Here is a 72089-nt window from a genome sequence, read left to right on the forward strand (position 1 = left end):
GAATGGATTATTCAGAGCTTAAAAAGTACTGATTACAAATTGCTCTGTGTATGCTTTAGGTTGTTAAGTGTAAAGAGCTCTTAATAACTAAGCTAATAAACTTCTCAGTGTTTCACCTTGATATTTTTGTCTTTGGAAATATGCTACTTTGCTGCATAAATAGCAAGGCATATTTCATTTTGGAGAAGATAACAAACACATGCAAAGATTTCTTCAACATAGCAAGAAGTGAGGCTTTTTTTCATTTATTTTATTGGTCTTTGGTATCTTTTGTGTTTCATGTTGTCCACCAGTGAAGTGGACACAAACTTTACCTGCATGATCTTTGTGGAGTATCTAGCAGATCTCTGCATCCAAGTGACACATAAAACCTGCCAACGCTGATGGGGGGGTGGGTGTGCTTTTAAATGTGGATTAATTTAAAATGCTTTAAGATTTAGAACTTTTTAAAAAAACCCTGCCTGGTTAACTTGATTCCTTAATTCAAAGTGAAATTGGCCATCTTCTGTTTCAAACCAATTCAAAGACTGAGTTGCAAACACGATCTTTTCCTGAAAAGGTGAGAGTTTAAAGTGAGTTCCCTTTGTTTGGTGGGCAGAAAGATCTCTTGAAGAAGCTGTTACCCAGCTACTCTTAATGCCTCTTCCCTGGGGCAGGCAGGGCCTATTTTAACTGTACTTATTGATTTGTGTTATGTAAACAATTACAATAGCATTCATGAGCCTTAAAAACCATAAGCAAAGATAATACGCATACTTCAGTTAATTCAATAAGTTTGGTGGGGAGTGTAATATGCCTCTTGGAGCGTAGCTTGAGGAAAACATCTTGGTTTATGCTGCTTGAGGAGGCCCTGGTAATGCATTTAGTAATAACAACAATAAAAATCAGGCTCAGCAAACTACCTGGTTTACACAGTGTTGCAAAACCTCTGCTCTCTGCTGTGATGCACACTGGGCTCAGCCGGCCCTGGACGTCCTCCAGCCCCATGTCTGTGGGAAGAGAGGGAGCAAGTTCCCCCCTGCCCTCCTCCTTTCTGTTGAGATGACAAATACATCAGGCAGGAGCCGCCTCTGGCTGGCTCTGCACAGCACCCGCTGGAAAGTAAGGTCTCATTTCAGCTGGGGCTCTCAAGCACTAGAGTAGTACAAATAATTTTATGTAATGATTTCATTTTGTTTCCAGTCCCAGGCTTTGTCCAGAGACTCACAGTGGTACTATTAGGCATGTCTGGAATTGTTATGAACCTCTTCCCCCCAAAAGTGATTTATCTGACTGAGGGTAATACAGTGTAATTGTAGGCCAGCCTCTGACTATTCTTCTAAGACAGCTCAGCTCCTCTCTCTCTGAAAACCATCTCAAGAAGAATAAAAACTGGACTGCTCTGAAAAGAGCCACTGCTGCTTCAGGCTGGGCTGATATTGTAGAAAGCAAAGGCATGTTGCCTGGATGCATACGTTGTATACCCACCTCTAGTATTGACCTCCAGGGATCTCCCCAGCTGCTCAGGGCATTTGCCACATTTTCAGACTTTGACAGCATATCGTGTCAAAAATGAAAAGTCCCCAAGACACCAGGAGCAGTGGCAAGATTGAATGTATATATGTTCACCTCAGCCTGTTCTGTTTCCTCAGTTTTAAAACAAAGTTTCTCCCCTCTTTGGAAAGGACTTTGAGCCAGAAGTGTGGGGAATCATTTGGGTTTGGGTGCAAATGCACTGTATTGAGAGAGTTGCACTGGGAACACATGGCCAGGCCTTCCAGAGTCAAAGTGGCTGATGAACAACCGAGTGGCTGCAGCGCCTTTCCAAGATCATTGACTACTATGAGAGCTGGCTGGTTTCACTGAATTGCCTTTCTGAGTGAGGCAGATAATCACGTTAGAGCAACCCCTGCAATGTTGATGGGGTCTAAGCTATGGATTGGGCTGTCCAAAGAGGCTGCTAGGAGCATCTCTAGCACAAAACAAGGAATGTGGTCCAGTAACTGTCCAGGGAATAACATTATTCTGAACTATCCTGTGAATGAAACAATAGAGGGGACCAGCTTTGCCTCGCTGAAGGAAACATGTGGGCCTGCAGGAATCATTTGAAAAGGATGGACTGTGAAAAATATTCTCCAGCTGATCTGAGAAAGCAAGCTAGTGTTGGGCTGACCATCTTCTTTAAGCTCCTAACTGCCTGTGTTAAAATGTCTTTCATACCTCAGTTCTGAAAGCCTTCCTGTGCAAACACTAAACCCCTTTGTCACTGCCCTAACTTGAACCACTGCACAAAGCCTGTTTTCTGCCATTCAAGTGGTCTGCCCACAGGAGAGGATGGAGCCATCCTTGTTGGAGCTTAGTCCAGCTACTCTTCACACCTGGAGCTATCACCACTGCTGCACCACTCTGTGGCTGAAGCCGTGCTGGGAACTGCCACTGAATGTCACATAGCTGATTGATGTGGGAAAGTGGTGGATTTTGGGATGTGCGTCTTTGTGTCCTGTCTCCTGGGCTTGCTGCTTGGCTGAACCTCAGAAGCACAAAGCAGAAACACATTGTCTTCTCTGAAGCCTTGTAGGTTCCACATTCCAACTTCTGATAGCAAAAGTGGGGTAATTTTAGGCACTGAGAATGAGTAATTGCAAATTCTTAGTCTCTGCATATGTATTGCAAACACTAAACAGCTATTCAGGAGTACCTGGCTCCAGCTAGAAATGATGAAGATAAGCACGACAATGATCAGAAATGCATTTGCGGACAGAAGCCCAGTCACTAGATGAACTCCCTCTGTAACTAGCGATCTTGAAATCCTGTAGCTTCAGTGAATTTTAAAACAGACCTTTTCAGGGCATCCTCAAAATAATGGCCTCTGGTGTGAAAGATCCTCATTTGCTGCAATACCCAGTGCTTGGCATGTAACAGCCTCAGCAACCCAGAAGTCTCCCTGCTTGATGTGGAGCAGGAGAACCTTTCTGCATTATATGCCCATCAACACAGCCTGACAGATGCGGTCAAGACCCATGTGTGTCCTGCTGGAACATGTGGATACACGTGATAAAATTTAACATTTGGGCAGGGCTCAAAAGTGCATGAAAAATACTAATTTTTGCTTCTTGAGTAATTTTGTACTCTAATTCTTGTACCCTTTTCCTTGCATACAAGAATGCTCCTGTGAAGGGGCTACTGGCTTTTGGCCCAGTGCTCGGCAAGACGAAGTCTGGCAGACGTGCCCTCTGCTGGCTGCTATCTCCACCATCACTGGGGGATGGAGGTTGGGTGGTGCAGGTCTGTGTGGGTAAGGTCAAGGGACACAACGTGAAGAATGTCTACAAAAGGACATTCATACTGGAAAATACAGAGAGCATCCTTTCTTCCTTTGCCCCAGCCCTACACTGAATGAATTTAATGCCCTACAAAATACCCTGGTAGTTTTTGGGTTTTACTCCATACAAGCAACTGACAGTGCGTTGGTCCAACTGTTGTGCTAGAAATACCACGTTATGTCTCTTTCCCCTCCTTCTCCTCATCTTACCTTTTTGTTTTGTTTTGTTTTTCCTTCTTGGCATGGGAGATTTATCATATATGGAATATAGATTTCTGGGACCATGAAAAGCAAAATAAAACTTTAAAAATATGATTGGAGGCTCAAAATTCAAAATCTTAAGCTTGGTCAAGGAAGCAAGTCTAGGCAATTAGTGAGTGCCACTGATCTGCTCTTTTGAAATTGAGAGCTCAGTGGAACAGACTCTGCTTTAAAGCAGGTAAAATATACCACCTCAGAAACACTTCACACTGACAGGCATGAGCTATGTGCAGTTTGGTAAAATCTGTCCATGTTTTCCCTGGTGTTTTTCTTGAGTGCAAGCGTTTGTTCTGCTTTTGCTTTAATTAGTCCCTCATAGTGCCACTCTAACAGACTAAATCAGGTGTCAGTAATAATATGCTCTGTAAATGCAATCATTTTGTCCGTACAGGATTCTCCATGCTCAGGCTTTGATTGTTTTCCATGCCTATTCACTGCGTGTAATTATATAATAATCTTCCAGAAATAAACACGAAATAGTGGCTAGATCTTCAACTATGCCATTTCTCAGTTGTTACTCATGGGGTGTGACTGTCCAGCTAGTCCACAGGACAGTATGTCTGCTCCTTAGTCAAGTAATAGAAATGTTTAATATGGGTCATAAGCAATAAAAAATAGCAATACAGACTATTTAGAGCTGATCTGTTTATTTAGCAGAGCTGATCATGAAGTACAGGCACTGAGATTTTTTGCAAACATCTTCCTACCTGCTGGGTTTCTTAAGCTATGATCCTCAACATGGTACCTGAATCCTCTGTACTGTCCACGTACCCCAGTTAGGGCACAAATTCAGTTCAAGCCAATTCCTTTCATCTGTTTGTGTAAGCTTTGGGTGAGATACTCAGCATGTTTCATATTTTTTTTTTCATTCATCATATAAATCCAAGGTCTAAGGCTTGAGCTAGAGCATGAGTTCAAGTTGCAAGCTAACAGAATGAGCGTCAAGTGAGATTTTAAGATCAAAATGGACCTTTAAGATCTTTATAACATTGACCATAGAATTTCTTCTCATTACTCCTGTTTGGAGTCCAGCAGATCATGTCTTCATCAAAGCAGACCTTCTAGATCTGCTGCTCTCTTAACCAGAAGACACCAAGAGACAGAGAGCCCCCCAATTCCCTTTGCTGATTGTTCTTATCCCAGGTGACCCTTACTGTTAAAGAATTGTCTATATTTTACTGATGAGACACTGGAGAACCACTAGAAAACAGAACAATGTTTGATTGATATTTATAGCCTGTAAAAACCATCCTCCTTCTTTTTACCAAGGAAAAGATGTTGTTTCCTACTTCAGCAGATGTTTTGTGGGAAGATGAGGAGTATGTCCCTGTTCCTAACCAAAGCCCTCTCTCTGGTTAGATTTTCTTGTAGCTGACAATGCAAAAGGTGGAAGTGATCACCGTGTGCTTAGACTTCTCTGTGCCATTTCAGAGAGAGAGGCAGTGTAAGAAGGAAAGGACCATATGCTTTTCATTGACAAGTTTCACAGGAAAGCATCCTCTCTTTCTCTTCATACTTGATATGCTTTGAATTTAGAAATTCATATACAGAATTTAGAAAATTCTGGGGGAATAGCAAGTCAAACCACTAGTTTTTATCTGTTTTCTTTTTCTTTTTAATCCTTGTAAAAAACAGAGCTATGTCTTTTTCTGTGTTCATGTTTGGGTTTTTTTTTTTGCTTTAAACCCAAATTCAATACTGCAAGGAAATAAGACAGGAGTCACTTTTTTTTTTTTTTTTTCCTCATATTTTGTAATGTCTTGTTCTAAAATTTGCTGCTTATGAGACCATTTGAAAATATTCCATATGAATGGTGACTCTGTAGAAATAACCAACTTAAATTTGTCTAGTGGGCTGTTGCTTGAAAGGAGAGAAAGTCTTATTGTGGCTTCTCAGTGGTGGCTGCATTCTCAATAATGAAACATGAAGAACAATTTTCTTACCTTGCATTTATACAAAATTTAACAGTAGAAAAATGAGAAACTTAAGAAAACTTCCCAAACAAAACTTCTAACTATTCTTCAAGCCTCCCAGGCATCAAAGAGCTTTGCAGATCAATGCCATTATTATATGAATGAGAGGACTTTAGAAAGCCATCAGATATAGGGGGGGGGTCTATGGTTTGTGGCAGATCCTATTGGAAATGAGCATCCCTTATCCCTGTGTGACTTCCTATGCTTTTCAAAGGGTGTAGTTTGAGAGATGTTTGGGATTCAGCATTTATGATGGAATCTGTAACAAAACTCAGCATGGGAACTGCAAGAAGGTATTCAAGTAGTTTCAGTGAGAGTCAGAAACTGGTTTAAAAAGCATTTCCTGAAGGTACAATCACTTCTGGCACCAGAGTAGAAACACTTATGCATATTTCTGCACCCTGGGGCAGTTTTCAAGAATGTAGCTAATGTTAAATCTGAACTCAAAGGGCTTTAATTTTTCTGTTTGATGGGGAGCACTCATTATGCAAATAAGATAGCCTTTGGGCAGCTGTCTATTTTCCAAAGTTTTTTTCTTTTTTGTAAGGACGCTAGTTTAAAATGGAAATTTCCACACTGAAGTTACCTATTTAGTCACAGCTTTTTAGTGTGCCTGGAAAACGTGAAGCGGAACACAATCAGATACAAGCATGATTGGTAAAGTCCCATCCTGGCATGAAAGGAGCCTTGTTTCAGTTCAGCACTGTCAGTGTTGTAACTCCTCCTAGACAGGGAAATTGCAGCAATCTTCACTTGTCCTTGACCTCATGGCACAGCTAAAATATCTGTGGTTTATCTCCCTAGCTGGCATCTGGTGGTCAGCTAAATCCCGTCATTCTTCCTGACCTACCCACACACTAGGTTTTTGGGGCAGGGGCAGTTTGGGTGAGGGCATCCTCAGTGTTACAAGGGTAGCTAATCCCTGTACGCTGCCTTACAGTACTCTTACTGCCCTCCTGCCATTTGATGTTGTAGGAGGGACCTCAATCCAGTCTTCCTGGCCAGCATTTCTCCCAAGCGTCAGTGCCATGGGGAGCGGTGGGAGACAGGGCCACGCGAGAGTTAGGTGGACATTTTGGTCTATGCTGTCCTCAAGTTTTCCCATTTGGTAGATCCCATGGTTTTCCTGAACGCAAACATGCATCCAGGTAGGCTTTGTCTGTGTGATTACATTAGGTAAGAGCACAGTGTTTGGTAAGCAAGGGCCTTATTCATCACTAGCAAAGTCAAAGAATTAGTCAGAAGAGAGTCTGAGGACATATCCTGCGGTTGTATAACTCACATACCATGACCAAAGCCAATGGAGTGAGACTATTTTATATCTGAAGAGTTTTTTCTTCTGCTGATATCTGTCTTTTTCCAGCACTGCAGTCTCAAAAATCTTATGGAGGATTCAGGGGTTTTGAACCCCATCACCACCTCGAAGTCTAGGGGCCTTTAAGAACCAGGCTTTAACCTCTTTGGAAAAGAAAGACCATAAGGATCATGAAAAATTGAAACCCAAGAAAAACCTTTTAGTAACTTATTTTAACTTATTCCCCATTGACTGTTCTGTCTCTGAACATGGAGGCAAGAACCTGGATATTTATCTCCAGGAGCTCAGAGAGGGTCTGGAGGAACCCCTCCCTGGGAGCAGTGGAGGAAAAGAACCAGCCTCCCTTTTACAGCGCTTCTTGTTTAGATGAAATTGTAAATTATCTGACTTGGTACCTGTGATACACTTGGATGTTTTCTCCCCACTCCGATTTTCCTTACCAATACCCATCATTTCTTGTGCTGGGCCAATGGTAAAACATCTGCTTCCCAACATCCAAAAGGGATTTGCTGTGCAGTGTTAAGGAGAACTTTCCCTGCTGAGTTTGGCTTGCTTAATTAAGTAACAGTTTGTGAAATGCTTTGTATCCTTCCGGAGGGAAGATCTTCCTGAAATGGAGCTCATTATCCTAACAATGCAAACCGACCTTGGCGAGCTGAGGGCTGGGAGACCAAACCTCATCTGTAAGGAAGATGCATGACAGAAGATGGGCAGCTTGCTGAGGGGAAAGCAGGTGGCTCTTGTAGGTTGAGTGGGAACTCTGCTCTCCTGGGGAGGGGAGCGATAGCAGCGTAAGTGCCGAGACTGACAGGAAAAGTTAGTGGAAGTGCTTTCCTATGTTGCTGGGCACAGCTGCCTCATAGTGCTTTGCTGTGCTTGAAGACTTAGCGTTGCTGAGCTTGCAGCTGGAGGTGGATGGCTGCAGAGCCAGGCAAGGAAAGTTGTGCATAGCAAACTTTGCTTTTCATCCATCTCTGTGAAATGACGGGGGGGGCAGGATATCCGGACCCCTGCCTTTCAGAAGTTTGGGATGAAACAAAACAACCTTGAGACTTGTTTAGATGAAGAGCACACAATTAATTGCTGAGCAGCCTGGCACAGGGATGTGGCTCGGTCTCCCTCCTTCCCAAGCACTCTGCTTGTCATATGCTGCTCGTGGTTGCGTCTAAGGGTGGACAAAGCCATTAACTCCCACTCGCCTCTCTTTAATTGCTGTGCAGAGGAACATCAGGACAGGGCCGTCAGAAGTGTGCCAGGCAGCTCCCTGGGTAATGGTCCACGGCATTTGCTTCACTGTTACGGCTGCTTTCTGCCTGGGGTGAGCACTACTCTGCTGTGCCACTTTCTGCTTAAAGGCTCCCACTCCCTCCTTTTTTTTAATGCCAGGAACAACCTGAGTATAGTGGTCAGAGTGGCTTTCCGCGTTGGCAAGCATATTTTGGAAGAAAGAAGTGCTATTACCTTATCAGCAAATAATTTCCCACAGACATTTTAATGATCTGCTGTAGAGGACAAAGTGAGCTATAGGGAAGGCTGCTGAGGCAGTTGTGGCTGGGTGAACCAAAGCTGACTGCTTCATACAGTGGATGTTTTCTTCTCTCTGGCATCTGGATCATGTTTGGTGCAGTTGTAGGACCCTTTGAACCCAAGCATTTTATTTTTCTAACACTTGGAAAAAATAAACCCTAAAGGAGGGACAACAAGCAAACTAAATCAAAACATGTTTTCCCAAAATACACATAAACTTCCCCTTCCAGTAAGAAAATACCCTAAGGACGTTGGATGTCTGCACTAAATACAAGCCTTTAGAAGCAGCCTGCATAAGACAAACAAGGAAAGAAGTAAACCCTGCTGTCCTGCCAAGGTCAGCCATGTGCTTCTGGTGCCTTCGTTCTTGGAGGGAATGCTGGGGTCACCAGGAGGATCCATGTTGCTGTGACATTTCAGGAACATGCCAGGAGGAGGAGAACAAGGTCTCTTGCTCTTGGTATTGCTTGGGTGGACCAAGAGCCACCCAACCTGCTGGCTCTACAGCTGGACAGGTGCAAATCCTACACAAGCCGGTCTTCTCTGGTTTTGCCGAAACAAGGGTGGGGGGTGTTTTCTGAGCTGGAGTTCATTATTATGCTAGCTCAAATAAAAACAAAGCTGTGCTTTCCCTTTTTGAAAGCACACTGCAGGCCTCTTTCACTCTACCTGCAATTTTACTCTAAGGGAATACCAGTGACTTTAGGGAATTTCCTGGTGTCATCACAGAATCAGACAGTAATGCTGCCAATTTACACATGAAAGGGACAAGTACTGACATAAGGTGCCATATAAAGAATGGTTACAGCTATATTTTAGGACTAGGTTGGTATTTTCTCTTACTTTCTTTTCAGAAATGAGCTGACACAGTGCTAACATTAGTGACCAGACATCACAGGAACATGCCCCGAGTTTCATTGTGCATCCATAGCTTGGCCGGGGGAGCTCCCTTCTGTCTGAATGCCAAAAAGCTCTGAAAGAACATTCATAGACATAAAGACTCCATTTGAAGAGGCAGAAGAGATGTCCAGGAACTGCTTTCATGATTTTTATTTTGAAAAGAGCCAGGTGCTTGATTAAAGGCCTAGCAACTGGTGTTTCAAAAGCCACAGAAGGGTCCTGACCTGTCCACAAAGTACAGTGAAAGAGAGAAGAAAAAAGGATAACAGGGAGTGACTTCATTTTTCCTTTATGCCAATGAAACATCCTGGTGTGATGGCTTCTACAGAGTTTTTGGAAAAGGTCCTCTGAAGAGAAGAGGTGGATGGCAGTACCATAGGAGGAGACAGCAACCTTGTGTCCCATTCCTGGGACTCTACAGAACCCAGGAACAATTCCACAGAGATACTCAGTAGCATTTGACATGAGCATTCATCGCTCCTCAGAGAGTCACAGATGTACCTAGGGTACCTGGGGTCACATTTCTCTCTGGCGGATGAAATAAGCCTATGATAGATGGATAGGAATTGCACAGATTCAGTTTTCCAGGTAGCAACACTCAAGGTGCCGAGACCCTGTGGCGTGTTTCATGCATGAAAACAACACACAGGTCTTATATCACGCCCTGCGCAGCAATGCCAGCACTGTGGGCAAGAACTATGGGCAGTTATCTCAGCTGAAAATCAGAGCCGTGCTGCAAAGCGGGATGAAGGTAGGAAAGCCCATTTCACAGAGGACAGGAGTGAAACCCCATAACTTGACTGTCAAAGGAAATCAAGCTCCTGCCCCAGTGCACTGTGATACGGAGGTGCGGTACCTGACATAGTTGAGCAACCTGAGCGTGCTGCCAGCCGCAGCCATCCGGTAGGTATTTTCCTGTCTTTGAGTCTGCTGCTCTTCCAAGTGTCCTCACACAACTTTTTGAAGTTACCGAACTGGCAAATTCTGCTTCCTTGGGTGTTTTTCACTGTCTCCACAGCCATAGATGTGAGAAGACTGTAACTGCTACAGGATGGGCCCATATGCTGTAAAGCAGATATCACTCCCAGGCAGCTGGAATGGGCTGCTTATATGCTGCAAAATATTGCCAGGATATGTCAATTGGTGCTTGATTACTTAAACTAAAAATTCAGAAGAAAATTCAACAAAGGAAATAAAACACTATTTGATGAGTAATTTGAAAATTGGCTATAATAAAATGTACTACTTTTAAAATGAATAATCAGCTGCTTTCATCTATTTGCTGTCAGTCTTGATTTCCCAAGTTTTCACAACTGCAGATCTGAAAAAAACCCAACACCTTTGCTTTTAATACATTGGAAAGTCCAGAGAAAGACTTTAAGCTGAAAATCTAAAATAATTTTACTGAAATTACTCCAGATTTATAGCTGAATTCACAGTCCTACATCAACTCGTATTTCCTTTTAAGGTGTATTTGCTATATGTGATTCTAAGAGACTTTTAAAAAGATGTAAATCTTTTAATCTCTTTTTTCCATTTCCAAGCAGAATTTAGTATTTATGCTAAGTTACCGGCAGTTTGGATAAGGTAGGTATGAATTCAAATTGTTATTAGCTTTCAACATCCAGCCAATATTTGTGTAAACAACATCATTTAAACGTAATATGCTAAAATCCCATTGCTATTCATAAGTTGTGCAATTAGTAGATGGGCCAAAACTGAGGTAAATTGTAATAACTTCACTGAAGTCAATGGAACTTGGGCTAATTTGCTTTAGATATGATCTAGCCCACTTTTCCCTTTAGCACTATATTCTCCTGCTTTCTTTTCCATGACAGTTCTTATGCTGGCCTCCAAATTTCTTTGCAAAAAACCCCAGGGTTTTGTCTGCATCCTTTTTGGTCGTAATTTCTACAGTAATTTTTATTAGTGTCAGGATGAACTCATGATTTTTCTCATGATTAAAAAAGCCCTGAAAGCTGCACCTCCATCTCTCCTCTCTCCTCTCTCCTCCACTTCCTTTTTTCCCCCCCCTTTTTTAAAAAAGGATTTAAATACAAGCTATAGCAAAACCAACACTGGGCAAATATTAAACAACACACAGCAGAAAAAAAATGCAGTGACCTGGGCGGTGTTTGCAGTTTAGGAGCTGAAAAGATGCATTCATGCTTTGTGTAAAAGATTAAGGGCTTGATCCTGTTTTCACGGTGTCAGTGGGAGTTCTGCCACCATTCAACAGGGGATGGATCAGGTCCTTAAGTTATTTGGTGAAATGGCTCAGCCAAGGATTGTAACTTTCAATACACAAGAGCACACATATACTGTGGCCAAAATAAACTCAAAATAAAAAACCTGTCTCTGGTGGCTAAGCCATGTGTAAGATCCTGCTTTGAAACTGGGGCTGTTGTGTGTAAATGAGTGAGTAGGTTCAGTAGAGAGGGCACAGAATGACCTTTTCCCAAGGAATATTTGAAGAAATGTTCAAATTTTGCTACACAGAATACACTGATCTGCAAAGATCTTGGTAACACAGGAAGGGGACTGGCAAGGCCAAGGGACTTAACGTGGATCTCAAGTCATGTCCTAGAGACCAGGGCTCCATTTGCAGAGGAAAGCTTGTCTGTCCCTGAACTATGTCTCTGCTACGGTGGCAGGAATATTTGTTGGCAGGAATATTTTTTTTTCCTGACTTATTTTTCTGACAGATAATATTCCTGATGTGGTGCCCTACGTATTGATCAGAGAGGAGGTTGTAGCGAGGTGGGTGTTGGTCTCTTCTGCCATGTAACAAGTCATAGGTCAAGAGAAATGGCTGCAAGTTGCTCCAGGGGAGGTTTAGATTAGATATTAGGAAAAATTTCTTCATCGAAAGGGTTGTCAAGCATTGGAACAGCCTGCCCAGGGAAGTGGTTGAGTCACCATGCCTGGAGGTATTTAAAAGACATGTAGATGTGGTGCTTAGGGATGTGGTTTAGTGGTAGATTTGGTAGTATTAGGTTAACAGTTAGACTCGATGATCTTAAGGGTCTTTTCCAACATAAGTGATTCTGTGATTCTATGACTATATATAAATCCAGAGCAGAAAACTCTCTGAGGAAGGGGAAGGATTAAAAAGTTGAGAATCAGTCTCTTTTATAGCTGTTTTCTGGCTAGCAACCTGGCCAAGCACTTTTCAGTGTATTGTTCCCAAAACAATCAGAACATGCAAACAGTGAAAAAACAATAGACAGATTTCTCCAGAAACCTTACCCTTCTCATTCCTGTGCTCCACTCCCCCACCGACTCCATGACGCAAACACTTGCCTAAAGTCATCTCCCCCCATTTTGTGAAAGGTCACAAAATCAATGGCTGATCTGTACATCCCTCTTTCTGTCCCTTAGATTCCAGCCGGCTGAAATCTCTCAGTCCTACAAAGAGACAAGAAAGGGTTAAGCCTGCTTCAGTTTCACCTGTACCTTCATGTTGGCTTTCCTCATCTAAACCAGGTAAATTGAGATCCTTCTGGGAGATGACTCTTAGCAAATACCAGCATTTGTAAGGTAATGTCTGCTGTGTACTGTGACAGCTAACGCTCCTGCATTTCCTCAAGGTGTTTGCAAGCTGTAGTGTCATTGCTATAGGGAAGAATGTGTTTGCGGAGAAACTTTGGCATGCCATTTGAGTTCTCAAATTTCCTCCTTGCTAAACTCCACGCTTCTCGCGAAGAACCCGACAGGAAGGGGAGCAGCTGCGTTACGTGGAGGAGGAACGTTACAGGAGTCTTTTATGTTGCTTTTAGAAGTGCCATCTATCTCAAAAGAGATGGCTGCGTATCAATATCCTGGATTCAAACTCTGTTGGAGATTACCTTGGTCCATGGCATGTCAGCTATAGCTATAAGAGTCTACAGCATATCACCTAATGTCTGGATTGCATCTTCTCGGTAGGTTTAGTCGTATGCCAGCTTTGCTCCCAAACCGACTTGCCCTAAGGTCAAATGTGTACCGGGGTGAGCAGGAGGGACCCAAGAGCACAGCTTCTGGCAGGCGATATAAGCCATAAGATTGGTTTAGCTTTACCAGTGTCCTGCACCCTGCGAAGGAGTGAGGGAGGTTACCACTAGGAAAATCCCCAGTGCCTAGGGGACGGATCAGAGTTGCTAATAGGCCTTTTGTAACTCTGGGCACTTATATTCTGTGTGTGTTTGTGCTAAAAGTTCAGATGCCACAATATTTTATCGTACATGAGACAGTATGTAATAAACACTTTTAGCAATGTAAAAATACAACATCAGTTGTGCATCAGTTATAAGCAGAAAATGGGGATTTTTCCATCTGTACTTAGCTTTAAGTGAAAGAAATAACTTAAATGGAAATATAGTTGTTGTGCAGACTACTACAATGAATGACAGCTCCTGCTTCTCCGTAACATATGAAAAGCTAACTGATTTCTGTGGGAAGAAGCTGTCAGATTTTGTATAGCACAGCAGAAAGTGCTGCATGGATGTTATTAATGAAGCTAAAGAGGCAGAAAGCATAGAGCTAATCTTGCTCAGAAAAAAGGATCCTAGAATCCTTATGTGTGTAGTAGGTAAAAGCAAAAAAAAAGATATCATTCCAGTCAAACCCATAACTTTCTTATGAGCTGGAGAAGTACTGGTTACAGTTTTGTTTCTCATTAAGTACAAGTACTTTTTTCATTACTTTTTAGAATTTCCTTCTTGAGTTGGAAGCAGAACTGCTTTGTGGCCAAACCAGATTCAGAGCAGGGTGATTAAGTGCCGTTGTGGCCTTGTTATTAAGCATCCTGTGGGGAAGAACTGCCAAATATTTTGACAATCAAAGGTACAGGACGTGGCTGGCTCCAGAGTATAGAAACAAGTGATGGACTGTCCCAGTGCTGTATCATGTGAATTCAATTCCAGTGCAGTCGTGCAGCAGCGTGACTGGGTCGTGAAAGATACCAAGTGCTCTCCCAAGAGGCTGCCTTTAGCAGCAGCAGAAATCCTTCTGAGCTCAATGTCTAGAAGGACTAGACTGTTAGACATCACTGCTTATCTGATGAGTGTTTTGGGAGGAGGTGAGCAGTGTTGTTCTGGTTACTTGTGGAGAAAGTTCTGCCCAGATGACAGAAGGACCCAGCACAAGTGGAAGATATGTTGTCTGTTGATCTTTGCAGGGAAGTTGGGAATGGAAAAGCTCTTCAGGTTTGCTCAGACCTGGGGTGGTTAGGTCATTGTGGCTGGTGGTACATTGCTAATTGATGCAAATATACGAAGCTCATAACACTGCTAACCTTGTTCTTTGGACAGTGTGTTTCATTTTCCACAGTTGCCAGTTGGATATATTCCTTGAAAATTACATTTGCTTGGAAAAAAATATAGTAAAAGCTGGTAAAAATTGACAGCAGTGTAATAGGGTTATGCAAAACAGAATGTAAAGAATTTCAGATAAGTGGCTTTTGCAAATCTGAGCCTTTTCCTTCCTTGTAGCTGTCAGCAGCTTAGCATAGAGAGAGCATCTACAGGAACAGAACTTAGGCAGTAAAGCTATCACAGTGAGGACTTTGGATGGGCAGAAATGATTCTTGTTTAACCCAAGGTTAGTGACAAATACAGAATCTAAAAGAAAAGCACAAACCCTAAAGAACACAGAAAATAGTACCTGCGTTTTCCTCTTCACAAAGGAGAGTTATAGGGTAAAATATATCCTAGTGGGGAGATCCTTTAAGCAAACTGTACTTGTGTCACCTGTAGCTCCTTCTTTCTCCCATTGAGATGGTGACTTAGATTTTCCAAGAATTTTAGAAATACATTGGAAAACAGTGTCTTTGTCAAGACCTTCTAGGATGAATTTCTCAATTAATTAGGTGTAATTATACACATCACTCTGAGCCCCTAAGTAGATGTCGTCACCAATACTTGTGATTAAAATAAAGCACATGCTTGAATAGTTATTAAACATGGATCTAAATCTTAAGGTGGACCAAAGGAGGGATAGCTGGAGAGGTACTGGGAAGATCTTTTACATAATTTAAGCTATTCCCCTTGTTTCTGACTTGAAGCTAAATGATTTCTAAGAGTCCAGTGCATTTATATGGCTCACTCCAGGGTACCAGTGTTTTATTTGCAGTGGCTCTGCTTATCCAACAACCCCAAGTAGTGTGAGGACGGTAGTGAATGCAGGAACTTTAATGGCATTAAGTCTTGGTAAACTCTACACTCAAGAGGGCTAAAAGGGAATAGATGTCTACTTCATGAGAAGCTCTGAAATTTTCACATCCTTTTATCCTGAATCTTCCATCAAGAACAGCATTTTTTAAAATCTATTACTTTAGATCTCAGCTTTTCCAATATTATCTTTAAATTTACACTGAGCATAATTTGGTTTATTATTGTACAAAATGTCCCATGCTCCATTTCCATTTTTGATGCTCAGTTTTACTGAAATCAATGTGTTCCCATGAAAATAATTTAATCTGGCACATTTTCTGACAGAAGGATGTGTTTCCTTAGAAAATCTTTAACTGGCTTTAGACTTCAGCATACAAATGTGATTAATCAAAAAAGCAATCCAAAAGATGGCTCTTTGTAATGCCAGCAAGGCTACTAAGTGGTGTGCATGTTGCAATTGCAATCAAGCAGAGCAATTAAACTGGAAAATAATGAGGGCAATTACTTGTACAAAGTTGAAATCCATTGATTTTCCACTATATGTTCCTTCTTACAGGAAACAGAGCATTTTGGGTTCAGAGAATCCAGTCCATGGGCATTAAATATTTTGAAAGCTCTCAAAAGGAAAGGAATTCTTTTCACATTTTGCCTTATGGCTCAGGAGTATGCCTCTGTCAGGTGTGGTGTGGCAAAAAGGGCAATCAGAAGTTTTCTGAGAAGTGGCTTCTAAAAACTGCATAAAGTGCTTCTAGTTTGCCTTGGCCTAACAAGCACAGGCGTGTGAAATACAGATTTTCAGATGAACCTTCGAGAACTGCAAGCTGCTTGACCCAGAATTGGCTTTGACATGAAAAAACTGCTTGTAAGAACCTAAAGTTTATATCAGGTTTAATGCTAGTTGGGTGCACAACTTCTTAGCTATATCTTCCAACAGAGATGGACTCTAATGAAGTCTATATTGGTCTCATGTACCAATAAGAGTGAAAAAGAACAGATAGATCGACTTTTAGCTGGTATCCCTACACAAAATGCAGGGTTGCACCAATTCTTTTCTTTCTGCCCAGAAAAACCCCTTCTGCGAAGATTTTGGCATCTAAACATCATTACACGCTGTGTCTTCTTGTTCGTTTTTGATCTTCTCTGTTGTATTTTTGCTAATTTTTGCTTCTTCTCTATAGTGCAAACTAATTATAGTAGGGACTTTTTATTCATGTGTACCACTGAACAGCTTCCTTTTTTTGATCTGAGCAATGATTATAATTTCATCATGTTTATAATAATAAGTTTGATTTCTTTTCTGTTTGCTTGGATGAGCATCAGGAAAGATAATGACAGAATTAAGTCCCACATTGGTAGGAATACTGCTCACATTTTGAAGACATGCAAAGATAGAGAAATAATATAGAAAATACTTAAAAATAAATAAATAAATAAAGAATCTTTTCCCATTGTTCTTCAAAATGTATTACAAATCAGTCAAGAAGCTTGTTGCCAAGAAGAAAGTTTCTTGGTTAATTCCTGGGTCAGTACAGAAACAGACCTGTGGGTTTCTTTAGGAATGACAGCTACAGACATACAAGCAAGGGTCATCGAGGTCTACCTAGCTCCGTATCCTGTCTCTGATCAGGGCCAGGGAAGGATGCTTAAGAAGCGTTTTAACAGCAGTGCCTATAAGGACTGATGCAGCTCTAGGTATATTCTGATTTCTTTTCCAAACTGGAGAGACCCTGGGTTATACATTCTCTCTGCCTATAGGATTCATCCATCTTTCTCAGCCTTTTCTGTTCTTTTTCTAGTACTACTACTCAGTCTGTGAGATGGGTGGCCACACCACTTGCTGTACTGAAAGCACCAGAGAGTCAATTAAAGTCAGTGAAAAGGAACTAGTGAATTCACTGAGTCTTTGGATCCAGCTTGCTTTTATGTAATGAAATTGAAAGGTACAGTTGATTTTCAGAAACGTGATTAACTCCAATCAGGTAGACAAGCAAACCTATTAAATCAACAAACTATGGCATGTCCCCAAGTGACCCTATGAATCAAGACATACAAGGACATATTAAAAAGTTTTTAATTATTACTTTTTTAAATGCCTGGTTTAGTTAGGATCTAGAAAATATACAATGATTAATGACTAGCTAGTCAAGTGCCCATAAAAATGTATTAATACCCCTGAGAATGATAAATCTTCTTTAAGTGAATAGAGCCTAACAATCAAGGATCACATGTTCTCCAGACCTTTTGATAAATGTTCTTCCTATTACTTCCAATAAACTTTGATACATGAAACTGGATAATTTATTCCCAGTAATTTATCTTTGTTCTCATGGGTATCAGCTCCTCTCTTTCTGTATTTTCTTCCTAGAGAAACACAATGGATGTTAGATCAGCATCAGTAACAATAGGCGTAATAAAAAATCAACTGGAAGATACTATGGAAGTTCAAATTAATAGCATGGCAGCTGCTTGGTTAGATTAGAAAAAGAGTGGTAAAGCAGCATGCATTGTGTCTTCTGTACTATGGAAATTCTGTACATATCTACTATGAATAATTTCATTTTGTTCTTAGTTCACACAATGCTTCACTAGTGTACTTTATTGCTATGGGTAGGAATGGGTCTTGTTATATTATATGTGATCTACATACCAAGAACAAAAAAGCAAGTTCTGGATGCGTGGGTTTTATTTGGGATTTCTGCTGCATGAAACATGGATTAGAAAGCTATCAGGGCAGAGAGAAATCTGCCTTTTTTGTTTAGGTAGGTTTTCAGAAGTTTGTATCTTTTTACATGCTGTTATCCACCCATCCATCCACCCATCCATCCATCCATCCATCCACCCATCCATCCACCCATCCACTTGCTAATTAAAAAAAAAAAATTCTGGCTAGAACTATATGTGGCTGAGAGACTTTTAAGTATTTTTCTTCTGCAGATTATTTTGCAGTTTGTATAAAATTAATTAGCTTCAGTTCAGTCCCAATAAATAAGGGGGACTAAAATCCAGAACTGTACTTTATTTTATTTATTTTTGCAAGTGATTAGGAATCTGCACCAGCCATCTCAGACATCATTCTCCTGCCATTCTTTTCCAGTCACGGAGCTTTCTCCTTCACAAAATGTGGTCTATCAGAAACAAACCAGTGTACTGCCTCACTATAGAAAATAGAAATCTAGGTGAGATACAAGAAGAAATCATTCTGATGCCAGGTGCTGCAGGCATGATCATAAATAGAGGAACGGGGCATTTCCAAAGGAGATGACGCCCCTGAATAGACAGCAGTAGGAATGAAAAGATGAGCTTCAAAGCTCTGTAGCTGGAACAATACAAGGTGCTCTCTTCTAAGAGATTCGGAGATGTGTCTTGGAAGGCTGAGGACAGTGTATGCTTTTTGGGGGTCACTGTTTGAGCAAGGGGATTCTCTGGAATGAAGAGCTTTAAAACGCTTGTTAAGGTGGGAATGGAGCTTAAAGGACTTGCCAAGATGAGAGAAATCTGCAGAGCTTGCTGCCCTCAGAAAGCTGGGTAGTGACTTCACTGGGGAGCTGGAGGAGAGATATCAGAGTTGATTAATGTAAAAAGGATCTGTTTGGGTTGTAGGTCAAAAAACAAAGGATTTGAGGTAGAGAAGATGGATCAATCCTCTATGTAAATCAAACAAAAGGTCAGTTCTTTTCCCAGCTTATGTGTCATTTCAGAGGGAAGAAGCTTGCAAAGTACTGTGAACAGGGCGTACTGTGTACTGCACTGTACAGCTGGGAAAATGCCTCAATGATATTCAAACTGCAGAATCTAATGTTTATTCCCAGTTTTCACTCAAGCTGTTTCAACTAAATACACTGCAGGACTGTAAGAAAGTCTATGGTACAATAGAAAACACCTTCATTCTTTTTACAGAGTTAATGGGACGATTTAAAGTGAATTTTCCCTGTAAGTAATAAATTTCTTTAGGGATTAACAATTTTTTTGCTTAGGTAGAACATTTATTCCCCAATGATGGACTGCTTTGATCATTAGAATAAGCTGCCACTACAGTGGTATCACGTTCTCTATCATTTATTCAAGGTTTTTGAAAGAAGACTAAACCTCTTATGAATATTAAGCATTCAGACATGTTTTTTTTTACTACCTTCTGTTAAGGAAAAGTGGGGAAACAATGACCTTACTCTACTTGGTCCTTCTACATGCAAAAGCAGATCTCACCGTTGTTCTTTCAGCTCGGACGCCAAAACCCAGGGAGGTGGAAAAGGAAGATGTGGGGGTCATTTGTAACACGAGGAGTCTTTTGCTGACTCCTTAACGGGTGAATGCCAGGAGGTCAATCAATCAGCAAAGAGGAGGGGAAAGAAGAGGAATATGTCTGGGCTGCTCTGAATCAACCCCATTAAGGCACGTGTTTGCTGAGGCAAAAAGGCCACAGGGAAGCACAGCCACCTGGAAAGGACAGCGCAGGGACAGAGCCAGGATGATCTGCCCTGCTGTTATCCACAGCCTGTGTTCGCGGGGGAGAATGCATATTGTGTTCAGTCCCAGTCAGAAGGGGAGAATTTATGCAAGTGAAAAAGGTCCTTTTGAAGTATAATGGATCAACAATCTATTGCTATACAATCTATGAGCTATACGCAATGAGTGCTGTGCAGAGAAATCCATCTGCAAACTGCTTTTACATCATCGGCTTATGTTTCTATGTACGTATTTACGTATACAATATTCCATCTTCCTTTCACTGCACATCATGCAGTGATCTTTCCTCTGGCGTCTGCCTTCTGCCTGAAAATTTTCAGTATAGTGAGAAATACATAGAAGAAGGAAAAGAGCTCCACTGCAGACCCTGATGAAGAAATGTTGTGTAACTTAAATCATATGCCTCAAACCATAGCTACCCACGGAGCAATGGTTGGCTGTCATGTGGTGAGAGAGGGGAATGGCTCGTCGAAGCGTGCCCTCACCTGCTGCAGCACAACGGAGCGTGCGGTGTGGCCCAAAAGCATCAGGCCCCGGAGCGACAGTCCTCTGTAGGAAGCACTGCCCTGTAGATTTGCCATTGCTCCAAACTGTTTTCAGACAACTCTATCTGAACAGTGACGTAAAGCCATGGTGACCACCGGGCAGATGCAGAAGGGGCATGGTTTGGCTCATATCTGAGCCAATATTGTACCATTTCCAAAGTGCATTGGAACATTTTGAGACAGCATGTGGTTATTATTATACAAGTTAAATTTCCATACAATATCATCTTCACTATGAATAGGACTTGGGAGAATAAAGCAATCATTGGCTGCTGCAATTTCTCCTTGCTATAGTTAATAGTTAGTCCTTGAAAAAATGTGACTCCGGGTTTTTTTGGTCATCTATCAAAGTAGCTCTGGCACCATTTCATCTCTTTGCAAAAATTTGGGAAAACAGGATCTGTGGATGAGAACGTATGCTGTTTCATACTGATAGTGCATTGCTAGGCTGGTTTGATTAAATTTCTTAATGGAAGTGCATGGTTATTTTCTTTGTCATACTATGTTCTTGGGCGGTGAGTTGAAGGAAGCCACTGGTGCCATATGCCTTGTCCTGGCTGCTCTTTCGACTGCTTTTTTGGAGTGGTTGAAGTGTAACACTGCGCTCAGGGAGGAGATCCTGGACTGGCAGGGTGCGTTAGCTTGGTGCAGCTGTGACCAAAAGCTGTGCTCCCTCCTACCCATCCTCTCGCAGACTTCACTAAAAACAGCCTTTCACCCCACAAGGAGGAGGTTGGGTTGGCAGCACTCCCTTTCGCCTCTCCTGTTGGCAGAAATGAAGCCATTGCTGCCACGTGGCTTCACTTCACAGCTTGGGGTGTCAGGAGTGACTTCTCCAGGGGCTTCTTCTGGAGCTCAAGTTACTGGTGAACAATAAACTGACAAAATCTGGGATTGTAATGTTTTATCCCAAGTTTTATTTCTAGCTCTGATTTGTTCCTACAAGCTTTCACCTCTAGATTTCACCCCACATAATTGATATAATGTCATTGCTTCAAAGCATGTCATTTGCTCAGTAACGGTCCCAATTACTCATGGGTTACTGACTTTGGCCTTTTAAAATGCACTAGCTACAGGAAGTACCATGACCCCAATTACTACAGATATGTTCATGGATCAAAGACCCTGTGGTCAGACTTCTCCTCCTGACCAATCATTAACCAGGAGGAACATTGTGGAGCTGCCACTGATTTTTCTTGAGTTACTTTAGTGGGATGACCATATGGTGTGTACCTTGCTCCTTTCATCTGTAGATGACTTCCAGAATATTAGGCAGTTGAACCTGACAGGACTTCTGGAAAGGACTTGGATCGACTTAGCAGAAATTGAGCTTGAAAATACTTTGGGGTGCAACATCTTTCCCATTTCCCCCATCCTTATGGGTTGTTCCATTAGCACAAATGTAATGAAGAGCAATTTTTTCACACCTAATTCACAGGAAGTTTTAGACACCTGACACTGCAGCTAAGTGTGGCCGAGGGAAGAACGACAAATCAGTTCTTGTTTTGGCTATGGTCTTTGCAGCAGCTTTCTAGATACTTTTCAATAGTGAGAGGGGGAGGAGAAAGGCATGTTTGAACGTGAGTGAGATGAAGACCATCTCCCAAGTCTGTGAGTCCTTTCTGCCCCTCTGACTGTCTCCCGAGGACGCAAACTCAAAGGGAACTTGGACTCCTGGGACCTTTTACATAAGCTGTCCTTAAGAGTTCAAGGTGAATGGAGGTTACTTTAGGCAGCATTTGGAGTGCTGCCTCGGTATATGGACAGATTATCGTACACGGCTTTCAAGGCAACAAATCCTCAACCTTATTTTTGGTGGGACAAATAATTTTCAGAGTGCTAGGTATTTCTGTTAATGGGGGGGCTTTCTGATGTGATCACCTAACATCTTTCACAGGAACAGATAGCCCTTGCTGCATTTGTAGTCAGATCCTATTTTGTATCACTAGGAAATGCATTCCTTTACCCACACAGTATATTAGAAAACCATACACACATCTACAGAGTAATTTATATAAGCACTACAAAATTGTGATTGTCAGGAAGCCTTGCATTAAAACTTTCATTCCTGATTAGAAGATGGCATGCTGAGTACTTCAACCCACTTTACACTTCAAATCAAGCTATTATTAGGGCATCTGTCTGTTCACGCTTTCACTTAATGAGAGCTGTTTTTTAGAGATGCAACAATGATACACCCAATATAAACTTTCAGCAAAACCTGCCATTTTGTTTGGCAACTCCTTGCAAAATAAAAAGGTGAATCCTGCTTTTGCAAGGCTTGAATAACTCTGAGTACATTGATGTGAATCTGTATATTGCCATTTTCCCTTCAGCATAACTTTGTAACTCCCACATGGAACTTGGCCCATGTTGCATCCGTGTTGGGTTAATGTAATGCTGCAGTGCACATGGATTGTACACTCATTTAGACCAGAGGATCTAGCCTTTGGGATACTAGAAGGAGCATATCGTAGAATAATAGTTTGGGTTGGAAGGAACCTTTAAAGCTCATCTAGTCCAACCCCCTGCAATGAGCGGGGACATCTTCAACTAGATCAGGTTGCTCAGAGCCCCGTCCAACCTGACCTTGAGTGTTCCCAGGGATGGGGCATCTACCACCTCTCTGGGCAACTTGTGCCAGTGTTTCACCACCCTTATTGTAAAAAATTTCTTCCTTCTTATGGCTTAGGGGGAAAGACTGGGAAATATGGGGTCCTAGGGCTGGAAAGGCTGTAGGATTTGCTCATCTCCTTTCTTAGTTCTGGGAAAATAAATTATGTACTAAGGAGCTATGCCAAAATGATCAGGGAAGCTGGGTTTCAGGAGGGCAATGCAGACAGCAGTGCATGGAGCCAGGACTGCTCCTGAGAGGTGGGTTGGCAAAAGCAGCCAGGACCCACTGGAGACGACTCACATGTGGCCGCATGGGAGCCATCAGCCAGGCTGGACTGAGCTTTCTCCGCCGTAGCCCTGGGAATGACCAGGCCTTGGTCTGATGCAGTGGTCACTGATTTCAAGAGCTTTTCAGTGAGCTTCAAAACCCTGCACTGATACGCTGGAGATCACCCACTATGAAAATCACTTTTTCCTAGTGCTCTCAGTACATTTTATCAGCATTCACTACAGCAAGGTTTGCTCTCACCCCCACCAAATCAGAGCCCTGCAGCCATCTATGATGTTATATTTCTCTTCAAAGAGTATCTGCTCTGTTTGTTGGTGGTAGCATTCACTATCCATGCATTATGCTTGGTGGAGTATTTTGGCTTGTTTCTACCATTTCAGCTTCTGTGGAGGTATTGCTTACGCGATAGCTAGCATATTGCTGATGTGATAGCTAGCAAAATCATAGGGATTATAGGAACAAGAAAGTGTTAAAGGAATAGTACTTTCGTTTCTTGTGTTCCTTAATTTGAAGTGGTTTTAAATTTAGAAAAATGCAGGATACAAAAATGCATGAAGTGAATCTACAGCCTACCGGGACTAATGTTTTATAAATACTCAGATGGGGACAGACAGGTTGAAAAATCGCTGGAGTCAAACCTACAACTATTAAGCAAATTCTCTTGCACGCTCTTGGATCTTTCTTGAACATGATATAGTTAAGGGGAAAACACACCATGTCTTCATTGCAGATATAAAAGATAATGCTGTATAAAGAAATGAGAAATCATTAACTAATATTTACTTTAAATATTTATCTACAGACATTCATGCAGATAATGCTCATAAAAAAAATGAGCAGAGAATTTTTTTACTGCAGCTTGTTCTTCAGCCATGACTTATTCAATTTTATGTCACTTGTATTTGAAGGGTGATTTATTCTGAGTCTTTTGCAACACCATTTGTTTTACATTTGAAATGTCAATGGTAACCGAGGTGTCTTCTGTGAAATGTCAGCAAAATGAAATCCAGGGAGCCATCAGGATGATAAGAAAAGGCCTCTGATCCTAAAGTGAGACTGGACCATGCAGATTTGTGTTGGGATGGTATGTTTTGCTCTAGCACCTAATATGTATGGGGAGACCTGTACTAGGGTTGGGGTCACTTCGTTATTGATAAGGGCCACTATTTATCAGCACAGCCCCTTCCTTGTGATGTGACTTCAAGCACGTGGTGCCTCAAGGAGAGCTAGTGTGGAGGACACTGACCTCTGGCTGCGCCCTCCCTCTGGGTAAATCTGCATTTGTGTATTACAGACCCCAAAGATGCAAACTGTCAACATGCAAAATTTCATTAACTTGCAAGGCAGTAAGACAGTCCCCCAGGCCAAACTACAGATCTGCAAATCATGATGTAATGTAGAAGCAAATAATAAAATGGTAGAAAATGAGAATAGAGGGAACAGTACTGATGGTTCCCATTACTCCTTGCTGAGGCTGCTCCAAGTGCTCACTGAAATAAATACCCAGCAACACAGCCTTCATCTTTGGAGAAAGGGAACACTCTGGAGCCAGCTTCTCCCGATGTCCCTCTGTGCAGGAGACGTGCTGCCATTGTCACAACCACAGTCTGAAGGAAAAAAGCTGCCACTAGGAAGAAAAATTTTCTCCTCTTAGGAGTATTCAGGGTTGCAATAGAGTAACTGCTACCTAGCCTAGTGTGTATGCTTCCGCTCTGCTGCTTCAAAAAGCATGTCAGTTTTATAGTACTTTGAATGTATTATCCAATGATCTGATAATGTGGTTTTCTTAGTGGTTATGTTGCTGATTACATCCATTTTAATATTAATGACTTATTCTGTTATGGGAAGTCTCTGTGCTTTAGGAAAGCAAGCTGAACACAAATAGTCCGCAGTTTGCAAGCTTTCTCAGCCTCACTCTGTCAAAAAGTCCCATGGAAGCATAAGGATTTGAACTTCCACGTACTAAAATCTGAGGGAAAAGTTCATATATGCTCTGCAAAACAACACTTGGACTCACGCTGCTTCACACAGTGCCAGCTTGTGTAATGTTTTCCACTCAGCGTGTAATAAATGATAACAGAGAAAGTCACTGAGAGATAACATAGCTTGCCAAAAGTGTGCAGACATAACCAAATTAAGACACTGTGCACCCTTAAGTTTTCAGGCTACCTTGGCAACGCTAATGAACTTTTAATGGTCGAAAAGTCTAGAACAGTTTAAACTTTTCTTATTTAAACAAACTTTGAGCAACCTTTACTCAAATTAAACACAGTCCCCTACCTCTTCTTACTTTCGTAATAGATTTTTTTTCCTGGGCTGGACTCAGTAATGAATTATTTCCTCTGCTTCATGGGTAGAGAATACTTCCTCAAGTCTTTTTCAGTTTGACACTGAAAATGAACCCACAGAGTGGAAATTCAGGCTGAGTCAGCCTTCACATCACTTTCTGTGAAAGAATCACCCTTATTTCCAATTATCCAAAGCAGTGACTGCTAAAGTATTGATGCTTCTAAGCTACAGACATCAGAAATTCGTTACTGAGGCAAATTGCCTTGCTGTGCTTCCATTTTCAAATGTAATTCCACTGAAGGGACACTTGATTTTCTCATTAAGTCCTTTTTTTCAAAGGGCAAATCAACATGGAGAACTTTCTTGGACATGCAGTTCTGTTGCACAGAACAGTTTTATGGGGGAGGAATTAAAGAACTCAAAATATTGTGATTCTGTCTGAGGCCACTATTTGACCTCTCTCTGAACAGGTCTTCTGCAAGGATCTTGGTTTAACAAGACCAGCTGATGGACTTTGTCAAGCGCAGATTTTTGGGTCCAGTAATGAGCGCAGGATCAGTATGGAGAAGTGCTGTTATTACGGGCAGGGTTTGTGGATGCACTCCAGAGCTCCTGCCCCAAAGCCAGCCCAAACAGACTGTTTCTGGTGTTTCTAGAACATTTCAGGTGGGAAATCAGTGAAGGATCTGTAGGTAAAGCCCCACAAATTACTTTGTTTAACCTTACTCTTGTGCTTCTAGCTTTCTGAATTAGGCACCTAATTGTCCATAAAATGTGTTAGGAAAAAATGAGACTTACTTACAAATCAACATCCTTATTGGGCAACTGCCATATACTGGTAGAGACACTGAGCAGACAAGTGTGGACTCAGTGTTACCTGCCAGTCGCTCAGATGTCTATGTGTGGCTAAAAAGGAGCCCATACCCTACTCAGCATGGGTAGCTCCTCGAAGGTAATTGTCTGAACTCAATCTTTTCTCGTAGGTGAAAGGCAGTGAATAGGGGAAAGCTCTTCTCATCACGTACCCTTATCTAGGAATGCAAAGTCACCCAGGCTCAGATTTGACATTCCACCCTGCCTGCTCTAATTATAGCCAGGGTTTGAGCCCAGCTCTTGGTGAGAGCGGTAAGGAATGGGACAGCTTGGGTGAAGTGCCCAAAATGGGAGCCCTGCTCTGGGATAGTCCCCTAGGCCTGAAGGGTGCCTGGACAGAAATCTGCTCATTCTGTTGATCTTGTTCAGCAGCTCACATGCCCTGCACCAGCATTTAGAGAAACTGCAGAACTTCATTCCTGAAGACTTTGAACACACGAATGAGAAATCTGGGTTAGGCAGCATCTCAGAGATGTCTTGGAGGACCTAGGTGCTTACATTTCTCTGTATCTCTTGGCCTTAGGTCACACACTTGACTCAACAGCTGTTCTCAAATGTAGTAACTTCACCAATGTAATGAGATAGTGTCCCTGGTGCTGTGTTTGTGTACCGCATGAAGGCAAATGAACGTAAAGTGCACCTGCACTTCCTCATTGCACTTACAGAGACAAATAACATCCTCACACTTGCAAACCATTCAGAGCTGCCCAGATGGTAATTTTGCTCGCAGTTACCATGCCTGTTACCTGCATGTGCAGGGTTTGTGTATGTGATTGGAACGCTGCTCTTCCAGACGTGGCTCACAGCGTAGCAAAGACCTAAAATCCCATCAGCTTTTATGGAGAAATAAAAGCTACTCATCTAGGGTCCCCATAGAGACAGCTCCATGGGTTTGTTCATCCCATCCTAAAACAGACAAGTAGCACTTCCTCTCAGAAGACTTCATGTATGGGTTTAGCAGTTTGAATGGGAAGTGGTAAAAATAATAATAGCAATGCTGACAAAATAAGAAGGATTTTGAGTCAATCTCAAGCCAATTAATTATTCAACATCCCTTTCTCAGGCGCTTTCCTTGATTTCCTTTCCTATTTTCTATATAATGTCAGACATTGTCTTTCAGTTCCTTAATTAGTCCATCCATAAATATGGATTGGCTATTACATATTGAACTAATATCACAGTAATCCTTACTATATTAACTTTCACCTTAAGAGCAGCCATTTCCTTATTTTGAATAAATTATTTGTTTATTAAAGTTTGGCTTAGAACTTTTGTGTAATATATGGTTTTAAAAAATGTCTACTTTCCATTTTTTTGGCTCTGTTTCCTCAATAGTACTTTTGAAACTTTTTAAGTTTTGAAACATTTCCACTTCAATTTGTACTTTATACTTAAGAGAAAATCAATTTTGCTTGTAATCCAAGCATACCTTCATTTTCTTTTAAAAAATGTCTTCTGTGAAAAAGAAACAATGATATCGCAATCTTCATGAGGCTGAGGCAAAATCCCTGTATTTGGCAGATGAGGCGATGACTTTCTAGAAGAAAGTTGAAGGTGGAATCACAGAAGTTACAAAAGCCCCAGATACATCACTGGTGAAACCTGCAATTTATCATTGGTACCTCTAGGTATGTCCATTAGCCAGGTTTGTTGTACACGTATGTAGCTAATGTTATACACACAACCAGTGCTTCCTTCTGAATATATGACCTAGGATATTCCCTAAGGTGAGGGGCTCAAAAGGGAGGAAAGCTGGGCCTGTGCAAAACATGAAGGATGGGAGGTGGGAGACTAGTGTCTATGAACAAACTGCCTATAATACGTGTATCTTATATTTAATGGCTAAGACATCTCTAATAATACTTTATCAAATATAAGACAGTGTGCAGTTCCTGGTATGATAAAGTAGCTATGCTATGCATCTGAGAAAATCCCTCCAAGGATGTTGCCTTCCTTTCAGTTCTCTGAACGCTTCAGCAAATTTAAATTAATGAAGAGCTTTCCCAATGGATGGTGATGGAATAAAGCACAGATTTGTGCATCTCTCTGGTGTTACTCCCACAGAGAACTGCAACCCTAACTCTGGGGATGAGGTGCCAGAAAGAGAGTGTCACTGTATGTATGTCTAGTTTCTTATGCTGTTTCACCAAGGATCTGCTACTGGTTACTGTCATGTACAAAATAGCAGGTAAAAGAAGTTTTGGTTTGCTAAGGCTTGTTTGGTTTTAGGCTCTACCTTCATGCAACTAAAGACACCTTTACTAATATATATTTTTAAAAACACTTTTTATTTTAATCTTAACAAAATAAATAAAAACAACACAGTTAAACATGCAAGAAGGATTACGTAAAGAAAGTGGTAAATTCTGGAAGCTTTTTTCATAGATCTGGCAGGAGAAGAAGGTGAAATTTGTTTCAAGGCATTTCAAAAGCAAAATTCTTTGAAAGCTTTTAAGAAATAAGGTACAAAAGGACTGATACAAAGCCTCTAAGCAACCATATTCTGGGATTTCAAGTCAATTCCTTTCAGCAAATATCCCAAAGCCCTACAATAATAATGATCAGAATTAAAAACTAATGTTATCCATTGAAATCAGAGGGAAAATATTGGGAGATATCACTAAATTTTTTTAAAATTTTTTTTTTGGTCAGCTGGGCTTGTGTGTTGCAATATACTGGCAAAAGTAATGAAATAAATTCCCTTGCATTTCTACTGCCAGACTCTGCCTCTGACTGAGCAAACTATCCAGAAAGGATTCAGGGCTAGTGGGATTCAGTGGACCTCTTGGTTTGTGGCAAAAGGCAGGGCAATATCAGATTCAGATAACAGAGAAAACATTTTAATTGAATCCAGCTATAACCCCGTCAAAATCACCATTCCTTCTGGGTCCGAACCAGAAGGCCAATTGCTGCTGGTCTGCAGTTCCCTCTGGGAATGTGCTCTACAGAGGCTCCTGATTCGTTGCTTCAGTTGGCTTCTTCCACGGGAAAAGTCATCTATGCATGTCATGGCTCTGAATGCTGCAGGAAACTGGACGCAAAGCAATATTATTTTACTTTCACGTTTTCTGCTTCTGGCCAGCAGCTGAAGCTCTGCATTGTTCAAGCTGTTTCCTATAGGTTCAGTGCAAGACTTAGGTCAGACCCTTAGTGTTAACTTAAGTTAAAGTCTAGTTCCAAAACAAATCAGGTCCATCCATCAGGTGGCTATGATCTCGTTGCTAAAGAGGAGCTGCAGGCAGAGTAAAATTTGAGAAGAATCACCTCCTTCAGACACCACGTCTCCTTTCCCCATCTCTTGGCACTTGATTTTGGCTATGACATTATGATGAAACACAGGACTGGAGCAATAAACGCTCTTTGGCAGTCAAAATCAGGTGACAGAGTGTCTCAGGGCAGGAAATCCCATCCTAAACCTTCTGGAGAGAAGTACGCAGGCTGAGATTAAACTGCAACAATCACAGCAACATTGACATGATGAATAGGCCCTTTCTAACATTTAAAGGGTTGGCTTTTTACACATTGCTGCAACAAGGCGAAGTATTATGCTAGTTATTTTGAGAGGCGAAGATTAGCACCTTTGATGGGAGAGATGGAGCGGAACTCGGGGCCTACACTGATAGCTTACGAGTGGGGTCACGCTGCCTTCATTGGGAATGCGAGAGCAGGAATTTGTGCGTGTCACCCCACACCCCATCCCCGTTGCAGCTGTGTGGAGCAGGAGAGGGCATGCCGGCTGCCTGGGGGGTCCCAGGACTTCTGGGCCATTTGGCTTTGCAGTGGTCTGCAGTCAGTGTGCGAGCTTTCCCTCTTCCTTGTGGGAACCTAGGGAAAGAGAGCTTGCAGGGCCAGAATAATAACTTCAGTTCCTTTCACTCTATTTGGTCCTGGTGGAAAAGAAAGTCTGTGTTAGCAAGAAAAAAGTAATGACAAAAAACTCATCCATTTATACAAAACCACTATTGCCGGAGCTCCTGTTATTCTCTTAATCGTGGATTGCACTACTTTTGGAGGAGAGTATTGGCTAGAGTTTCTTTAAAAACAGGGTTGAAGACCTTCAGGGTCAAAAGCATTTGCAATTCCACATTTCTAACCTTTTTTCTTCCATTCTTGTTAGTTTAGGAGAACATAAAAAGATTTTTGTTTAAATGTAATTAACAAATTGATCCAAGTCACCTCAGGTTGGAATTTGAAAGCCTGGATTCAACTAAGATGAACCTTTAAAGATCCATTCATAATGCCTTAAAGCATTTGTGTATGAGGAATGCTTTTTGTTTTTCCACAGTCCTTCCAAGGACTGTAAGCATCCTTTTTCTTTAGGCTGGTGGCCTGTTTTCTCCTTGATATATCTTCTTATTTAGAATTCTAAATCTAATGATTTTTTTCTCATGCTGACAAAGAGAATAAAAGGCTCTACACTGTTTTCTTTAACATTTTTAAATCTCAAGCAAACCTGAAAACTGCAAGTAGCCACTTTAAAAGAGTTATATTAAATAAATACTGCAGCAGGATTAGGTCCTTCTCCCTAAAGAAAAGCACAATAAAATGAAAAAAAGACTCTTCAAATAACCATCGAATTTCCCCAGGTGGAGATAAAACACTGACTGTTATCTCCAAGGCTATTAGATTAGTCAAAATGTTGAGCCCTAAGAACACGAACATCTTAGTGTTTGGAGATTAAACATGGGTCCTTAATTTTACCTTGTGTCTAGCCAATGGTGTTATAAGTTACCCAGCATGCTAACAGTTGCCTGTTCAAGCAAGATGCATAGCAATGGAAAAAACCTCTCATGCCACTGACTCCCGTTCCTCCTATTCCCAGGTAGCCATGTACTGTGCGTACATCTGCTCCTCACATCCAGTCAAAATGTTTCCCCATGCAGTCTAACAAACATATGTTCCTTGCTACAAATCCCAACCCACTGAAAACGTGAATGACTTCCTTGTGATGTTCTTCCTTCATACCTGCAAGTATTCCCTTCCAACAGTTCCTTGGTTTTGTTTTTGTCATTGCAACAGTTGCTAACAGAAACGCTAGACAGTGTAGGCTTATAACATCTTGTCTTATACCATCTTGTGTTTTTTTTCCACACAGATACAACTTTCCCAAACTTCCCATTATGAAAAGAAATGTTCCCAGGCTTGGTTATATTCAAAAGCAAAATTATTTGGAAAGTTTGAGTAAAGTCTCATAAGTGGCTTTTAAATGAGGCGAGAACAAGAGGCATAGGAAACTTGGTAAGGTCACAGCACATGATCCTGCTCCCACAGACGTCAACAACTATGTTCCCAAAGACCTCCCAGAGGATCTAGAACCAGGGACAGGGACTGTTGCTCTGCATTCCTTGTATAGACAGAGTTGCCAACCAATCTTGGTGTAACACTAGTGCAAAGTACAAATCCCAAACCCAGAAAGGCAAAATGGGCCCGTGCAGACCGCTAGGTTCTCGGTCAATCACTTAACTAAGCACATGACCCATTAGTCCAATGTTTTTAGTTGGTTCTCACTCAGAAAAGCACTGCCCAGAAATCTTGTCTAATTATCTTGGATGGGAGAAAGCAGAACATCCACTAAGCCCTTATTTTTTGTCTTTCCATAACTTTGTTTTTTCTTGATACACTTTCATTTAAAAAAAAAAAAAAAAAAATCCACCCAAAACCCGACAACCAAAAAAATTCCTTGTTCCTTGTGCAGAGATCAGCACTCTCTCAGTCCTGGTGCTGGAACTCTACTGCACTAGTGATCAAGGAGATAGATAAGCTTCTTTTTGTCTATACCTGTGTTGTGACAAAAGTCTGTTGCAAAATTAGCTTCATGTTCTATACAAGAACCCTCAGATGTCAGTACTGTGTAAATGGTCAATGGCAGAAAGATTTTGCAAGTTTGACATGTCACTTTTGCTGATGCAGTTGTAACCTACTCTATTTTTCTGCACCATTCCCTTCCTCCAGAAGAGAGATTTGCTTCTGCCACATGCGTGTTGTATTTCACAACAGGTTCATCCAGTAGAACCAGGGAAGATCACCATTGGACCAAGACTGCAAAGGTATTGATGTATATATGTGCAAGGTATGTAACTAAGACACAGTCTCTCTCCTGGCAGAAACTAGGACAGTATCCAAGATACAGTTTGAGCAAGCAAGTGTGCCTGATAAGGATTTTGAATGCCTAACTCTTTTCAGATCGGTGAAAATCCTTTAAAAAAATGAGAAGTTTGTTGCATCCAAAACAGACCGTAAGTGTCAGGACAACCGAGTTATCCCAGAATCCAGAAGCATGGCAGGAGGGTAGAATAAGGATAATGTCAGACTCCTGTTTTAAGAGGAATTGCTCTAAGTTCCCTAAAGGTAGCTAAGTCAGGCGCTACTCGTTAAGACTAACAGGGACAACGGAGGCAGGGAGCAAAAGGACTGCATGAAAATCTCTGCCTTTTGATTCACTTTGAAAAGATGTTGCAATCTGCAATGCAACTAGTAAGCTACTACCCCTGAATGATGTAACTGCTATATCAACCTCTAGCTTCCTCATTGCTTGGATCAGGATGCTGCAAAAGAAAATCCTTCAATCTTGTCACAGCAAACCTTCAGTATATGGGGCAGGGTAAATCCAGGGGGTCTTAGTCTCTAAAATATATGTTTATGTCTGTGGCATCTGCTCCTTCTTTTAGTTTAATCATTCAAATATGAGGAAACCCTTCTTGCTTACAAAACATCTATGGTTTGTGTTGTAAGCAAGGACTACGTATATCATACTCCTGTATCTTTTTCTCTATGCAAACATTTTGAGTAACTGATAGAAAGAGATGCTGGCAGGCCTCCAAGACGAATTCAGTATGGAAATTAAACAGCTTGAGTTGTTACAGTTCAGCAAACAACATCTCTTTTGTCTGGTAGATCCTACAGTTTCTTAATTTCTGGACATAGAACAGTAATGTCTCACAGCTGGGTGCCTTTGGCTTGCTATAAGAGCCATCAACACAGGGGACTGAGTTCATGGACTCCAGCTTGGAAATCATGTGCCCTGCCAGAGGGAGCTGAAACAGATACATGTCTAGCTGCTACCAGAAGTTAGATAATACATGATGATCATTGAACTACATCATCTTCCTGGGTCTTCCTGAGTTCTTGCTCCCAATAAAAGACAAGATCAAGAAGAGAAATGATGTCTGTCTGGAGTTTTGTAAGGTGAGAAATTTAGTGATGACCTTTGGGAATTATAAGAAAAAAAGTTAGGGAGGAGGCTTTCTGTGCCATCATGATTTGGGACATTGGTCTGGTAGAGGAATCTGTGTAGGCTTAGCAGAAGCCAGTGGAGAACAGCTTCCAGGAGACATATCTGCACTCTCACCCTTCCCTGGAGCATACGTGTTTCACTGGTGCATGTTGTAAACACTTGTCAATCATTTAATACCATATGATTCCACTTGACAGTCAGGATTTTTCCTCTGACAGATCAGCTCAGTTCATAAGGCTGCAACTGTACATGATAGTATAACCTATATTTCTTCAGTTTTCATCATGGCCGATAGTTTTCCCTGCTTCAGTCCTGAAGCCTCATTTGTAGTAGATGAATGCAATTAAACTGCTGCATTTGGTTGGCAGGTGAAAGGATCCTAGTGCACAGACTGTATTTCAACTTGTAACGAGATTAGCAGTCCTTCAAAATAAAAGAACTAATGAACCAAAACTAACCACTATTCCTTCAGAATAATACAGCACTTTCAGTCTTGCTCTTCCCTTGCAGCTTCTTCCTTTAAGTGACTTAAAAAGCAACTTCTGAGGGTGTTTTTATCCCTGCAAGTTACTCAGAAGCAGTACATTTCTGAAGAAGGAGCTAATGAGGTTCTCAATCCATCTGCCAGTCTCCTCTCCCACCCCAACTTCTCGAGAATAACATAGCTCAGATTAGTGTCACCTTTCATTATCCTCTCTGGGAGCTGGGACAGGTCATCCCTCCTCTAAGCAGAATGGGTGATGAAATATTTATTCAGTTAAATTATCTAAGCTGGAGTCCAGCATTCAGATCACGAGGACATAGAAAGCTACTTATGTTTGTGTTCATGTGTGTGTCTGCGTGTGTGTATGTGCAGACTGCAAAAGGATGGGCAAAGGCTTCCTTGGGTCACAGGGCTGCATTTAGCCAATCCTCAAGGGTTAGAGTCGCTTCCCTTATGCCAGTCACTGAGACCTGATGATCTCAGCTGTGCTGGGATTTCCAACATTCAGCTGCGTTGGTCACAAGGATGACAACTCCTCTCTGCCATCGTGTGATTGCCCTTAACCTTGTGGAGGTTATGCAGCAGGCTTGTTGTTTTGGCACTGCAAAGGGCAGTTCATGCTCCAGCAGGCTGTTAAGCACAACCACCAAACTGATGGACTGAGCTCTCTCTGTTGGATATGCTCAAAGCACATGCATTCTTCACGAATTTTTGCTGTCACCAGCAGTCATTGAGAGCATCCGAAAGACCCAGATACTGTTCTCATTTTACAAATTTTACATATCTTCCTGGAGATAAATCTAGTTGATTCCAGTTTTGATCATGCGACATGAGAATGGGTAGGAAAGATGAACTTTCTTATGCTGGCTGGTCTCCATCATCACATTAGACATGTCTGTAAACAGACCAGCCTTTTCCTTAACTCTCTCCCTGACATTTGAGAGACTAAAAAAATGACAGCATTAGTTTGTCAGTAAACAGAGTGTCTATAGGAGCTGGCAATATTCCCCCTGGGAGGAATTTAAATTAAAAAAGAATCAAATCCTTGCCATCTCTAAGGGTCTGATATTAAGGGAGTAGATGCCCTCTGTAGAGAAGTCTTTGGAGTTGCACTGGTTTGGGGACTGGTCTACCGAGCTGGTCCTTGCTAGTGTGCAATTAAATATCTGATGGAGGGAGATTCATGCCATTGCTTTCCTCTGCTACCTTGTACAGGTAATAGTATCTTCCACCTTTGTCTTATTCGGCGAAAATGTGGCATATTACCCAAGAAGCTCAACACCCTCCTTTCAGCGTCATTGTGCATATGAGAGTTTCTGTGCTTTCTGTTTTCTACTTTGTCCTTGGTTCCACATCATGTATCTTGAGAACCGCAAAAGTATCTCCTAACACTTCTAATTCCACTAAAGCAATTTCTTCTCTCAGTGGTGGTTTAGATTTCTGTTTTGGCTTGCATTCAGGGAGACCAACCACATCGTGCTTTTGGGAACAAGACCTTGAGCTTTTGAGAGCTGTCTCTGCTTAAGAAAGCACTATGGCAGTGTTTGCAAACCTGTGTTTTCTCAGGCTTCAGGAAACAAAGACATGCCAGAACTAACCTTTTAAAACAAGCTCTAACTCACCTTCTAAAATGAGGTCTGACCTGTGGTTTCTACATGGGGAACAAGGGAACAATTCTTTGTCAAGGTATTACTTCAAATGAGCAATCATTTGGAGGGCAATTGCCTCAGGGCCAATCTCTTTTCCTTTACTATAATTTTACACCACAGTGGCACCTTTTATTGCCCTAGCGTGGTTTTCAGTTTGCACATGGAAAGGTATAAGAATCTGTGTCAGACATGCTAACATGATCCTACAGATTAGGTCCACAGTGCTTATATCCCAGAGATTTCATTGGAGCTAAGTGCTTAAATAATTGTGGGTCTGGGTCTATACACCTAAGAAAGATTTCAACTATCGTTACCTTCAGCCTCCACATTCTCACTTTCTTTTGTTAATTAAAGTGAGCAGTTTACAAAAATGTTTAATGCCTTATTTCAGACCCAGTGAACCAGGGTAATGTCAACCCCTTGTAATGATTTACCACTGAATGGTGACCGTGTTACTGTTCTGTAAGCCAAGCCAAGCATTTTCCTTTTTTTTTGCCCGCACTGAGAAATGTAATCCTGAAACTTGCAAGAACTATGTGTGGCTGAGAGTCAAACTGGATTTAAGACCTAAATTTTTCTTGTGAACAGGGTATGTAAAAAAATTCTATCAAACCAAAGGTGCCGTGTGTGCCTCATGCGAGGAGGTTCAGGTCTACTCCAAAACCCACTGGTTTCACTGGCTGTGAGATACAGAAAAACCACATTGTTGGTATCCCAGCCCACCAACAGACAGATCACATGCCAGCATCTGGTGGCATGTGCTCTGTGATGCTAGCCTTGCTGCAGCCTGGAGTCCCTGCTGCTCTCCTTCCCTTCAAAAAGGGACTCCTGCTGGGCTGGTGATGGTTTTTTTTTTAGCTCACCAAAATCACAGAGCTGATCCTCAGCTGCACTAGGCCTGCTGCTGAGATGCTGCCTTCTGCTACTGGAGTGCCACGGGGTATGTTGTGAGCTTTCCATATTAATGCCATAGCATGAGGCTAAGCAGCTGGGGCTGCTGCCTGAGAACCTTTCAAGACATCAGCACTCTTACTTATTTATTCTTCATCTGCTTTTGTTATAAGATCATCAAGAATCTTTCCACTAGTCCTGAGAGCCTCAGCTTTGCCTTCTTTTATGAGGAGGAGTTGATACCTCTGGCTGCCTCCTCTGCCCAATATTGTGGTCACATCACAGGAGTACAAGCCCCCCTTTTCAGGAACCTTTTTCACTTCTGTGCAGGTAAACAGTGAAATCTGTTTGCTCTTGTGTGTGTGTGTGTGCGTGTGTGCGCGCGCGCGCATATTTACGGCCAATGTAAATGTCTCCACTGAGTATTGGTAAGTTATACCTGTGCAAAGGAATTGGACCTTCTAAACCATCTCCTCACTGGGATTTTTGGCTGGTTAAGCATTGCCTGTAGCAGTGGGTAGTAATAGCTGCCTTCTGAGGAAACATGCATTTCTATCAATAATGCTGTGTTTGTAGAGTTTGCTGCTTAACTGACTTCAACTCTGGGGTCAGACTGAACTGTTCTCTTCAGCCAAGCAAGAGAACCTGGTCATACTTCATTCAGAACATAAATTCTATTGGCTGCTGCCTTGCATGAAGCCAAGAAGGAAATAGCTGCAAAACGAGGAGAATAATGGAAATGAGAAGCTGTTCCTCCTTCCCGAGATGTGGTATCCACTTGCAGAGTTGTTGTGTTTAACACAAGTGTGACATGTAAGCACCTGGAGCTGTAGGAGGCTTGAAAGGCTTATGCATTTCTAGACACTCTAGGTTTCAGTACTTCAACACCATGAGAGTTGAACTGCCCTCCAAACTTCTGTCTTTAGATTTTAACCTGGGGTAAGACCCTGATCTCTCTCTACTTTTTGGAGTCAATTCAAACCCAAGATCCATGAACTGCTCAAGCACTTGCCTTTCAGGAAGAGGAAATATTCATATGGATGTGATGTGGGGTCAAGAGCAATTTGGAGTGGAGACTGTAGTTGAGGAGAGAATGAAGGTACAGGGGATTTCATAAAAGGAAAAGACAATGTCCATTTACAAGCAGTGAGTTGGACTCAGTGGTGACCTTGCTTACACACAGCAAGTGTCAACCAGAATTCTACATTTGATTCTGCTGTCTTCATCTAATGATCACATGGAAAAGAGCTCCAGTAATCAGAAGGTACGGTTCCTGGGAAGCATGCCTGTTCTGTTTTTACAGGATAACTTCCACAGCAAGTACCAGACCTCCGAAACGGCCTAGAGAAAAAGCCTCTCAGATCCAAGCAATTTAAATTCAATGAATGTGATTTGGCTTGCAGTTAGTTCCCTAGGAAGTAATGAAGGAGGTAATTAAAGACTGGACAACTACCTTAAGAAAAACATTATTCATTAGAGTAAAAGCATTTCAGATAAACTGTTTTCAGGCCATGAAAGCCAGCTCCATGTCTTTCTGTGCATCACTACAGCTGCCCAGTTCCAGAGGGGGGAATGAGACACCTTTCTGAAGGTTCCACCACAGCCTCCTTGTCCCAGATGCCTGAGAAGGAGGACACTTACATTAGAACATGTGGAAAAATCCAGGAAGTGGTAGGATTTTCCTGTACTCACTCCACTCCAACAACATTACTCCCTGATTGCAGGCTGCAGTCTTCTCAGCCTTGCTTGCGTAGACTTCTGTGCCATACCCAAAGACCTGCCCTGATAGAACAGTGGCAAAAAAGCATCCTTCAGAGAAGAAACATCTTCACCGAAGAAGGTGGATTCCTCTGAGTGAAAGAGCTGTGGGGTGTTGGGAGGATGCAATGAGGGTGGAGGGGGTCATCCAGGGACAGTCTTTGACAATGGAGTTTGATTAAGCACCTTGCTTTTGAGAAAGCAAAAAATATTACCGATGTCAAGAAGAGTAAGTCCCAGCCATGTAATGGACAGTGTTCCAACGGTAACAGCAGACCAGGCAGCAAATTGCTTCTCTCAACTGAAGTGGAACAACATTTGCTATTCAGTCAAGGAATGGGCAATTTGTAACTTCCTAAAAGCAATTTCTCAGAAAAAAACCCCCAATTTAAAAATATCAAAAATCACTTTAAGTAAGTTTACCAAAGTGAAGATAAACAGCAGTGTAACAGCATCTGTGCACATATCAGTGCTGCCACCCACCCACCACTGTAGTAGTATTTAAGACTATGGGGAATGTCTAACTACATCTCTATAGTGGGTTTGAGCACATCCTTCCTTACCAAACATTTGTCCCTGAACAATGTGTTTCTAGTCCGAGTTGAGATGAGCTGCACTAGCTCTATTCATAGCATTCTTTTTTGACCCTTATGGCTAATTTTACACTGCAATGAAACCAGTGCTACCATCTGCCAGTTTTACCATCCTATAGCATGTTCTGACCAGAACAGTGACTTGGCACAGCACCGTGTTTTGTTCTACCACCAAGAATTATTTCTATCCTTACCATATGCCTTCTTGTTACCTGCACGTGAAACCTAAAGGACCCATGAAACCTCACAAGAAGCAAGCGTCACCCTAGACCTTTGTCAACAAATCTATTTAACTGCCAACTGCATCAGTGCAATCAGCCTCCATGTCAATTTTTTTCTTCAGTCTTCCATTCTTACTAGCTGATAGTAAATCATACTCTTGACTTGCAAATACTGATCCTTAGTTAAGATAAAATAATCTGACCCTGGAAGCAGCACACCGTGGATGCCCCAGTGAATCCCGTGAAAGAAAATACTTGCTGCATTATCTTGTGGAAGGAGAGAAGGGTTAAGCATTGCTTCCCTGAGACAAGATGCCTTAAAAAGCTATTTTGTTGTGGCATTGATTCTGTACCCCAATCAATGTGAATGGAGCTGCCAATGTGTACAAGGAATACTGGGACAACACAAACTTTGCAGAAAGGGATTGGTATTGCTCTCCTTTGTAGCATTTGTAGGATGTTATTGTTGCAGGTTCTTATGGGTCAGACCTTTGTGGGTGAGCATGGTCCTTTCTTGCTCCCTTGACTTGAGGCTGATTGCAAGAGTGACTGTGTCTTGGGAAGGTGTGGTCTGTCAACCATCAAACTGTGCTTTTAATATCACTGAGAGGCATCAGCAGTAATTGGGAAATAGATCAGGTTTTCAGCATTGTGAGACTGTTTCACCTCTGCAAATCAGTGCAATGTTGCACAATTAATATCCTCTAGCAATTCCCCAGGTGCATCTTTTCCATTAAGGTTATAGGCAATAAAAGTATTAACATTTCAAAACAATTAAGCCGTAAAGAAAATTGGTACTTTCCCAATCCTTTTGCCATTACTACTGACTGACTCCATCACTGGAGTATTATTAAGAACATTTTTAAGTAGGACAAACATCATCAAGGAATAATTCAGGTAGAGTTGACATTTTCTTAAGGTAGAAAGAAGGACCAGATGACATCTTGAGATCCCTTCCAGATCAGTTTTTCTTCTAAAACATTCCGAAAATCCATTTTCTCACATCAACAGTGATTTGCATTCATTTCGCATGGGTGGAAGCGAATACACCAGCTTCTTGCAATAGGGAAGTCAGTCTCTATTGCATTCAGATCAGGTCCATTTTTAGCTTCTAGGGATCAAGATACTCAAACATCTGAAAAGTATCTGACTTTGATGTAATGCATTCTGCTTTGCAGATTTTTAATGAGAAAACCTCCTATTTGATATTTTCTGGCTCTAAAAAACTAATTGATGAATAAACTTAAAACATACATGAAAATATTCTTCCTGTAGCTCAATGTTATTTTCATTCTGCCCATTTAAATTCTTCTTCCACCTTTCTTAGCATTTCAATTGCCATTCATCTTGGATGACTAAGAAGGAAATACTTTTGCAGAAGATATATCATCATTTCCTTGTTGTAAAACTATTTTTCTTTTCTTAAGCAAACACAAGCCTAGCAAAAAGCCAGAGAAGATCTTTGTTATTTTCCCCCATATTCTCTCTGACAAGATGAATTTTTGGATTTACTTTCATTAAGATTTTACATAAACAGAAAAGAAAAATATCAAATTGTATACAAATTCTTCATAATCTGTTAATCACTTACAAACTGACCTTAAGTACTCTTTAAAACATCTCTGCTTGTGAACAGTAGGAAAAATTAGTGTGCAGTACAGTACCAAACACTAGTAATGACTCAGAACAAGCCAACTAGCTTTAGTTTTTGTTTTTCTCTGTGTGGCACTTCTGCTTTTGCAGGGTCTTGGTATTGCCATCTTGGACATTCATTTATTAAAAAGACATAATGAAGCCAAGTCTGAGTAAGTGGTATGACCTCAGAGTTGCTCAAAACACTCATGTAGAGTAAGAAGTGGGTTTTAAATTCATTAAAAAGTGTTTTTGTAAATAGAATCAGTAACATGAAGACAAACTGTTAGATTTTCAGAGGGGGATTGGCTAACAGGAACAAGTTTCCCAAGAATAGCTTAACTGAGGGGTTTGGGTGTCTGTGTGTGCTCATGGAACTCTCTGTTACTGAGTATGGAGGCTGGTGCAACTGTATAGGGACATAGGGACTTATGCCCTCAGGCCTGAAGATGTTAGCAAGCACAGGTGGCTGAAACCACTGTTTGGGGTTATGCTCCAAGGATAAGTTGGGTAACTGTGTTCTGGATATGTATAATTCCCTCTCATGTGTAGGTACAAGAGTCCTGGAGACCTCTGTTGTTTGCAGAGTGCAGTTGCTCTTCAGTGGTCAATATCTACACATATAAGGAGTTGTGTGCATTGCCAGGCAGCACTCCAGGACGAGTGGGGACATGGATAGATTAAGGAAAGGGAGAAGAGTTTGGATCCCTTAGGGGACTTCTGATTTGCCTCTATAAATGTGAGCTGACATTGCCTCTCTCTCTCTCCCCCCCCCCCCCCCCCCCGCCCCGTACATCTTTACGTTGCATGAAGCATAAAGATATAGATAAAATATTTTTTCACTCGTTTTTTAAAGCCTAAAATCACTAAGTATCACAACTCATAAAGTGCATCAAGATCCATTTGACATATTCTTAAGTGACGTGAATCGCAGTGGTGCCTTTCACAACAGACTAGTTTATAGATCCACAGAAGAGAGAATGGTCTACCTCCTTCTATGGAGCATACAGGATTTCGTCATTTACACCTGGTACCAACAGATACTTCTTTGGGCTGTTGCCATGATAGATCTTCGGAGGAATTCAAGGGCTGAATGACTGAGATCATTAACTACCCTTTTGTTTTCTTCATGGCCACTGTACTGAACAATTTCCCTGAACGAAACCTGCCAAAGATAAGGAGAGATACCTTTTCTTTTCAGGCTTCCTCTGACCTTGCCCTTCCCTTACAAGGCTATTTTGTAGGGTGATGGTATGTCTAACTAAAACAAAAGAGAAGTCCTTCGCTTTTGTAGCTAGACACTCACTTCGGACAATCAAAGACATTTTATTTAATAATTTTATTTATCTTGATAAATTTTATTTATCTTGATGTTAAACTGGATTGCTGTAGAAAAAAATCACTTGCCTTGAACATCTTGATTCAGAATCAGATCCTTACCCAGCTCAGGAAATTAATCAAGTGAGACAAAATTTACTGGGGGACGCCATGTACGAGGGAGGTCTTGCACAGGGAATGGCAGAGATGCCTGGAATTTCATGAAAACGCAGATACTGAGCTATCAGCGTGCCTGATTAATTAACACTTGTTTATGTTCTTTTTTCTTTCAGCCTTGTTTCAACACCCTAATAAAATCCCTTTGTGAGTTCTTTTTCCTTCCACACACTTAACTCATGATTGCAAAAATCATTACCACTTCTGATTATAATCTTTAATTAGCAGGAAAATATATGTGTTGAATTATTTAGCTAGTGTTCATTTTCATCATCATGTTTTGACAGCTTTTGCATTAATAAGTGTTTTGTAGATCCAAAGACCCTGGATAGCCTTGGATGGAGTTGTTTAAGGGCTTCTGTTAAATACTTTACCTTCCAAGGACCTTAAAAGCATGATGTGCTACCCAGGATCATTCACTCCCAGGTGAGTTTTCTGATCACTAGCCTGTCTCTTCTGCTCACTTTATAGCTTAATGAATCTTTAAGAGCTTTCCTTCTCAGTGGAACAAGTTCAAAAGGAGAGGAGGAGATGATATCTCTGCACAGCCTGCCATGGGAGAATTGGTTGTGTGGCTTGAGGCCAAATTCATCACTTGCCTGCTTCATGACCTTCTGGGTTGGTTCTGGAGATGCTCAATTGGTTTTCCACAGAGAAGAACTGTGAATATAGCTTATTCTTCATGATGTTCTCAAAGGAGCCTTTACCTGCCTCGTAGTAGTGCCTCAGGGCTTCTATGCTTGATCTAGCGTTGCTTGTGTCTTAAATCTACATTTTTGGTGAGTGAGTAAAATGGCTCAAAGTATTCTCAGAAGGGCCCCAACATCCCTGCCAAGGCCTTTGGGGCTGTAGACAGCAGAAGTCAGGGGTGTCCTATGGGTTGATCCAGCTTATATAAAGCAAAGCCTGTATCCTGCAATGAGCTTCAGATGGGAGGATATCCGGTTTCCCATGCAAAACCATGTTAGAGCCAGTGGGTGTCCTGCCTGTGGAATTCACTGCCAAGTTGTAACGTAAGAAAAAAGCTTCTCTGACCAGATCCATTCTTGCTATTTAAGACACAATGCAGTCCCCATTTGTTCGGCTCCAAGGTTGCTATTCGAGTTGGCATATAAGGCTGAGTACAGCTGTCAGTGAAACAGATCTCTCAAGTTCTCTGCCACTGTTTGAGTCTATCAAGATTTCAAGCTGTAGATAGGATGCTGAGGTTTAGGTTTTGTCTGATTATTGTTTTGCTGTGATTTTCTATGCAATTTGATGAAATTACAGTGTTTATAATTGCAAGCATTGTGGGTAAGTATTTCTGAGTGCATGTAATTTATCAACTTTAATGAGTAAATAAGCACGTAACCACTGTGGCAAGAGATGCTCCCCAAATCTTTAAATAATAATAAATAATACAACTACAGTGGAGCTCTCAGACTGGAGCAATTGCCCCATGTGCCATTATACCCATACAATAAACCATTTAAAACTGTTTTAAATGCTTCCTGTCATCACTGGTGGTGGTAAAATAATTTTGCATGGTTCATTTGCTGCGGTACTTAATTTTATTTAGTGCTTCTGGAAGGAGTGATTGTTATCAGAAAAATGACTAAAACAAGACTGTTATTACATGTGTAGTTTCCATCAGGAATTTCTCAATCCAAATCAAACTAGAATCAATGCGGCGGAGGAGTGTTTGCAATGGAATAGCACAATTTGTTCAAAGCAGGGTGGTGCTGACTAGTCATTTGGAAACTGGTGAACTTAAACAGTTATATGAGTTATGCAAAAGTATATTACTACTAATGAACTCTGATTGTGAACTTGTTCTGAAGAAACCGCAGAACTTAGAATGACAAACTGGTACCTTTTGACAGATCTGTTAAAAAAAAAAATTTAGAGATGAGAAATGGGGATTTCCTCTGGAAAGTTTCTTCTTGACATTTTCTGACCATCCCTAAACCAAATATCTCCCAAACAAAAAACTTTACAGAAAGTAAGCTAAAATGAGATTCAGACACTCTGCTTCTAAGTAAGAGTATCCACTCTGAGTTTTATTACAATTCAACAACTTCACTTAAAATATTTATTCAGATTGGTGCTCCTGACTGTCCCTACATGGCAATGTCCTCAACCGAATGCAAAATTATGCGCATTGATAGAAAAAATAACATGTAGACAGAGATTCTCAGAGTGTTCTGGTCTTGTTTTAAACAGTATAGCTCTTCCCTGTACAATCTGAATAACACTTAATATTCCTAGAGCCATACAACCTTTTGAGGCATCCTTGAATACAAGATGCTGCATCTCAGGGACATATCTCCAGACTTGCATGGTGGAAAATTAATCTTTTCAATTGCTTTTCCTTGCTTTTCAATTTTTTTTGCTGGTCTTTTCACTAAGTGAGTTGTTTTTACGTATCACCCTTCATTTAGCTTTAAGTAGATGTTTAAACTGTGATAGTACTTCATTTTTTTAAGGGACTTGCAAGTCTGTCATCTCTGTAGGGGTAGAAAGGATTACAATGGTATTCCTGACAGCAGAAATGATTAATAGAAGGTTCTTGAGAGTGCACTTGTGTGTTCACAGTGTGGGTATCATTATGTTTACTGAGAAGACTGTTTACGAAGCATCAGAAATGCAGAAAACGTGAGCATCCTTACTGCCTTTATCAAGTTTCTAGTGCTTGTTGCCCTCTGTGAGCCCACATATACCAGCCAGGAGTCGGGGAAGTGAATGAAACATCTGATCAGAGCACAGATTTCATGGACAAGTGCAGTGCTCTGTTTTGAAAAAGCAAAAAGAAGTGAGCATAACAAAGAACTGTTCCTGAACCTGCCTCCTGAGCAGCAGTTAAGTACTTTGGCTGATGAGCAGATGAGCGGTAGGAAAGCAGTTAGCACGACATCAACGCCAAGCGGTGTGGGAAGGAGAGGACCTTCAGCTAGAGGAGCTGAAAGAGACCAAAGGTAAGAAGAGCTTTTGCAGTGCCTGCTTGGGCTGTGCGACTCTGGGCCTCCTGTGCTCCATGTGTAAGAGATTTGAGAGGGAGAATTAGCATTTCTAAGTACACTACTGAATAGTATTTCTGCTACTACTCTGAAGCTGACCCTGACTAGCTGTGCACTAATCCAGACTGGTGTGTCATCCCCACCCAGCGTCTCCCCAGCTTGCAGGGAAAATGGGATTCTTATAGCGCTGCCTCCCTGTTTCCACCCCCACTCTTTCACATCCCAGAAAAAGCCCCAGTGCTGCTGCTGGGGGTTCTTGGCGTGAGCCTTTTGTCCGTGGTCCTGTCCTGTGGCTCCCCAAGGGAGCTTTTTTGCTGCTCCAGCAGGGAAGGTGATGACCCTCCCACACGTGGGACAGCTGGAGTTGGCAGGGGGTCAGAGGGAATGGGATGGAGATCCCTTCCCTGGAGACAATCCCAGCTGCTGGCAGCTACCTTATGCCTGCTCTGAGCTCCTGGAGAGCATGGAAAGACCCTCACTCTTCTGCTTGGGCTGAGGGATTAAGTCCCTGTCCCTGTTGTGCCTGGTGCATCCCTGGGGTTGCAGAAGGACTCTCCCGCTGCTTGCGACATGATGCCCTTGGCCACTGTGTGCATGGGAGAGGAGCTGGTGATAGGGAGGGAAAGAAGTCAAGTTTAATGTCAAGTCAATGGAAAGCAGGGCAGGAAAAATGGCATTGGTGGAGGGAGATAAGAAGGGATCTCCTGGGTTAGGAGACAGGCAAACTACTGAGATAGGTGAACAAAGTACAAATAGATTAATTAACGAGGAAGTAATTAAAAACAAGTTAATGAAAGATTAATTGATTGATAATTAATGACATAATCTATAACTGCTGTAATTAGATACATTGATTAATTAGAAATAATATCTATTTATTAAAATGCAATCAAATTTAAGTCTGGTTGGTGGGTTTGCTGTCACTGTTGGGTTTTTTTTGCCTGATAACGGTAAACCTTCCTAAATTTCAGCCTAAATTCATTTGTGGCCACGTTTAGCCAATTTGTTCTTGTTCCCCTTTAGAGAGGAGCGTATGTTTATCTGGACTGGGTATGACAGCTCTGTCAGCTGTACTTGGTACACTCCAAATGCAGAGGTGTAAGAGGTTCCCATGCCCATCTGCTTGTCCCTTCTCTCTCGGGGTGCTTGTGTCAGCAGTCAGAGTGAAACGAGCAGCTCAGCACCAAGAAGGCTGGGCTGCCAACGTGTTACCTTTTGTCAGGGAGTTCCGTACTGCCTTATATCCCCTCAACCTGTTTTGTCAGTGACAAAGTAACCCTGGACTCTTTAATTTGTGCATTCTACCTGTAGGATAAAATGGAAAGAGCTTTTGTACCCTATAGGAGAGAGCAGCTGCCAGCCCTACAACCTGACTTTCCTAGTTCCTTGTGTGACATGCACAAGCTGCAGCTCCTGGTCCTTTACAGAGGTGGCAACCCATAGAAGAATCAGGAGGTGGCTGCTTGATTGTGGCCAATATCTTGGTCGGCATTTCCTGTCCTGTCCGTGAATGACTGCCCTAAGACACTTTGCAGCATTTGACCTGGCATCCTGCGAGCAGCAAGATCTCATTTATTCAGCTGGCATGTGGGGCTCCCAGCCTAACCACTGGCATTTGCAAGATATTTCATGGTGACAGTAATTATTATAATCATTCCCTTCAGTAGCAGGCTTGAAGCCTACTCTTTGTATTGACATAGTTGATCTAACTGTGGAATAAGTCACATGTTAACAGCTGGACTGAAAAAACACCCACAGATGTTGCTTAATAGGAGCTTGAGTAAGTCCACCCACTGCTGGTACATTTAGTCCTCCTAGAGGAGGCAGGTGTATAATCTAGGAAATTTTCCAGTTCAGCCCTTAGAGACATGAATCATTAATGTTTAGCGCAAAGAAACAATGTCCTTTTTACCCACGGGGGGGGGGGGGGGGGAGGGGGGGGAGCAAAAGGCCACAAACACAGAAAAAAGGGCTAGGACATCTGGGAGAGAGCTGACAAGCAGGAAGAAGTCAGTTTTTCTTTAAGCCAAAGCTAGCTACTGGTTTTCACTACAAGAAATAACACAGCAGTCTCTCCCAATACTCTGAGATAGTTTTTCATGTGTTATCTAGAGCATTTACGCCGTCTGCAAGCCAGGGTCAGAGGCGTCAGCCTGTGAATCAGCTGGAATAGTTAGGCACTTCTGCTGCTGGCAGCTCTGGGAAGAGTGCTGCTCTCGTTTTGCTTGAGGTAAACAGGCTCATGAGCTCACTTGGGGTCTGTATGGCTCTGAGGATCGGTGGCACCTATGGCCAGTCCCTAGTTGCCCCTTTGTCCCCGGCCTGCCTGCCTTCCTACCACACCTGGGCAGTAGGACAGCCCCAGCTTTGCCTGCCATGAGGTTTGCAGGAACACAGAGCTCAGGGTAGATGAAGTTGGTTGGAAGTGGGGATCATCTGTACTAAGCAGTGCAAAACAGAAAGAGGTCCACTGCACAATTTTCAGAAAAGAAGAGGCTTCTAGGACAAAGCCCAGAAAATTAATTCAGACACAGAGCCCTATGTATTCCCATAACCCTGATGTAGTGCTGAAAATGGCTAAGTAAGCCTGAGAGAAAAAGAAAAGCTATTTTTTTTTCATCTTCTGCATTTTTCCCCATTGTCTTTCTGGACCTTTTCCAGAATTGGAGTATTTTGTAAAGGTAGACTGGCTAAAATGTCAGTCAAGCTGCCAACTCCCCTGCTGCAGGCAATGGTGACACAGGGAAAGTCCCAGAACAGCCATCCCAAACTTCGTCTTTGAGTGAGGACTTTCAACCAAGAGCCATTAGATTTTTGGTGGTACCGGAACATCACCCAAATTGTGTGACCTTGGTGAACCAGATTCTTTTGTCTGTGCAAACTGGCATTTTATCCTCTATATGCAGCAGCTCTGTGCTGCTGTAAACTGGCTGGGTGTGTGGCTAAAGACTGTTACTTCAGTTCTCTTGCTTGGTATTTTGTTCTTACTTAAAAAACTTTCATTATGGAAAGAAACAGAAAGAAAAGGGCGTTTCAGTTTTGATCACTGTAGATTAGTGATTTAGTAGAGAGATGACAGATCGTGGAGCTACTGTCTGGTCCCTACAAGGTGTGTATAATGCAGTTAGTCACAGGGCAACATAAATAGACACTTCTGAATTGTAAGCACTTCCATGACTAGCAAACGTGCTGCAGTCTCATCTGGGAAAATGGCACGTATTCTAGTGTTTACAGCACAGCTGGCAACGACTCTAGAAAGTTTTCTGCTTTTGCCCAGAGCTCTTAGTTATGGAGCCACGAGTTTCACTCGACATTAGTCAAGAGCTGAGTTAGCCATACATTTTTATGTGATTGTTGACTTCTTAAGGATGTTAACTGCGTTCTATTTTCTTATCTATTTTTGTTAGAGTGAATATCCTTGTCCTGGAAAAACTAAACCCAAAAATCTCTTGCTACATTTTTTTAAGCCAAAATGAAAACCCTCTCAGGAAATGCACTTGACTGTGCGGATGAAGAATGGGTTGTTTTCAGTGCCCTCAGTTCAGCCAACTGTTTTGGAAGATTTGTTCAATGACTTGTGACTGCTCTATGTCAAAGAATTGGGAGAATATTAACTCCAGTCCTGAGTCATTTTGGGCCCTGGCATGGGGTTGCTGGCAAATATCCGAGGAGAACCAATGGCAGCTGACTGAATGCGGAGTCACATTATACTATGTTGGGGAAAAAGCACCACAAAAAGTTTTTTTTATCACATCTACAAGTCAACTTTCTTCACCAAAGACATCACTGGGTTGGGGAAAGAAGAGTTCTCATTGACCAAGTGTTCGTGCAGCAAGAATTAGACTTTGTACTGTGATAGAAAAGAAAAGATGAACCTTTGGATGAGACTCATGACCATGAGGAACTATAAACATCAGCCAGGGCAGACCTAGGTGAGTTCAACTGCTATTGACATGCTTGTTACATCCCTCCATGGGTACTGCAAATGATGCAGCTTTTATTCAGCGCCTTGAAGTCCTTAGCTTGAAGGTGTGCCATTCTAAGAAGAGCAGATGAAGGGTGAAGTACACAAAAGCTTTTTTAGAAAAACACCTGTATTGACAGATGGTGGTGTACTGGAAGAAATGACCGATTTGCTATTCTGTTGTTGGAGGTCCACTCCAACAATCTGAATTTATAGGGAATCAAATTTCCTCCTCAAATATGCAAATTGCCCATAAGCATGAGATTATACAGCAATAAACAGTTCCTCTTTAACTGGCTTTGGCACAGATAAAATCAAACCTATTTTATTAGAAGTACCCCTCAGGACAACAGATTATGGAATCATTTTGCATGAAATTCTCATGCTTTTTTGACTGGGAAACATTTTAGTCTGTAGTTTCCTGACAGTGTCTTCTAAACAGTTTGTGCCCAGCACAACACATGAATTCAACGTGCCATGTTTCATTGGCAAATTAACAAGGACATGAAAAAGCTGCATCAACATATCATAAAAAATGCAAAAGCATTGAGCACTTAATTACAGCTCGAGCTGTTCCAAAAGGCTCAGTAGCCGAAATGGTTGAAAAGCCACAGTTTCTAAGACTGGCTGACTGTCTAAATCACACTTAATTTTCTGGGATCTGTTGCTATCAGTAGTGGGGAAATCAGAGGTAGATGAAATGAGCAATCCACTGTTGGCACTGATGTACAGGAGAGTGTCTGATTCAGAGCAGACACTAATGTTTTATCTGGCAGATGCAGTTCATGAAGTCACGTGCCTTGAGGTGTAGCATGAGTGAGTGTGTGGTTGGTCTCCTCTTGACATTAGAAACAGACTTGCTCAGGCTAGCCAAGTCATTTGCAAAGCTGCTCGGTAGGCTGCTCATATATTTGCAAGGTGAGGTCTGATCGCGACTGCTCTAGCTTTGCCATTTACCAAGACAGAGCAGGGTGCGAGCCTAGGGCCTCTTTCTCCTCACAATTTCCATTGGGGTGCCTGTTCCACAGCAGTTTCCTGTCAGGGACAGGACTGCTAGCGTGGAAACCCTATGTTGTACCTCAGATGTGCCTCAAAGCACGTGCTGGATGGGAGAGATCACTTCCATGCGTGAGGAGGAAGATACTGTGCAGGACCTATTACAGGTTGCAGCTGATGGGTTTTCCAGTGGGTGATTTTTAACGTCCTCATATGGACTGAGAAGATCAAATCCCACCACACTTCAGACTCAAATGCATGACTGAGGTTGTGGTTTAGTGAGTTACTGCCTTTAGCAGACCTGTGGTAGGAAATTTCCACAGCAAATATGAAGTAAAATCTATCAGTTTAAACATCTTGCCTCGATACTGTGATTTATTCCTTACTTATGTCCTTAAAAGGTAAAATGGTTAATTATTATGACTCAGGTGTCGGACAGTAATTTATTAAACTGAGGCACCTCGATGTTGGATCCCACAGAGGCGCCTGCAGGAATTTTCCAGGGGCCTGCTGTACCCCAGGGAGTCACGATGGCTGCAAAATCTCCTCCTAGGTCCCACTGGAAGGAGCTTGCTGAAGGAACTCAGAGTAAGGCAGGAGTCTTTGCTTTCACCATAAATAACCTCATGCTTTCACCATAATAACCTCAGAGCAAAGGAGGCAGTGTCACTCGTGAAGATATGGAAGGGAGACGGGACCTTCACTAGAATTTTTCCTTAAGAGCTTTTTAGGAAAAGGATGGAGGGTGAATAAGACTATCTCATTCTTGCATTGTAACAATGCAAATGGGAGCGGTGTGCTCATATCCCTGGGAGAAGCTGCGGTCTCTTTCGGGAAAGGGGATGCCTGTCAGGGGCTTGCTGCTGACTTGGCGTAGAGTTGGAATGGGAGGGAGGGAGGGGGTTGCAGCAAGTCTTTCTGCTTGGATGGAGGAAGCTAAATAGCAGTGCTTGAGTGTGTGCACTCCCATGCTGACAAAATCTGGGAGAAGTTGGAGGGGGTGAAAAGCTGTTCACCATGTCCTTTTTGCATAGGACATTTCTGTTTTGGATGAGGTAGTTTTTGGATGTGTGGAGACACAGCAACAGGGAGCGGTCCCACCTCTCCCCGGTCCAGTAGCAGCATGAACCGTAAATAGGGTTTTCTGGGACACGCCACCTCTCTCCAGCTCTGTGGTGGGAACTGATCGAAATCTGTCTCTTGGTTCCACACAAGTGACGGCCCTCCAGGAGACTGAGGTGGGTGAGTAGGGGCTGCCAAAGGAGCGTCTGTTCTCTAATCCTTCGTCTTTTTGCTCCATGAGCATTTTTTGCAGCTTTTTCTCCATATCCTCAGAAGCTTTCAAATCTTGAAAACAGTTTTGTCATTTTTCGGACTTTAAGAAGCTGGGTCTTGATTGTCTTATTTTATGGCTTCCTTGTGGTTCCTAAATGTTCTCCTTGCAAAAAACAGTGAAGTTAGTTTTTGAGCCTGTAAAGAAGTGTTATAGAGTATTTTTATATAAGCCAGATTAATGGTTTTAGAAGACGATGCATTTGTCATAAGGCAACATTTTGGCAGCAAACTGAGCTTCAGCGAGCAGTTGTTTTCAATCTTGTCACGCATCTTCGAAGAGCTAACCTGAATTTTCTCCTGAATTTGGAGTTTTACAAAATCATGACTCAATCCTATAAGAAAAAAAAGAAAAAGCAAAACCACCACCACCCCCCCCCATTTTAGAAATATGTATTCTGATAGACAGAAAAAAAGAATTTTTAAAATTCCTTCTCTCTACTTCTTTTGTCTGTGTCCTCCTAAATTGCAGTTTTGCTTGGTAGAACTAAACTAATGACACAGAAAGATTTATGCATTACAAATGAACACCCTGAAATTTAAAGTTGAACAGAAACTGTAAAAGCTAGAAGAGAAATCTTGATGTAATATTTCTGGGGATCACACACTGGAGTTTCTTTTTTCTTTAAATAAATCGAATTCCAATGTTGGCACCCGATAGCAATTACAACAGGATTCGGAAACAGCATTTCATCCTGTGTAAGCTACAAGCAGAGAAACTGTTCCAATGACAAAAAACCAACAACAAATAACTGCATATTCTTTAACACTGTCATTCTATTTCAGAGTAGAAGTCTAATAAACTACTCAAAGTGGTTGCTTGAAGTCTTTCCCTTGGGAGCTCGTGAGGACGGCAATCTGCCGGCTCACACCTGAGCGCGGGCAGAGCAGCAATACTTTCCTTTAATGACACTAGTTCTGCGAACTGCACTATGTGAACTCAGCTGGACCTTGAATCACAGACATTTTCCTAAAAATGATTTTTAGGTAATGTGGCCAATTCAGACAATTCCAGGTTGTTCCCTTTGGCATATTCCCCACTTTTTTTGTTTATCTCTAGAATGAAGCCTAACAGTAGTCCATTATGCTTCTCTTTGCAGCGCTCAGTGGATCTCATTTGCAACTTAAGGGAGGAAAAAACCTGAGTGCAGAAAGAAGGAAACAGTGATGTTCTTATGGGGGACAATTAAGACCTAATGCATGGGGCTATTGTTCTTTAGAAAAACCAGAAGAGCATAAAACAGACCAGGAGATCTGTCAGAGAAAATTTGTATTTCGACAGCCAGCTCTGGGACTGTGCTGGCAATCACGTACACCAGAAAGGTGATGTGTTTCATGCTCAGCTTCCAGGTGTTTGCTTTTGTAATGCAACACCCTGAAAGATGAGCAGGCTGGAAGAGAGTGAGAGAGGAGACAGAACGACAGTGTTCACATTCTGGTTTCCCCGTCTTGTTCGGTGTGTTTTGCCTGCCTGGATCAAGTATCTCGGATGTGTTGGTGCCCTTTGCTGTGGTGTTCCCTGGCACCCGGCACAGGCAGGCACAGAAGTCCATGGCACTGCTGGGGTGGAAGCTGCAGGAGCCTCTGGGTTTAGAAACAGGAATATTATCAATTTGAGGCAGAACATGGTTAGCTGTGAGGGAGGAGACAGCGTAGTGGTGACCTTGGACTGTGAAAGCCCCCTCTGAGTGCCACGACAGAGCCCAGGGCTGAGGTGGGGATGATGTGGTGATGATGTGGTAACCTCCCTGGGGTTGCCTTTGGGGAGCTGAGAGGGAAAAGCTGAAGTTTCTGTTTCAGCTGCCACAACAGACTTTGAAAGGTGGGGAAGGAAAAGGGGCTGTCCCACTTTCACCCGTGGAAAGTCCCAGTGAGCTGGAGTACCTCAGGAGATTGTTCCTGGACAACACAAGGGACAGAGAGTCCTCATCCCAGTCTCTCCAAGGTGCCCAGCAGCAAGAGCTGGAGGGTTTCTGTGCTCCCCGCATTACTGTCAATACTTGCATGCTTCCCTTCTTCTCTACCATGAGATTGAGACCTGTCACACCATCACACCACGTGTGATCTTCTGGAGGTCAGGAGAACTGGAGCAGCCAAAGTAGCAGGACAAGTCTTTCCCCGCCACAGCATCCAGAAGTGGACTGTATACACGCAAACTGCAAGAAGCTGATATATTACAGGGTACCTTGCCCAGGGGAAATTTTGTTCTTTATTCTGCTTCAGCCAAATTAGATTTTTATCCAAAATTACACAGATTTCTGTCTCTTCTAAAATCCCTTTAAAAGAAATTGGGCACTTGCATGCATGTTTTAGGTGTGAAAGTAGGTGACTGCATTTTGCTTAACAGATGTGTGTTTCTTTGTCTGTAGGCTGTGGATTTGCTACCGGAACGCTGAAAGCTGTGGGGTCACATAGTGACTGTATATTAACTAAGGCTTTTGAGAGTTGCTTAGATTAAAGTCCCAACAGTATTCAGTGTGCTGGTCAACGTGCCAATCTCCACGTGTCCAGCTTTGTTTTGTACTACCTGTCAAATGAGAAACCAGGATTTTGCAATAATTATGACTGTTATTCAGGGAATTGGTTAGAAATGAAAGGTCATCTAGAAAACCAAAACCAAAAAAATCCAGCCTCAAAAAAGGGAAGACAGTGATGAAAACATCTATCACTAGGAAGTTGAAAAAACAAAGTTAAACCTCAATATTCTCCAGAGAAACTTGACACAGGGGTCACAATGTATTTGGTGACTTTACTGGATCTTGCCGTCTGTTCCCAGCACTGAAAACAAATGCAAATTACTCTGGGAGCAAGTAACCGTCAAAGGCTCCATTCCTTTCATTCCCTTTCTTGTCATTTCTCTTTCAAAGCCCGATACTTGCTTTGCAGAGTGTATTATTAGCAGCTGTGCCTGAGACTGGGGAAAGTGTTGCAGGAAGAGAACTATAGATATATTTTTCCTTAGATAAAACAATGTCTCTTTCTTGGCGTTGTGTCTTGGAGTAACTTCATTGTGGTGCAGTGGGGTGTGGGAGTGAAATGGAACCAGTAATCTTTGAAAAATCACCTTGGACAAACCATTTAACTTCCAGGCTGCTCTGTATTCATCTCTGGGGCTGTCCAGCATCCCTCAAAGCTCTGTTGCCAGTTTATTGAAGAGAAAACAGTCAATACAGATGTTTGTGGCATCTGCTGTGGAAGGTTGGCATTCAATTAAAAGAAGGGCAAAACAACCCATTTCCATTTGACACCAAATATACAGAAGACACAGCACAGCAGGAACCACCTCTTTTTTGTGTGTTATTTTACCAGGGATTTACCAGGCTTGGTAACTCTCAGCCATAAAATTTCCTGCTGTCTCAGTCCCCAGGTTTTCCAGTGAAGACAGTCACCAAAGAAGTGTAGAGCAGCTGCTGCACTGATCTGGGGTGCTTTTGTCGGGGGCCAGCAGAGAGAATAAGGGCAGATGCTCTTCTCTCCACATTGAGCAGTGCTGTTGGGCAAAAAATAAAAGACTCTATGTCAGACCAGAGCTGCTATATACTGGTTGTATGACTTCAGAGCAGCACTGCTCTGTCTGGCCTATGTAGCCAAATGTCTTTTTGCAGAGCCCAGAAGGAAAAGAGGGGCAGTGCAGGTCTCTTATTGCGGGATCAGGGTAAAAATGTGTGAAATTTCTAAGCACAGATTCAGAAATAATCCTGTGCCCCTATTTTTAGGAATTGCTTAAGCCTCTTCTCTCAGAGAGCAGTAAAGCTAGGATAATATTGAAATGGTTAGAATACCTCATCTTTCATTTAATATGCCAGGTGGAGTAGTCACCATTAAGTCCCTGTAAATTATTAACTCTTCTTTTCTACCCAGAAAAGAAATGTAGTTTTTTCTTCACAACCTTCTGACAGATATTAAAACATGACCAAATGAAAATGGCTTCACACTATACATTCACTGGGACTTCTCTCCTGAGAACTGAATGGAGCAATGCAGGATTAATGTTGATTTTATCACTGCTGCCTTCTCTAAGGAAAAAAGTCCTTGCAGATTTAAGAGAAGGTTTTTTGTGTGACAGTCTTTGGGGAGTTGCGCTGCCTGTATTTAAGGTCTCTAGAGGTCCAAGTCCCTCAAGACTGCATGGAAGACAGTCCTAGATGAGGATCAGGGTGATTCAATATCATAACAAACTAGGCTGTAAGAAGAGGAACCAGTGTAACTGCAATGATCATTTAAAGACTTGCCCCAGAGCCCATCAGACACAATGAGCTTTGGACCAGTCTCCATCCCGACTTCCTTTGTCAGGATTACAATTGTAGATGAAAATATTGTACAAATGTTTGCGTTTCTCTCTTCCCTGCAGTACTTTCCTCTGCTCAAAAATTAAGCTTACAGACTAGAGTTTAGTGGGATTTTGGCCACCATAATCCATCCTGAATAACATATGTTTGCACAAGGAATTTTCAAATACAACTTCTAGCCACAAGAAATGTTCTCCAGATACGCCCAGCCCTGGTTTTGTGTGTGTGGCTCACTGAGGTCTGCATCTTGTGTGAGCTGCAGGGAATACAGAGGGAGGAGTGAGCACAGTGCAGACCAGCGTTAGGTAGGTTATATAGAGCTGGTATCTGACAGTACAACTGGTGGAGAAAGGAGGTCAAATGTGGCATTCATTACCTCATTCACAGCCTGATAAATCAGTCTCTGTCTTTACCCTCAACTGTTTGGCTTTTGCCACCCACAGCCCCCATGACTCCATCATCATAATGAATAATTCAATAAATATTTTTAAACTCCAGCTATTATGGTCTATTTAAAGCTTCCTACTTTATGGTTTGTGGGGTTCTCAGGAATTGCTCAGTCTCAGTTCTGTGTGGTTTTTATAGGTTTTATAAAGGGCACGGGGAAGAAAGCAAGTGGTGTTTGTTTGTATAGCAAATAAACAATTTATTGAAACTGGCATAACTGACAAACTGGAAAATTATAATTACCACAGGGGGTAAGAAAGGAGAAGAGACCAGCGAGTCTTTGAGAAGCAGCGGAAAGATAGTAAAAGAAGAGTCATTTGTGGCATTCAAGGGTGGAGAGATTGAGGGGCACTGAGGTAGACCTGAAGGAATAAGCGGATGGAACATCTATTGTTTGTACAGATTTGAGCAAAAATGAAGAAATGCCAAGAAGGCTGGGAGGTGAGCAGGGACAGGAGGGCTGGGTTTGCATTTTAGCTTTAGGGAATAAACAGTCAAAATGAGATACTCGGGTTGTGGCTGAGGGAAAAATGGCAACAGTTAGAGAGAGGTGAAAGAGAGAGACAAGAAAGCAAGCAAGAAGTTCTGAAGCAAAGCAGTATTGAAGTTCATTGTGCCCTCACCTAAATAATTTTTGCTCTTCTCGACTTTGCAAGACAAATCATGAAAATGAAGTGGTTGCCTCAGACCCACACCATGCCTAAAGGAGAGTGACACTGCATACCCTCAGTGCTTGCAAGGTGCAGGACAACGGGTGCTGCAGTGCGACAGGACCTTGCACGTAGTATTGTGCAACGCCTCAATGTTAGCGTGACTTGGGACTTCTGCTCTAGCCCTGTGAGATGCTCTTGCTCTGCTTGCCCACTTGCTCAGAGCATGGAGTTAAGCAAAAGGAAGCAAGTTTCTGTTTACTTTCCTGTTAAAGATGGTTTCTAAACAGTTTCCAGTGTCTGGAATATTTGACATCACAACGCGCTCTTCCAGTTTCTAGAACCGATATGTTTTCCCAGTTTCTAGTAATCATTCCCATTCTCTAAAGCTGTGGGAATTTCTTATAGAGGGACAGAAAATATGTTAAGAGTGGAGACCTTAAGACAAATCCCCAAAGCTGATGTTTCCTTCTCTTTCTTACTTCCTTTCTGTTCTCTGTTTGTCTTTCACCTCAGTAAATATTGATGAAACTAAATGGCAGAGAGATGGGTTTCTCACTTTTACTTGTTCTAAGAGATATCTATAAATTTAATTTTCAAAATCCTACCCTATGTGCATGCATCAAATGCACTACTTCTTTACCATTACCCAATGACATATATTGATATTAAAAATGTTTTCAAACTTATAATTTTTACTTTGTAATTTTATTTTCTTAGACAATTTGGAAAAAATAAGACAAATTAAAAAGTTGCTGAAAAGAATAATTCAGAACTGTGCTTTTGTCCTAGAAAGCTATAAACAGGTATTTGTAGTTTGTAGCAGAAAAATTGCATGAAGTTCTAAAAAGAGTAGAGTTATACAGACATGGGTAAATTAGGTATATGAGAAAGAGTTAAAACAGCTTTTTGTAGGGAAATCAAGTCTCACAGAGGAGTCAAATGAGTACATGTATTACGGTGGCCCAGTTCATATAGTGTACTTCAGTTACCAAAACTTTTTGATGAGACATGTCTTCAAAGACTTTTACAGTAACTAAGTTGTCATGGAATAAATGTGGATGTCCTCTCTTGAAATAATTGTCAAAAGATAAGAAACCAAGTGAAGAAATAAATGGTCTGCTTTCTCATGGAGATGCCACCAGGGAAGTCTTGCTGCATCTGTGCTAGTCATCGTATTTCTAAAAGGTCTGGAAAAGAAGCTGAAATTCAACGCTAATGAATGAGAGTTAGTACTTATGGAGAAAGCAAGCCCTTATGTGATGAAGAGACTGACTCAAAAGGAAATTGAACAGGCTCAGTGAAAGAACCGTCTAACTACAGCTCTCAAACACAACCAGACAAATGCATCTTCCAAACCATCTCCAAGTATCCGCCGGAAGCTGAAACGATATACCAGGGGAAGGATGTCCCTACGATGTCCTTTCTGCTCCCTTCCTAGGTTTCTGCTACCGACCACACCTGCAGGGCGCTGGCTGGAGTGACTCTTGGTCCGATGAGGTACAGGTGCCTTTACAGTCCTCATCTTCTCATTCCTCCTCCACACAACTCCCCCTTCTGGAAGTTAGAACAAAGTCAAAGGAGTTAAAGCAGATTACATCAGTGAAAAGGAGGGGAAAACACTTCTTGGTGCTTTTTTTTCTGGGATGTGCAGATGCTCTGACAGGCAGCCTTAGTTAGGAAACATCAAAAGTGTAATTGTATTAATAGAATCACTTTCTTAGGCATGTGGAAATGGAGATGATGTATCATTTACAAGTGAATGAAGGCTCAACACTGGTAACTGCTGGACTGCATAATGTGGCCACAAAATGCTTCCATAATAATGAGTCCAGGAAATTATTGCACAGCTGTAACACAAGCGTGGAGGAGATTAGTAGAGACTTTCAATAGATTTTTAGGTTCTCCCTTTTTAAAAATACCTTTCATCCTCAATGCAGCCTGATTGCATACAGTAGCTGGCATGAAGGCAAGAAGCAACTACAGCAAAGTCTTGTAGAGAAAATGCTAGCATATTTGGATATGCTGACAATGTAGCTCCAGAATGTAAAGAACTTGCAGCATCCAAATCATAGGAAGAAGGACAGGATCATGATTCTGCAACCTTAACCAGAGGAGGAAGTCTTTTGAAGAAAATAGTTCCGCCCTGCCCTGAGTATTTATTACAATCTTTTCCGCATTCAGTCCAAGAATCTCCTGGCTGTACCAATTAAAGTTTGATTATAAGTAGACAGAAAGAGCCTGTGGAGTCATTTGTCCAGCTGCAGTGGTTGGTGCTGTGCTTCTCTTGCCCTCAGGTGGAAAGGCTAGCAGAGGGCAGTGAATGTCTTGGGATGCTATTTCCAGATGACTGGGACAAGGGCATTGGGAATGGGTATGGTGGAATGGGTATGATCTGCCCTTAGCTAGGAAATCTTATTCCCCTGCTTACCCAAGGCAAGAAAGTTAATTCTTAAGACGGATATTCCCCTCTTCCCCCCGCAATTAACTCAATTCTGGTCAAGGCTGAAGCAGTGGGTTCTCCTAGCCCTGGAACTGATTCTTAGCTATGTCTCCAAGAGCAGGAGACATGACAACAGGACATGCACAGGCTCCCATTTGATATTCATAGGGAGAAGAAAAGAGGGTGTCATTGTAAAGAGGTCCCAGTTTCCATATGCATTATGACCAGCCCTTCTAAGTTATCAACACATGAATAAAATACATATAAATTCCACAATATAACTTTGGTGGTACAATCTAGAATAATTTGGCCATGTCCTCAGTTGACATTAATTAAAACAGAATGGAGGATTTACCCTGGCTATGCAGATTTACTCTGATGGAAGATTCAGCCCCATGGGTTTTGCTTGGTTTTGGGATTATGACATGTTAGATTTATTGGCTCATTTGCTACAGTAAATGAGAGTCTCTGAGCCACAGTCAAGAGCAGAGTGGTGAATGGACTGGCTGAGGAATGGGACAGGAATAAAAAGAGAACACTTGTTCTGAAAGGCAGAACCCAGTCCTCATTCCTGACCCAGTCCATCAGGACTGCTCTCCACATCCAGTGAAGATGATCTGCTTTGGGACTGGAAATAAGCAAATACATTTTTTTTTCTTAAATGAAAAGTGTTGTAATGGAAAGGATTTGACAGGCCATAGAAGATACTACAGAGCTTTGTTGAAGTAAACTAGCTTCACTTTCGCTAGAAAGAAAAGGGATTTTTATGCTAAGAATTGAAGTGTAATGAATGCAGTGGATTGTACGTTTGCTTGTACACGTCATGATGGTGCTTGGTTTTGCAGTTACATGCTGCCTTGTACTGAGATGTCCAGACATGAGCTGGGAATCATGAGAGTTTGAGGAACTTGTGCCAGAGAGCGTAGGCTCCTGAAATTAAGGATTAAAAACCCCCATAGTTATGAGCTTAGCGATAAATGAGTAAATGCAGACAGATGAGACATGATGACTTTGTATGTGACAACAATATGAAGCTGGTGACTGTGATGACAATGTGTAACAAATGAGAAAAATATTTTTCTCTGATTTAATTTCTGACTCAGAATTTAAGTTTTTCTTAGAAGATCACTAACAAGTGGATGCTTTAGTAAGGAGGAAATCTGCCTAACTTACCAAAAGTCAGAGAATAAATTTTACAGAAAAATTTAGAGCATCTTCAGATAGGCAGCTGAGAATGAATGCAGGTTGAGTGCCAGAGGAATGATTTTTCCAAAATGTGTTCCCTATTTTATTACCTTATCACTAATATAATATTGCCTTACTCTTATGGTAACTGGTAATAATAATTAATACCAATAATAGAGCAAATTTATACCAAACTGTTTCTAGGTTGCTATATGAGGAGTTGAACTCCCAGAGAAGTCTTGTGGGCTGGGCATGACCCCTGTTATGGAGTTGCAGGTTGGCAATGTCCAGAGCAGATCAGACGCAAGAGAGGAATGTACGGAGAAATACCTTCCACTCACCGTGCCCAAACTTCCCCTCCTGTCCTGCTTTGACTGACGGACCACAAAGATTCTGTTCATATGACGGCTTTCCCTGAGGCAGCACCTTTCATTGCATAACTTATGTCCTGGGTGTGTTATAATGAATTAACATCACTCCATTGTGTGTGCGACATTGCTGTTGACCTGGTCCATTGTCATATCACCTGGGGAGAAGTGTTTTCTGCAGTGCTACACCCAAGAAAAGACAGCATCTGACATGAATACCCTTTTAAGTATAAAGCAACTGGTACCATAAAATGATTTATACGGTGTTCTGGCATTTACAGTTGCTAAGATGAACTGCTTTAGGGTATACGATAAAGCCCTTTATCAAAACTGGCTTTGTGTGTCTGCTTACAGCTGTAAAGAGAAATGTGTGAGAACATATCCTCCTCGGTTCTCCCCAGAAGACACAAAAGGACAGCTTGTTCTGTACAATACTTGATGTTAGTGGTGGAATTTGTTTCTGGATTATCAGCTTGTAATTAAGGGAGTTATTAATGCTGAGAAGGAATTTTGAGCTCAATCCATAATCCATTAGCAACTTTAATGGAAAAAAGAGCACTCAACGGAAGAGAGAATACAAGCTATTACTGTGCCAATTACTGTGCTGGTGTGAAAAGGTGCGACCCAAGTCCATGGAACACCGCCGATTTGCGGCAGTTGGAGACCTGGCGTAGCACTGACTGTCAGGCAGTTAGACTCTTTGGGACAGCAAAGTGTTTTTTGGGCTTTCTTCCACTCTGAATCCACTCTGCTCTTTCTAGAGGTGGCTAATGGAAAACATCCTTGTTCAGTATACAGGGTTCACAGCATTCCCCATGTTCCTTGGAATAGCAGAGTGCTTGTTTTTTGCTCTGAGTCCTCAGGGGTCATCTGTGGTGTGGGAATCTGCCCATTTCAGTTGTTTTGGGGAGGCTGAATTTTGCATCTTTAGAAACATAAATGCCTTTAAAATATGATTTCCTTGTGAGCTTGAAACAATGTTCAGAGAATCAGTCTCCTGTCGACTCCAGATCTTTGCATCAGAGCCAGTGTTTGTTGATATTTTTTTTCTGTGAATGTGGATGTTCAGGTCACTCTTCTGAACTATCCAGCTATGGCTTGGCTTCCTGTGACCAGGGGCATTGGCCTAACTGATCCAGGCAGCTCTCTGCTGCCTGTGAGGCAAGATAATCTCATTAATCACCAGTACAACTTTTGCCAGCTCCTTGTTTACTAACTTTGGACAACAACATGCTACCAGCTAATTGCTGCTGGGCTCTTGACAGAGCCCAAGAAGGCTCAGCGGCAGACTAGACAGGAGGGAGCATAACTCAATGACTGTTGATAATGAGGCAGTTATCAGCAAACCATGGGAAAAAAACTGGGGGAATTCAGGTAATCATCACTTCTCTGACACTAAGGAAGCCTAATCAATTGACGAGAAGGATCACTTCTTTGCTAATTGCAATTACTTGAATAAATGTCGAGCAGGGTGACTTTCCTTACAATCGGGAGACTACACCGCAGAGCCCATCCATCTCAGGGGCAGTTAATTAACTTTACTGCCTGCTCCCTCACATTCAAGGCAGAAATGAGATAGCAAGTCTTGTGTTGTCTTTATAACCTTTTACATTTATTTATTTATTTTGTCATCACTTTGGCAGCGATTCAGTTGACACTATCTACCTGACTTGTTGCGTAATCATCTCTTGGGGATGGACACCAAATATTCCTTGGGGATGTGGGATTCAAACACTTTGTTTGCCTCCATTGTAGTCCCAGGAACTAAAATGACATTTTTTACCCTTTCCCACAGACACTGTGCAGAAGGAAAACACCATTGGCTAATGCTGGTGTTCAATAAAAATACGTGCATGAGTTCGTTGGAGGGATGTTATGGGGAAGCAGGTGCTGTGGACATAATTTTTCATCTTTCAGTGGAAGAATTGGTCAGCTTGTTCAAAATATTATAAAGAAAATTGTTTTAGATGACCAGGAAATTGAGTAAATTGCTTTTCCTCTGATTTTTCTATTCCCTGTCTTCTCCCTCTTCATGTTTTCTAGTCCTTCTGTTGCTCTGCACACTTGCAAAGCCTTTGTACTTTTTCAAACATCAGAATCACTAAATTGCACCATAAGTCTGGTTTTTCAAAGCTAGTTAAAATTTTTGAAATTACAAATGGTACAAAGAAACAGTAATTCTCTTTCAGTCATGCATTCTGCTCTTTTTGCCAGTTGGGGAAAGTGACTAGGAAAGGAAAAACGCAAAATACTAAAATGTCCAGTTGCAACCGGAGCCGGATTATAAGTAATAACTTTTAAAGAAAAGAATTGTTAACTGATTTCTAAAAAGCCAACTCTAATTTTTATCTTTCTGTAATCTTCACTAAACCCACCAGTTCTCATTGGTTTTTCTCCGTGGGAGCAAAACAGTCAGTATAGCCTTAAAGCAAAGGTAGAAACATACTACTACCACCATTAAAAGTCAAGGTACCAGCCTGATGGTACAAGCCCAGGAGAAGAAGAAAAACCCAGGAGGCAGAAGCCCAAGCCTGTGTCATGGTTCATTTCAGGCATTTCTGTTAACACCGGTTCTTGTTAACAGGGTTCCTGTTTAGTACTGGTGCAAGTCTCCCGGAGAAGCTGTGGAGTCCCCGTCTTTGGAGATATTCAAGGTCTGAGTGGACAATGTCTTGAGCAACGTGCTGTGGCCGACCCTGCTCTAAGCAGGAACGTGCCAGCCTGGGCTGTTTGGTGAGCCCATGGCAGAGCAGAGGCAGCATTTGTCTAGGAGGAGCATCACGGATGTAAGGGCAGTCAGGTCTCACCACCATGGCCTCAGCAAGCCCCACGCTCTCTCGGCTGCTGTCCTCCAGGAATGTAATGACCCAAAGTGTGGAGAGCTGCATGACTTTGCCAAGCAAGGAGAAAGAGGCATTGTGTGGAAGAGCAGGGAGCTGGATCTGCATTTCTGGAAGACCAGACCATCAGGGCTCCCTCCTCCTGGCTGTCCCTGGCTGCTTTGCGTGGACCGCCATCGTCCCCTCAGGACCGGAGCATAATAATTTTCAGACTGTGCTTGCTGCCAAGCCTCCGCTGCCCTGAAAGGCTCTTTGTCCCCAACAGTACTGAAGAGAAATCACTCCATTACAAGTACATTAAGCACATGAACAGCTCTGACAAGAGGCAGAGTAATAATTTGTTTGGTAAGCTCACTTATGCTTTACTGAATCCATTTATTGGCTGCCCAACAGCTCCATCAGGCGCCTTTGCAGCAGCCAGACACAGAGACATGACCTCAAGTCTGGAGTCAAGTCAAAAGGTCCTCCCCACTTCTTTACTGTAGTGGTAACATGAAAATCTCCTCAAGCAAGCAGAGGTGTCCTGCCACACTGACTTACGCTATGTGCAGTGCAGAGTAAGCATTAGCACTACTTCAGCAGCAACAGCTAAGCATGGCCGTGCCAAGCCTTGGCAGGTTAATGTGCTCTAGACACGTCTGAAGTGCTTAACAGTTTGATGTGGCAATGGCAGGAAATACAATTTTAATCAAATTTGAGCATTGTTCTCTCTCCAGATGTAAAAGCTTCATGAATGCAACAACGTGTAATCTCTCATATTCATCTTTTCATGCAGGTTGAATGCAAATTATAGTGTGTCTTTAGCACACTGATAGGATAACAAACTGAGACAGATTGCAAATTTACTAGTGAAATACTGAAGAAGAGGACATTTTGTCTTAACGACTTTGCAAAGTGGGAGAAACAGGTCATGAGAAGCCTGCTTTCCTATAGGGGAGCTTGAGACAAGCACTTCACTGTTGGCCACACGTGTACAAAGCAATTACAGTAAATAAGCCATAAAAGACAGAAATGTTAATCTATTTTTTGAGAGACAAGGCAAATGTTGGCTGGCTTCTACTGGCTCAGCATTGCATTACAACCTACACATTAAAAATGTATTGTACAGAATAAATGGAACGGGAATAGCTGATGAATATCACAAAACGGAGATGCTGAGAGCTTTGCTGCACTGTTGGATGATGTTTGGGTATTTGCTAGTGACAGATGGTAGGTCTTTTCACCCATATCTGTGTGTCCTGGATGGAGGGTTGCTTGATGACTTGCACACAGTTACTGTCACTGTCGTCTTTGTCATTTTGTAGTATTCTTACAGCTTTGAGGGCCTCCATGTATTTAATCATTTGTGCAGAGATTTTGAGGCAGGTGCTTAAGAGTGTGGTAGGAGGGAAGATAAAACAAATAAATTAAAGTAAATTCCAGTTACTCCTAACCCTAGCAAAGGCACAGTCTGTGATCACTTAGCTGTTCCTAAATGTCCCAGGTCTTGTACTCCACATTAGCATCTGTGCTAACATGGTGTTAACTGGTAACATGCAGAGGCCAAATAAATGAATACAACAACATGAACCCACGTACAGCCTAATTCCCTCCACAGTGGATGCCAGTGGGAAGATACAATGTGTGTTGAATACCAGAAAATTAATTTTGAGCTGAAATACCCTTCAGACAAGCTTGCATTCTTCTGTTGCGCAGACCAAAATTTGCATGAGGCTGGAGGAGACTGAAGGTTTCTCTTTGCAGGGGCAGAACCAGAGATGTGCATCCCACCGAGAGCACTCTGACTGCAGGTCACCTGCAGGGCTGCACCCATATCAGCCTCAGCCCCTTATTCCTGGCTGAGGTCTCTAGCTTGCTACTGAAAACTCCTCTGAACACTTGCTCAGCTACATTTTAAAGGAGAGAGAGCAAAATAAAGGAATGTAAACAAAAAAACAAAACAGCTGTTTCTCTCCTCTTGGGAGAAATTCAGGACTTTCACAACAGCCCAGACGAAGGTGCATGGAGGTATGTTAATAATGAGCTTTGCCCTCAACACTTTCTTTTGCCTGTGTACAGACAGGTGATACCAGGCCCCTCAGTGTCCTGGCTCCTTGAGATCCCTTTCTGTAGCATGACTATATCCACACATACCTGGGCTCTAGGTCCTGCTCCACCTCTGGGCCATGGAAACAAGACCCAAGTCCTTACTACTGCATGGCCCTATCATTCCTTCACGTGGCAAGTGCACCCTGTCCCCGCACAAGCGGTATGTTGCAACCGTTTTCTTCTGAAGGCAAATGAATACACCAGGAGAACGGCTCCATCGCACATCCTTTGGATGCTTCACGTGCCAAGATGCACATTACTGTCCTCTCTGCAGAAACCTGAGATAAAACATTTCTATCTTTTATCAGCTGAGGCTACAGCCTTAGTTTAGAACTATCAAACAACATTTCTTTTAGACCTATGATTTTTGCCTCCCCATTTCTCATTGTGTCTTCCTCTGCCCCCAGAGGAATTTGTTCTTATTTGTTGAATCTTCTATCTGGACTGCCTCCAAACATCAACTGTAAGCCTGATTAATTATCAAGGAGATCATCACAATTCATAATAAGTTGTGTGCTAATTACATGTACCCTATGAGTATTTTCCTCTCATTTATCTTGCGAGTGCTCATTTTGCAGATTAATAATGAACATGACAACTGCAAGTGAAACCAGTACTGTGGACTGTCAAATAAAGGCATGGGGGGATTGGGCTCTTAATTAAAACTGCTATTTGCTTGACATTACAAATGCTACTACCCATCTTGCTTCCAGGAAAGGCTATTTATTAAAAACGTATTATTCCCAAAAGACAGATAAAAGACGCTAAGGCGCTCTGGTAATACCAAAAGAATCACTTAGTATTGAAAACTATTTCATACCCACACTGAAATAAAGAGTCTATGAAAAATATCAGTCTGTTAGACCTGAAGAGCAATACTCTCTCTCTTATGCAGGCAAGTACAAATAAGCTTTTCTCCTCTGTCTGAGCCATAATCCAAAGAACTCAAGCCTGTGGTTTCCTTTTCCCAATCAGGTTTGGCCTAGATTCTCTCACTAAAACCATCTGCAGGCCTCACAAATAATTTTTGTAGTCAAGAAGTACAATAAAGCTCTCTGAGAGTGGTTGTCAGTCAGAAGTAACTGTTTTGGTCACTGCCAGCTTCATGGGCTACATGAGAATCTGCGGTTTGGAAGTGAAAAAGGGTTTACTTACATTTTAAAGAACACCTCATTCCTCCTCACAATCTAAAAAACCAGTACTTGTGGTTTTAAGACAAGAAAAGATGTGGGTAGAAATACATGCTGTGGCATCTCTGGATTTTAAACTATAAGCCAGCACCACAGCAGCCAATGTTTCAGAGAAAATATGTCCTTTCTTTTGGGCATCAACATTCTGCTGGCTGTTTATAGTTTGGTTTGGGATAGATTTCTTTTTTTGGATGTAGGTGTATCAGAGCAGTTAGCTTTGAGAGTGATAACTTTATGTCAGAAAAATAGTCCTGCCTCTCTAAATTCTATTCAAAATTCTATTACTTTTAACTTCCTTCCTATACTGCATTTCAGATCATCACCTGCATTATTCCTTGTAGTAGCTTAATTAAGTTTCTGATGAATATGTTAGGTTCAGTAAGATTTCTTTTGTTCCTGTAAAAAGCCCCAAATTAAATTACCATAGAGTTGTGTCTGTGTGTCGTGTGTCCCTCCCCTCCCCCCCTCCCCAATAACCCCACTAATCTTAGGGCTGAAATTCAAGAAGTCATTTCCAACAAGAAACAAATTCTCTTACTCACAATCCTGGCATTTGAGAAATAAAAAGAATGAAGATGACCTCTTAGGAATAAAAAGAATGAAGATGACCTCTTGTGGAATGGCTCTAAAAGCCTTTCTTTTTTTTTCTGGCCCTTTTCATACCGCAAAAGAGCTAATTACTACCCATATAATTTCTTGTTCATTAGTTCATGACTCCATGACTCAGGTGTCATGTCCTGCCACTCAGCATGACCTCACATGATTTACATCACAATAGCATAAAACTGTAATTAGAAATAATTTAAAAGTCAAAGACGTTGTCTCTTGAAACACCAATTTTGCCCATCCAAGTGACTTCCTTTTGGTTGGCCAAAACATATTGCGGTCGTAACAAACTGGTGAGATATATTACCTTACTACATTAATACCAAAATACACGTATCTTCTATTATAAAAGGTAGATCATTGCTATATCTTACCATCCTAGATACAATCAAAGATTCCGGTTCACGAGGCCACTGCTCTTCTAAACATAGAGTCTTCTTTAAATAATACAACTACAACTGCTAAAATGAAAACCTTTCCATAGAACGCAATATTTTGATTCATGTTATGGGCTGTGCGTTCATCAGAGGAGGAGAACCAAACTGGTCTTTCTCTACTAGATCTTCCAGTACAGAACAACTTTCCTACAAGTGAGTGACTGGCTTCTGGACCTGCCCTTGCCCCAGTGCCTTTCTTTACTCCTGCTTTCCCACTTTCATTCTGCCAACCAGAACTGCAACAAGCCAACGTTGCTGTCAAACGCCTTTCTTTTCCTACTGGTACCAATCTGAACACAGAGTAGGCAGCAAGTTTGCTGACACCCATACTTAAATCAGAATGATTTTTCTTATCCCGTATGTTTGTTTTATGATGACATATTTATAGAATTCAGTTTTTCTGAGGGAGAGGCTTGTTTGTGTTTGCTCATGCAACAGCTGTGCTTTGTCCTTTAAAAAGGCAGTATAGTCCCTATGCCTGGCTATTTTTAAACTACATAGGTCTCACTGGTCATCTAAAAATAATTTTCTAATATTCACGTGTAGTGTACATAGAACCATCATTTGACCAAATATGGTAGCATAAAGCTGTCCTTATCAGGTCTTTGGCTTCTTCTATAGTGGCAATAAAGATTTTAAAATGTACAACAAAACTGTAAACAGACTCTGTACTTCCTGTTTGCAAAACACCGTGAGCAGAAATTAATCCTTTTGTGCAAATAGAGTCTGGACTGAGGATACACTCAGACTTCTCCCAGCAGTGATTGCGCAATAATGGTTTTTACTTCCCTGAAAGGGTCTGGTTAATCATAACCCCTGTATAGCAAGGAAGATGAATATTTTGAAGGGAAAAATGATGTTGGAATGTAAACCAAAAATTCTGATCCCCATAAATATCAATGAAAGATCTTTCTTTTAAATAAGCATAATCAAAACATCTTGTTATCAAGCTTTCAAATCAGAGTTTTCCTCTAAAGACAGGCCCAAAATATCTAGGCCATCTGATTCCCAGGGCTTTTAGGTTTCTTCTTCCGCATTGATCCTAGCTCAGAGGAGACACCTCAGGATACCTGGACTGTTCAGACCCAAAGCAATCCCCATAACAGAGCAGAACTGGATTTTGGCTATCCACGCTTTCTCAAGAAAAGCACACCAACCTGGCTAAGAGAAAAACACCATGGGTCATCTAACATTCAGACAGCTGAACTGTATAGGCTTTGGAAAAATGTTTTCATTTTGATTAACTGGTCATTTCTTTGACAAAAACCAGAACAGAAAAGGTTTTCAAGGGACAAATCCTTATGAAACCTGTATCTGTCACAGTTTAAAAGAACACCACGAGCAGTAGAATTAAGAGGGTCTGGCTTCTTACTGATTTGTGGCTCACAAATGGCCACCTTGGTGGACTTAATCATTTTTAGTATGGGTTGAGCTGGTGGTTGAAAACTCTCTTTCTCACCTTCTGTTCTTTTCTCAAATCCAGTAGGAACTTAGTATATTTGAGACAACTGAATTTCTTCAAAACCCGTAGACAACGACTGCATCATTCCAGAGTTACTGGGGAAAACCAGTCAGATTGGCATACACAAACGCACAAAGCACATCACCATACCAAAAAGCTTTTGCTTATGAAGCCTATAATATAGGCATTTACCAATACATGAAGCTCTGATGTTTGCTTATACAGCTGTGTATCTAAATTAATGTGCTCCATCCCCATGCTGTTATTCTATAGTTAGATGGACGCATCACGTAAAGTGTGTTGCACATAACACAATTAAAAACAAATTAGCAGGGATTTTGGTCACCTAAGGTTTTAATCCTAAAGTCCTCAATGCCACTGTTTGGTTTTGAAAGTAGTCAGGGCCTACTTATTTGATGAACTGAACTGGAATATGTAAGTCCTTGTTTTGAAAACCTCTCAAGCAATATTTCTGTATGACAGACTGTGGATGGTAATGGGATATATTTAGTGTAATGTTTGAGTGCATCACAAGTCTGCTTGCATTCCTCCAGAAAAAAGAATGACTCATTAACCACAGAATAGATATGCAATAAATTTAACTTGCTTTTCTTCTCATGCAATACTATAAAGCAAAACAGAGTTTCTTGAGATGTACTTCACTGAAGTTCATTCTTCACCGAGACTATATTTTTTAATTTAATACTTCTGGCACCCCCATACCTAGTGGACATGGTTCTGACCCATCACAGACATTAATATGGCATTAATACTGTCATTACAGACATTCATACAGTCCACCTGTATAATAAACAGAGTTCTGCACCCCACAAAACCTTGAAGTCCTAATTGTGTTTCACGCGTCTTACACACCTTTTAAAACATTTCTTTAGCTTCTCTTTTACCATTTTCCTGTCTCCTCTGTTTAGGTTAGCACCTCCAGTGCTGCCTGTTTATGACACTAACAGCCCTCTTTATTTAAGCTTTCTTTGTCAGTATTAGCCCAGCATCTACAATAACAGAGTCCAAAAATCATGGTTGTGCCCTACTATAATACAAATAATAAACACATCTTTGTTGTTCCTTTCCGCAAGCTGTCGGTATGGCTGATATTTCCTTAAATATTTAGTGTTGCACTTGAACTAAAAATGCTCGAATGGTATTGCCATCTGGTTGTGATGGAAAGGGTTCTGCCTGTATGACAATATGAAAGGCCGGTGTAAGGCACGGCTTTCCACAAAACAAAGGAAACAATGTTCTGTGGTTTCAGCTCAGCATGTGAATTTTTCAACAACATTTCAGGGCTTTCTGCAGCAGCAGTTTTCATAAGTGAAGATGTTTTCATAAATGAAGATGGACTCACAAAATTATAAGAATGGCTTTTGAACTTCATGGTAGGATGGATGACCTGGTATTACAAGGCAACTCCTAAGAGGAAACTTCTATAGCGGGAACTTTGTGATGTTTATTGAAGTTTAAATACATATTTTTCTTAATTCATGGCAGCTCTCATGCACAACATGCTCTATTGGAAAACAAATTCCAGTTATATTTTCACACGGTTCAAAACTGAGTGGTTTAGATTTCCTGCAATTCAAAACAGCAATGGTCCCTATTATTCTTGCTTATATGATCACATGAACCCTGTTGTGATAATATAAGCTATTTTTTGTGTTCAGTAAAGGAAAAGTATTGCAACAAAATGTTGTATACAGGCTGTATTATTCAGCTGGTGTAAAGGGGCAACAAGAGCATTCAGAAAATCACTTGTTAGGTAAGTTAGGAAAAGATTACTGAAATATTGGTTTATCCAAACAAAAAACTTGTTTAGTATCCCTGGATCAAAAAGCCCACGGGGCACAGAGAATTCACAAAAAGCATTGGAGGAAGGTCCGTTCAGAGGCTACCCACAGTGATCTGTTATATAATGATTAATGATTCTTGCAAATATGCAAATATTAAAGGCCAGAAGGAACCCTTCCATCACTCTGCCTGTTTTCTGTAGGAATGTCCTCCAGTGTCTCCTGTAACTTGTGTTGGAAGAGTTTTCAAAAAAAAATATTCTATATGTAAGGACTTAAAGAGGCAGACCATTTTATATTTGGCCTTTACTAGCGACCTGAAATGTAGGAGCTTGTATTTCAGATGTTTGCAAGTGTCCCAAAAGTGGAGCTTATACAGAATAACCTATTTTATGAGGTTTATGGCATTAATTCCTTTTTATTCTGAGTGTTGAGATCTTTACAGAGAAGGGACGACAAAGAAAAGGAGCTTTGTGGTGATGAGGCCTAGTACGTGTTTCTTTTCATTGCTGACTATGAATACTTCCAAAACA

This window comes from Accipiter gentilis, chromosome 9 (genome assembly GCF_929443795.1).
Source record: "Accipiter gentilis chromosome 9, bAccGen1.1, whole genome shotgun sequence".
Taxonomy (NCBI): Eukaryota; Metazoa; Chordata; class Aves; order Accipitriformes; family Accipitridae; genus Astur; species Astur gentilis.